We start from the raw sequence: 61,419 nt of genomic DNA, 5'->3' as shown, positions 1-61,419 counted from the left end.
TTTCTTCCATTTGTTTGTATGGGTTTACCTTCAGACGAGTCCTGTGATACCTGTGGGGATCGTAGAGTCAAACGGAGAACATCATCATGTTTAGGAAGGTCTCCCCTTTCCATAGAAGGGTCATATTAGTTCGGAAGCTACAGATGTTTTTGTGAGATGACCGATTTTGGGGATGTCTCATTCTCTCACCGACACCGTCGTAGCTCAGCCCCCTTCCACTGCCGATGCGGAAGGTCGACAGGCTGATGTGATGGATTGAGGCTCAGCCCCCTTCCACTGCCGATGCGGAAGGTCGACAGGCTGATTTGATGGATTGAGGCTCAGCCCCCTTCCACTGCCGATGCGGAAGGCCGACAGGCTGATGTGATGGATTGAGGCTCAGCCACTACAAATAAACAACAACTGATATCTCAAGTTTAAACTGTCGGATTGTGATGGGGATTTTTAAAATTATGTTACTTAGTCCGTCAACGGACTCTTAAGGATTTTAAATCACTGCAAGGCTGCCGGCTAGATCAGTATGGATGCTGTCTTAATTGGCCTGTCACCTCACCACCATCAACCACACACTGCTACTCCCGAGTGGGGCAGCGGTCTAAGGCACTGCGTCTCAGTGCTAGAGGCGTCACTACAGACCCTGGTTCGATTCCAGGCTGTATCACAACTGGCCATGATTGGGAGTTACAGAAAGACTAAATATGAAGGCCTTTTCTACATAGCTCAATTCTGATTTTTTTTTCTGTCACTAATTGGTCTTTTGACCAATCAGATAAGCTTTGAAAATGTCTGTTGTGAAAGATCTGATGTGATTGATCAAAATACCAATTCGTTTTTAAAAAATATCTGAATTTGGCTGCCTGTGTAAACACAGATGCTGATTTAAGGTCATATGTGTCCCTCTAATGGTTAAGGTTTAGGTAAGCTGATATTAGTTCTGTGGCAAATTCTATACAAGGATAGATTGGCTACTACATCCAAGGCTGTGTGTGGACTCAGTGGTCTAATAATATAACATCTGTCCAAAACATTCCTTCCTTCCTTCCTTCCTCCCCTCCCTTCCCTCTCCTCTCCCTTTCCTCTCTCCCCTCCCTTCCCTCTCCTCTCCTCTCCTCCCCTCTCCTTCTCCTCTCCATCTCCCTCTCCCTCTCCCTCCCCTCTCCTCTCCCTCCCCTCTCCCTCTCCCTCTCCTCTCCCTCTCCCTCTCCTCTCCCTCCCCTCTCCCTCTCCTCTCCCCTCTCCTCTCCCCTCTCCTCTCCCTCCCCCATTAAAGATAAATAACCACTCAAGTCAGGCGATTTGCATAATTCCATTCCTACTTCAGTCAACTTCTTTATTTGTTTGTTTCTGTGTAGTTTCTTTTTTTTGGTCTCGTGCAATCTGCAAAACGTCGCACTTTTACAAATGATATCATCGGGACGTACATAGAAAACGACCTGCTGGTTCGTGTCCAAGAGGTGTACATGTAAACATTTAGTAAGTATCAATGCATCCAAATACACAGATTTAAAACAAAATAAACATCATAAAAACTGTTAATCTCCTTTACGATTAAATACCATAATGTTAATAATAATAATAATAACAAACGTAAAAGTTATGATGCTATAATTAAACAATTTAATTATTCTATTATAAAATAAAAAAAATTGTCAAGTAATGTATGTAGCTATAAAAAAAAAACGTGGTTATATTTGCGACAAGTCAGTCATGCACGTGGTACAGGAGAGTCTGTTCACACCACAGAGGGATCACACACACATGGTCTCTAATACTTCCACTGCTCTACCAAGGTGCCCTCTGAGTCAGAGCCTCTGTGACCTTGATTTAGTTTGGAGTTTGTCCTCTTGGGAAATATTCAAATCGGTTTCATTGGTTCTAATTTACAGAAAACACTAAACCCAGTTAGTATGCCACCAACTAAATTTCGCTCTGCCCAGAGTACCCCTGAAGTACCCCCTTCATGTGCATTTTGACCAGTAGGCCTATGGTCTCATGAGTCTTCTCTAGTACCCCCTCTAGTACCCTCTCCTAGTACCCCTGGGTTGAGAACCACTGAACTAAACTAAGCACAGCTCTGGACTGTGCACCAAATTGCACTATATTCCCTATATAGTGCATTACATTTGATCAGAGCCCTATGGGCCTTGTCAAAAGTAGTGCACTAAATAGGGAATAGGGTGCCTTTTAGGACATAATGGTATTTGAGTGTTTGACATTATATATTTGACCCAGGACTGTAACACACCGGTTCACAAACACCCAGTCCTGCCCCCCCCCCCTCCCAATTAGAAATCATTATTATTTATTTATTTTTAAATCACTTAATTCAAAAAAATAACTTAGCACCCTAAAATGAGAATCTTTTCCCCCTCTTTTCCTGTTCCTCTCTATCTGACTCTCTCTCTGGGTAACGGTTCCCCTGGAAGTCCTGTGGTTCCAGACCAGGTGTCAGTGTGTTCTAACGTGTACCACAGACACCTGTCTGTCTGTCTGTCCTCCCGCCTGTGGCTCCAGACCAGGTGTCAGTGTGTTCTAACGTGTACCACAGACACCTGTCTGTCTGTCTGTCTGTCCTCCCGCCTGTGGCTCCAGACCAGGTGTTAGTGTGTTCTAACGTGTATCACAGACACCTGTCTGTCTGTCTGTCTGTCCTCCCGCCTGTGGCTCCAGACCAGGTGTTAGTGTGTTCTAACGTGTACCACAGACACCTGTCTGTCTGTCTGTCCTCCCGCCTGTGGTTCCAGACCAGGTGTCAGTGTGTTCTAACGTGTACCACAGACACCTGTCTGTCCTCCCGCCTGTGGCTCCAGACCAGGTGTCAGTGTGTTCTAACGTGTACCACAGACACCTGTCTGTCTGTCCTCCTGTCCTTCCCTCACAGGCGACGCCCCTGGCCACCTCGAGTTCCGTCGCGGCACCAATTTATCTACCAAAAAAACACCAAAACAGACCGGGGTCAGGGGTCAGGTTGAATGGTTTTTGGTCATAGTCTTGTTATAATAGAGACAACAGGGTTAAGGTTCCTTCCATATCATATCAGGCTGAGTCCCAAATGGCACCCTATTCCTTATATAGTGCACTACTTTTAACCAGAGCCCTATTTGCTATATGGTGAACTACCAGGGTCAAAAGTAGTGCACTATATAGGGAATAGGGTGCCATTGGCCATAGGGCTCTAGTCAAAAGTAGTGCACTATATAGGGAATAGGGTGCCATTGGCCATAGGGCTCTAGTCAAAAGTAGTGCACTATATAGGGAATAGGGTGACATTGGCCATAGGGCTTTAGTCAAAAGTAGTGCACTATATAGGGAATAGGGTGACATTTGGGACGCGAACCTCAGTCAATTCAATGTAATTCCTGAACGGACTGAATGGAAATGAAATTGACCCCGACTGTGAGAGACTAAAGACGTCCACCTTTACCAATATCAACATCAAGGGGTGGTGGGGGGGGGGGGGGGGGCTTAGAAAACACTCCACTAACTAAGATAAATCCTGTGATTAATGCTCTTAGACAAGGTTTTTCTAGGACCAGACACATGGGACAGACTAGACAGAGGTGTACAAACAGACCTCCTTATTCCTTATAAAACACACAGTCATGCCAAGACGTTTCAAAACAACATCGTTATTGTAGTATGGTCACGTGGTCATGTATCACGGCTCCCCTTCTCAGAGAATGTGACAGAACTACAGGTTGACATTCATTTCAATAGGACATAGAAACTAGTAGGGCATCACATAGGCAGCCTTTTCCCAACCTCTCCTCGGCAACCACCAGCCTGTCCATGTATTATCACAACCTCTCCTCGACAACCCCCAGCCTGTCCATGTATTATCACAACCTCTCCTCGACAACCCCCAGCCTGTCCATGTATTATCACAACCTCTCCTTGGCAACCCCCAGCCTGTCTATGTATTATCACAACCTCTCCTCGACAACCCCCAGCCTGTCCATGTATTATCACAACCTCTCCTCGACAACCCCCAGCCTGTCTATGTATTATCACAACCTCTCCTCGACAACCCCCAGCCTGTCCATGTATTATCACAACCTCTCCTTGACAACCACCAGCCTGTCCATGTATTATCACAACCTCTCCTCGACAACCACCAGCCTGTCCATGTATTATCACAACCTCTCCTTGACAACCACCAGCCTGTCCATGTATTATCACAACCTCTCCTTGACAACCCCCAGCCTGTCTATGTATTATCACAACCTCTCCTTGACAACCCCCAGCCTGTCTATGTATTATCACAACCTCTCCTCGGCAACCCCCAGCCTGTCCATGTATTATCACAACCTCTCCTCGGCAACCCCCAGCCTGTCCATGTATTATCACAACCTCTCCTTGACAACCCCCAGCCTGTCCATGTATTATCACAACCTCTCCTTGACAACCCCCAGCCTGTCTATGTATTATCACAACCTCTCCTCGACAACCCCCAGCCTGTCCATGTATTATCACAACCTCTCCTTGACAACCACCAGCCTGTCCATGTATTATCACAACCTCTCCTCGGCAACCCCCAGCCTGTCCATGTATTATCACAACCTCTCCTTGACAACCCCCAGCCTGTCTATGTATTATCACAACCTCTCCTCGACAACCCCCAGCCTGTCCATGTATTTGAACTGTTCCAGAACTAGCACACCTGATGCTACAACCGGTCAACGAGCACTTGACTACTATAAATCAGGCGCTAGTTCAGGGCTACAACAACATTGTGAAACGTCCCCGAGGAGAGACATTGAGAATCATGGGCTCTCTCTACACCCAATAAAGCAACATAGAATCTTCTCTTCATGCACTGATCTAGGACCGGTATTGCGCTTAACCTTCATATAGTAAAGGTCAGGACTGGCCAGGAGTATGCTGATCCTAGATCAGTGCTTAGGAGCGACTTCTACTTGCTTACAGGTTGCACTGAACAATAGGAACTCACACGGGGACAACAGCACCCCCTAGTGGACTAATATAACAATTACACCAACAGAACTGGCCACATGCAACTAGGATTCAATCTGATCGCGGGTTATCGGCATTGGGACTTTTAAAGGTAATATCCGATTGAGTTTTCCTGTAAATGGAATCCACGCGAACGCGGGAACATTTCCTGCCTATCACCCAGGATCTAATTTAATCCCGGCCGAAACATCTGAACGGTTCTTTTCAAACCCCCATTTGATTCATTATACACGTCATCATAAGAAGGTAACACTTATAAAATCACATTAAAGAGAGGAATTATGTATTGAAGTAATTCCGGTATTCACAGAGTGAAACCCATTGCAACCGTCAGCAAACATCACTTCTAATAAAACCTACTGTATATATATACTGACTGAACAAAACATTAGGAACACCTGCTCTTTCCACGACACAGACTGACCAGGGGAATCCAGGTGAAAGCTACGATCCCTTATTGATGTCACTTGTTGAATCCACTTCAAATCAGTGTAGATGAAGGGGAGGAGACCTGGTTAAACTCAATGTTAGGAAGATGTTCCTAATGTTTTGTTCTCTCGGTGTATACTGTAGGATTTAAACCCAATGTTTTGTAGGAGTTAGTGTGGAGGCCTTGCTAACTGGGCCAATGTTATAAGGGGTAGGGAAGGGAACTAGTTTGTAGGGGTTAGGGAAGGGGACTAGTCTGTAGGAGGGGAAGGGGACTAGTTTGTAGGAGAGTAGGGGTTAGGGAAGGGGACTAGTCTGTAGGAGAGTAGGGGGTAGGGAAGGGGACTAGTTTGTGGGAGGGTAGGGGTTAAGGAAGGGGACTAGTTTGTGGGAGGGTAGGGGTTAAGGAAGGGGACTAGTTTGTGGGAGGGTAAGGGTTAAGGAAGGGGACTAGTTTGTGGGAGGGTAGGGGTTAAGGAAGGGAACTAGTTTGTGGGAGGGTAGGGGTTAAGGAAGGGGACTAGTTTGTGGGAGGGTAGGGGTTAAGGAAGGGGACTAGTTTGTGGGAGGGTAGGGGTTAAGGAAGGGGACTAGTTTGTGGGAGGGGAAGGAGACTAGTTTGTAGTAGGGTAGGGGTTAAGGAAGGGGACTAGTTTGTGGGAGGGTAGGGGTTAAGGAAGGGGACTAGTTTGTGGGAGGGTAGGGGTTAAGGAAGGGGACTAGTTTGTGGGAGGGTAGGGGTTAAGGAAGGGGACTAGTTTGTGGGAGGGTAGGGGTTAAGGAAGGGGACTAGTTTGTGGGAGGGTAGGGGTTAAGGAAGGGGACTAGTTTGTAGTAGGGTAGGGGTTAAGGAAGGGGACTAGTTTGTGGGAGGGTAGGGGTTATGGAAGGGGACTAGTTTGTGGGAGGGTAGGGGTTAAGGAAGGGGACTAGTTTGTGGGAGGGTAGGGGGTAGGGAAGGGGACTAGTTTGTAGTAGGGTAGGGGTTAAGGAAGGGGACTAGTTTGTAGGAGGGTAGGGGTTAAGGAAGGGGACTAGTTTGTGGGAGGGTAGGGGTTAAGGAAGGGGACTAGTTTGTGGGAGGGTAGGGGTTATGGAAGGGGACTAGTTTGTGGGAGGGTAGGGGTTAAGGAAGGGGACTAGTTTGTGGGAGGGTAGGGGGTAGGGAAGGGGACTAGTTTGTAGGAGGGTAGGGGTTATGGAAGGGGACTAGTTTGTAGTAGGGTAGGGGTTAAGGAAGGGGACTAGTTTGTGGGAGGGTAGGGGTTAAGGAAGGGGTCTAGTTTGTAGTAGGGTAGGGGTTAAGGAAGGGGACTAGTTTGTGGGAGGGTAGGGGTTAAGGAAGGGGACTAGTTTGTGGGAGGGTAGGGGTTAAGGAAGGGGACTAGTTTGTAGGAGGGTAGGGGTTAAGGAAGGGGACTAGTTTGTAGGAGGGTAGGGGTTAAGGAAGGGGACTAGTTTGTGGGAGGGTAGGGGTTAAGGAAGGGGACTAGTTTGTAGTAGGTTAGGGGTTAAGGAAGGGGACTAGGCTAGTACTATAGTTCCTATGTTTCTAAATGGAACCCGGCTAGCACCTGAGTGGAATATAAAGACAGTAGGGTCAACTTTACATGTGCTCCTCTGATCCTACTGATGGCCTTCCAGACTCAGTATCCCAGAAGCACCACTGCTGCTCACCACGATTGAGGAGCTGTCCTGTAGTTTCTGAAGGCAGTAGGGTAGAGTTGCACCCTTTCCCTTGGTCTAATGTTTTTCCAGGTTGAAATGTCTCGCTTTGGCCAAACTCTGCTTCTCTCAGTCTCTGGCTAGCTAGCCAGGCTACTGTTTCTGTATAGGACCAGGCTAGGAGAGTTAGCATGACTACTGTTTCTGTATAGGACCAGGCTAGGAGAGTTAGCATGACTACTGTTTCTGTATAGGACCAGGCTAGGAGAGTTAGCATGACTACTGTTTCTGTATAGGACCAGGCTAGGAGAGTTAGCATGACTACTGTTTCTGTATAGGACCAGGCTAGGAGAGTTAGCATGACTTAATGTTTCTGTATAGGACCAGGCTAGGAGAGTTAGCATGACTACTGTTTCTGTCTAGGACCAGGCTAGGAGAGTTAGCATGACTACTGTTTCTGTATAGGACCAAGCTAGGAGAGTTAGCATGACTTAATGTTTCTGTATAGGACCAGGCTAGGAGAGTTAGCATGACTACTGTTTCTGTATAGGACCAGGCTAGGAGAGTTAGCATGACTACTGTCTCTGTATAGGACCAGGCTAGGAGAGTTAGCGTGACTACTGTCTCTGTATAGGACCAGGCTAGGAGAGTTAGCATGACTACTGTTTCTGTCTAGGACCAGGCTAGGAGAGTTAGCATGACTACTGTTTCTGTATAGGACCAGGCTAGGAGAGTTAGCATGACTACTGTCTCTGTATAGGACCAGGCTAGGAGAGTTAGCATGACTACTGTTTCTGTCTAGGACCAGGCTAGGAGAGTTAGCATGACTACTGTTTCTGTATAGGACCAGGCTAGGAGAGTTAGCATGACTACTGTTTCTGTCTAGGACCAGGCTAGGAGAGTTAGCATGACTACTGTTTCTGTATAGGACCAGGCTAGGAGAGTTAGCATGACTACTGTCTCTGTATAGGACCAGGCTATGAGAGTTAGCATGACTACTGTTTCTGTCTAGGACCAGGCTAGGAGAGTTAGCATGACTACTGTTTCTGTATAGGACCAGGCTAGGAGAGTTAGCATGACTACTGTCTCTGTATAGGACCAGGCTAGGAGAGTTAGCGTGACTACTGTCTCTGTATAGGACCAGGCTAGGAGAGTTAGCATGACTACTGTTTCTGTCTAGGACCAGGCTAGGAGAGTTAGCATGACTACTGTTTCTGTATAGGACCAGTCTAGGAGAGTTAGCATGACTACTGTTTCTTTTTAGGACCAGGCTAGGAGAGTTGCTGGTTGCTCACTGGAGGAAACTCGTTCTCATCATCCAGACAGACGGGACCAGCGGCAAACTCATGTTCTGGGATCACCTCGCCCTTCTTAGCCCCACCATCCTCAGAGTAACCTGGGGTGGAGAGGAGGAGAGGGGTTACAGGTAAAGTTATATATACACACACACACACACACACACACACACACACACACACACACACCTGTGAGCGTGGTAGTGACTGGACCGGTGGCTGGTATGGCAACAGTGGCGGCGTATGATGGACATGCCTGGACGGGCACCGTGACCTCTGACCCTTCTGAATCCACCCCTTCCTCCTTGTCCTCATCCTCACCAAACAATCTGAGAGATAGAGAGAAAATCAGCGAGAGAGAGCAGCAAGATTTGTGACCTGTTGCCCCAAGAAAAGGGCAACCAGTGAAGAACACACACCATTGTAAATACAACCCATATTTCTGTTTATTTATTTTCCCCTTTGTACTTTAACTATTTGAGCATCATTACACCACTCTATATAGACACAATATGACATTTGAAATGTCTTTATTCTTTTGAAACTTGTGAGTGTAATGTTTACTGCACATTTTTTTGTTGTTAATTTCACTTTAGTTTATTATCTATTTCACTTGCTTTGGCAATGTAAACACATGTTTCCCATAACAATAAAGCATAAATACTAGGTCTGGTATTGAATAAGTTCCAGGTGACATCATAAATACTAGGTCTGGTATTGAATAAGTTCCAGATGACATCATAAATACTAGGTCTGGTATTGAATAAGTTCCAGGTGACATCATAAATACTAGGTCTGGTATTGAATAAGTTCCAGATGACATCATAAATACTAGGTCTGTTTATTGAATAAGTTGCAGATGACATAAATACTAGGTCTGGTATTGAATAAGTTCCAGATGACATCATAAATACTAGGTCTGGTATTGAATAAGTTCCAGATGACATCATAAATACTAGGTCTGTTTATTGAATAAGTTGCAGATGACATCATAAATACTAGGTCTGGTATTGAATAAGTTCCAGATGACATCATAAATACTAGGTCTGGTATTGAATAAGTTCCAGATGACATCATAAATACTAGGTCTGGTATTGAATAAGTTCCAGATGACATCATAAATACTCGGTCTGGTATTGAATAAGTTCCAGATGACATCATAAATACTAGGTCTGGTATTGACTAAGTTCCAGATGACATCATAAATACTAGGTCTGGTATTGAATAAGTTCCAGATGACATCATAAATACTAGGTCTGGTATTGAATAAGTTCCAGATGACATCATAAATACTAGGTCTGGTATTGAATAAGTTCCAGATGACATCATAAATACGGTTTTCAGGATGTCACTTTCAGCAGTTTGTTTGATTAGCAAAGCAGCTGTAAAGGCTTCTGACCTCGATTGACCTCTGACCTGAGATGACCTCTCACCTGTGTTTCTGAGCCAGGACGCACTCTCCTCCATCCTGGGGGTCGACGTTATAGATGAACAGCTGTCCGTCGGAGGAGGCCACCAGCAGACGAGGAAGCTTCTGGATCCTGACAGACAGACACAGGGACAGAGCCAGCCATGACACCCTCACACCCAGTGGAACAGGACAAACAACACTATCATTTATGGCCATCACTCTAGGATCAGGTCAGGATGATCTACGATATAGTCTTTTAAACTGTGTAATTCAGTCTACTACTGTCTACTACTGTGTATTAATTACTGTGTACTACTGTGTACTACAGTCTACTACTCTGTACTACAGTCTACTACTGTCTACTACTGTGTATTACTGTGTACTACAGTCTACTACAGTCTACTACTGTGTACTACAGTCTACTACTGCGTACTACAGTCTACTACTGCGTACTATAGTCTACTACTGCATACTACAGTCTACTACTGTGTACTACAGTCTACTACTGTGTATTACAGTCTACTACTGTGTACTACAGTCTCCTACTGTGTATTACTGTGTACTACAGTCTACTACTGTCTACTACTGTCTACTACTGTGTACTACTGTGTACTACAGTCTACTACAGTCTACTACAGTCTACTACTGTGTACTACAGTCTACTACTGTGTACTACAGTCTACTACTGTGTACTACTGTCTACTACAGTCTACTACTGTGTACTACAGTCTACTACTGTCTACTACAGTCTACTACTGTGTACTACAGTCTACTACTGTGTACTACAGTCTACTACTGTGTACTACAGTCTACTACTGTGTACTACAGTCTACTAGTCTACTACAGTCTACTACTGTCTACTACTGTCTACTACTGTGTACTACAGTCTACTAGTCTACTACAGTCTACTACTGTCTACTACTGTCTACTACAGTCTAATACTGTGTACTACAGTCTACTAGTCTACTACAGTCTACTACTGTCTACTACTGTCTACTACAGTCTACTACTGTCTACTACAGTCTACTACTGTGTACTACAGTCTACTACTGTGTATTACTGTGTACTACAGTCTACTACTGTGTATTACTGTCTACTACTCTGTACTACTGTGTACTACTGTGTACTACTGTCTACTACTGTGTACTACTGTCTACCACTGTGTACTACTGTCTACCATTGTCTACTACTGTGTACTACTGTCTACCACTGTCTACTACTGTGTACTACTGTGTACTACTGTTTACTACTGTGTACTACTGTTTACCACTGTCTACCACTGTGTACTACTGTCTACTACTGTGTACTACTGTCTACCACTGTCTACTACTGTGTACTACTGTGTACTACTGTTTACTACTGTTTACCACTGTCTAATACTGTGTACTACTGTCTACCACTGTCTACTACTGTGTACTACTGTCTACCACTGTGTACTACTGTGTACTACTGTGTACTATTGTCTACCACTGTCTACTACTGTATACTACTGTCTACTACTGTCTACTACTGTGTACTACTGTGTACTAATGTCTACTACTGTGTACTACTGTGTACTACTGTGTACTACTGTCTACCACTGTCTACCACTGTGTACTGCTGTCTACTACTGTCTACTACTGTGTACTACTGTGTACTACTTTCTACTACTGTGTATAACAAATAGACCAAAACCTACGGAGACAAAAAAAAAAACACACCAACTCCCTATACAGTACACACCCACACCAATACACCCACAATCCCTAAACACACAAATACACAGACAGGGAAACTCACGTGGCGAGGGTACAGACGTTCCTCTGCCCGGCCACTAGGAGGCGTACAGTGGCGAAGGCTCTTTCCTGACTCATCACGCCAGACACCTCAAACGGCAATCAAAGTTTACAGTCATACGATAGGATACAGCCTAGTGTATACAGTACAATGTCATGCTACTTACGAGATCTACTCTCAGTTCAGCAAGTAAACAAATATTTGAAATAGTATTGAGTTAGAAGAAGCATAATATATATATAAACATGGAGGGAACAAGAGAGAAAAGGCCAATAAGACAAGACACCTGGGCTGGGAGGTAGCTGCTGGCTGCAGAGAACATCTTCCCTACGTAGGATCCCCAGGTAGGACACTCCTCCTCTCCACTACACAGGGAGAGACAGGGAGAGAGACAAGGAGATACACAGAGAGAAACAGGGAGATACACAGAGAGAGACAGGGAGAGACACAGAGAGAGACAGGGAGATACACAGAGAGAGACAGGGAGATACAGGGTTAGAGAGACATAGGGAGATACACAGAGAGAGACAGGGAGATACAGGGTTAGAGAGACAGGGAGAGACACAGAGAGAGACAGAGAGATACACAGAGAGAGACAGAGAGATACACAGAGAGAGACAGTTAGAGAGACACAGAGAGAGACAGTTAGAGAGATACAGGGAGATACACAGAGAGAGACAGGGAGATACAGGGTTAGAGAGACAGGGAGAGACACAGAGAGAGACAGGGAGATACACAGAGAGAGACAGGGAGATACAGAGAGAGAGACAAGGAGATACACAGAGAGAGACAAGGAGATACACAGAGAGAGACAGGGAGATACACAGAGAGAGACAGGGAGAGACACAGAGAGAGACAGGGAGATACACAGAGAGAGACAGGGAGAGACACAGAGAGAGACAGGGAGATACACATAGAGAGACAGGGAGATACACAGAGAGAGACAGGGAGATACACAGAGAGAGACAGAGAAATAGGGGGGTAGAGAGAGAGAGATAGGGGGTAGAGAGATAGTGGGGGGGTAGAGAGAGAGAGATAGGGGGGTAGAGAGAGAGTGGGGGGGTAGAGAGAGATAGGAGGGTAGAGAGAGAGATAGGAGGGTAGAGAGGGGGGTAGAGAGAGAGATAGGGGGGGTAGAGAGAGAGTGGGGGGGTAGAGAGAGAGAGAGATGGGGGGTAGAGAGAGAGTGGGGGGGTAGAGAGAGAGTGGGAGGGTAGAGAGAGAGTGGGAGGGTAGAGCGAGAGTGGGGGGGTAGAGAGAGTGGGGGGGTAGAGAGAGATAGGGGGTAGAGAGAGAGTGGGGGGAGCAGAGAGAGAGAGAAGGGGTAGAGAGAGAGAGTGGGGGGGTAGAGAGAGAGTGGATAGAGAGAGAGAGAGAGTGGGGGGGATAGAGAGAGATGTATGTAGGCTTGCCAGGTTGGGAATGACTCCTATGTGTGTGTGTGTGTGTGTACCTGGGTCCGTGCTGTTCTAGTTTGAAGATGTGTACGGTCTCAGTGTTGCTGGAGGCACAGAGGAACTGGGCGTCAGGACTGAAGGACAGGGAACTGATATTGACGTACCTGCAGACACACACACACACACACACACACACACACACACAGGAAGTTATTATAAGTCTCTTCTACACTCATACTGTTGGTAAGAACTTAATTACACAAATTACATTATCTAGCTATGAAAGAAGCATTTAACATTTCAGCTGGCCATTCCTTTGCTTTGCCTGCTCTATCACACACTGTCATAATGAGAGATGTGTCATTGTAAACCTGTCTTCAGTCTGTCATAATGGGAGATGTGTCATTATAAACCTGTCTTCAGTCTGTCATAATGAGAGATGTGTCATTATAAACCTGTCTTCAGTCTGTCATAATGAGATGTGTCATTATAAACCTGTCTTCAGTCTGTCATGAGAGATGTGTCATTATAAACCTGTCTTCAGTCTGTTTTAATGTCATAATGATGTCATAATGAGAGATGTGTCATTATAAACCTGTCTTCAGTCTGTCATAATGGGAGATGTGTCATTATAAACCTGTCTTCAGTCTGTCATAATGAGATGTGTGTCATTATAAACCTGTCTTCAGTCTGTCATAATGAGATGTGTCATTATAAACCTGTCTTCAGTCTGTTCTAATGATGTCATAATGAGATGTGTCATTATAAACCTGTCTTCAGTCTGTCATAATGAGAGATGTGTCATTATAAACCTGTCTTCAGTCTGTCATAATGAGAGATGTGTCATTATAAACCTGTCTTCAGTCTGTCATAATGAGAGATGTGTCATTATAAACCTGTCTTCAGTCTGTCATAATGAGTCCTGTTCATTAGGTGTGTTTAATGTGTTCTGTTAGTCCTGTTCATTAGGTGTGTGTTCTGTTAGTCCCGTTCATTAGGTGTGTTTAATGTGTTCTGTTAGTCCTGTTCATTAGGTGTGTTTAATGTGTTCTGTTAGTCCTGTTCATTAGGTGTGTGTTCTGTTAGTCCCGTTCATTAGGTGTGTTTAATGTGTTCTGTTAGTCCTGTTCATTAGGTGTGTTTAATGTGTTCTGTTAGTCCTGTTCATTAGGTGTGTTTAATGTGTTCTGTTAGTCCTGTTCATTAGGTGTGTTTAATGTGTTCTGTTAGTCCTGTTCATTAGGTGTGTTTAATGTGTTCTGTTAGTCCTGTTCATTAGGTGTGTGTTCTGTTAGTCCCGTTCATTAGGTGTGTTTAATGTGTTCTGTTAGTCCTGTTCATTAGGTGTGTTTAATGTGTTCTGTTAGTCCTGTTCATTAGGTGTGTTTAATGTGTTCTGTTAGTCCTGTTCATTAGGTGTGTTTAATGTGTTCTGTTAGTCCTGTTCATTAGGTGTGTTTAATGTGTTCTGTTAGTCCTGTTCATTAGGTGTGTTTAATGTGTTCTGTTAGTCCTGTTCATTAGGTGTGTTTAATGTGTTCTGTTAGTCCTGTTCATTAGGTGTGTTTAATGTGTTCTGTTAGTTCTGTTCATTAGGTGTGTTTAATGTGTTCTGTTAGTCCTGTTCATTAGGTGTGTTTAATGTGTTCTGTTAGTCCTGTTCATTAGGTGTGTTTAATGTGTTCTGTTAGTCCTGTTCATTAGGTGTGTTTAATGTGTTCTGTTAGTCCTGTTCATTAGGTGTGTTTAATGTGTTCTGTTAGTCCTGTTCATTAGGTGTGTTGAATGTGTTCTGTTAGTCCTGTTCATTAGGTGTGTTTAATGTGTTCTGTTAGTCCTGTTCATTAGGTGTTCTGTTAGTCCTGTTCATTAGGTGTTCTGTTAGTCCTGTTCATTAGGTGTGTTTAATGTGTTCTGTTAGTCCTGTTCATTAGGTGTGTTTAATGTGTTCTGTTAGTCCTGTTCATTAGGTGTGTGTTCTGTTAGTCCTGTTCATTAGGTGTGTTTAATGTGTTCTGTTAGTCCTGTTCATTAGGTGTGTTTAATGTGTTCTGTTAGTCCTGTTCATTAGGTGTGTTTAATGCATCCAGTTAGTCCTGTTCATTAGGTGTGTTTAATGTGTTCTGTTAGTCCTGTTCATTAGGTGTGTTTTCTGTTAGTCCTGTTCATTAGGTGTGTTTAATGCATCCAGTTAGTCCTGTTCATTAGGTGTGTTTAATGTGTTCTGTTAGTCCTGTTCATTAGGTGTGTTTAATGTGTTCTGTTAGTCCTGTTCATTAGGTGTGTTTAATGTGTTCTGTTAGTCCCGTTCATTAGGTGTGTTTAATGTGTTCTGTTAGTCCTGTTCATTAGGTGTGTTTAATGTGTTCTGTTAGTCCTGTTCATTAGGTGTGTTTAATGTGTTCTGTTAGTCCTGTTCATTAGGTGTGTGTTCTGTTAGTCCTGTTCATTAGGTGTGTTTAATGTGTTCTGTTAGTCCTGTTCATTAGGTGTGTTTAATGCATTCTGTTAGTCCTGTTCATTAGGTGTGTTTAATGTGTTCTGTTAGTCCTGTTCATTAGGTGTGTTTAATGTGTTCTGTTAGTCCTGTTCATTAGGTGTGTTTAATGTGTTCTGTTAGTCCTGTTCATTAGGTGTGTTTAATGTGTTCTGTTAGTCCTGTTCATTAGGTGTGTTTAATGTGTTCTGTTAGTCCTGTTCATTAGGTGTGTTTAATGCATTCTGTTAGTCCTGTTCATTAGGTGTGTTTAATGTGTTCTGTTAGTCCCGTTCATTAGGTGTGTTTAATGTGTTCTGTTAGTCCTGTTCATTAGGTGTGTGTTCTGTTAGTCCTGTTCATTAGGTGTGTTTAATGTGTTCTGTTAGTCCTGTTCATTAGGTGTGTGTTCTGTTAGTCCTGTTCATTAGGTGTGTTTAATGTGTTCTGTTAGTCCTGTTCATTAGGTGTGTTTAATGTGTTCTGTTAGTCCTGTTCATTAGGTGGGTGTTCTGTTAGTCCTGTTCATTAGGTGTGTTTAATGTGTTCTGTTAGTCCTGTTCATTAGGTGTGTTTAATGTGTTCTGTTAGTCCTGTTCATTAGGTGTGTTTAATGTGTTCTGTTAGTCCTGTTCATTAGGTGTGTTTAATGTGTTCTGTTAGTCCTGTTCATTAGGTGTGTTTAATGTGTTCTGTTAGTCCTGTTCATTAGGTGTGTTTAATGTGTTCTGTTAGTTCTGTTAGTCCCGTTCATTAGGTGTGTTTAATGTGTTCAGTTAGTCCTGTTCATTAGGTGTGTTTAATGTGTTCTGTTAGTCCTGTTCATTAGGTGTGTTTAATGTGTTCTGTTAGTCCCGTTCATTAGGTGTGTTTAATGTGTTCTGTTAGTCCTGTTCATTAGGTGTGTTTAATGTGTTCTGTTAGTCCTGTTCATTAGGTGTGTTTAATGTGTTCTGTTAGTCCTGTTCATTAGGTGTGTTCTGTTAGTCCTGTTCATTAGGTGTGTTCTGTTAGTCCTGTTCATTAGGTGTGTGTTCTGTTAGTCCTGTTCATTAGGTGTGTTTAATGCATTCTGTTAGTCCTGTTCATTAGGTGTGTTTAATGTGTTCTGTTAGTCCTGTTCATTAGGTGTGTTTAATGTGTTCTGTTAGTCCTGTTCATTAGGTGTGTTTCATGCGTTCTGTTAGTCCTGTTCATTAGGTGTGTTTAATGTGTTCTGTTAGTCCTGTTCATTAGGTGTGTTTAATGTGTTCTGTTAGTCCTGTTCATTAGGTGTGTGTTCTGTTAGTCCCGTTCATTAGGTGTGTTTAATGTGTTCTGTTAGTCCTGTTCATTAGGTGTGTTTAATGTGTTCTATTAGTCCTGTTCATTAGGTGTGTTTAATGTGTTCTGTTAGTCCTGTTCATTACAGTAGATGTAGACTATGTTGTGTAGTAAAATGTGTTTATACAGTTTATGTTCTATTGTGTGAACTCTGACCTCTTCATCCCTCTGCGGAACTCAAACATACGCTGTCCCTCTGGGATGGAGAACACACGGATTACAGTACCCTGGAGGGAGAGAGGGGGGGGAGAGGGGGGGGGAAGAGAGTCAGTCCCTCACAGTCAGGACTGTCTAACTAGAGGGAGGAAGAGAGTCAGTCCCTCACAGTCAGGACTGTCTAACTAGAGGGAGAAAGAGAGTCAGTCCCTCAGTCAGGACTGTCTAACTAGAGGGAGAAAGAGAGTCAGTCCCTCACAGTCAGGACTGTCTAACTAGAGGGAGAAAGAGAGTCAGTCCCTCACAGTCAGGACTGTCTAACTAGAGGGAGAAAGAGAGTCAGTCCCTCACAGTCAGGACTGTCTAACTAGAGGGAGAAAGAGAGTCCCTCACAGTCAGGACTGTCTAACTAGAGGGAGAAAGAGAGTCAGTCCCTCAGTCAGGACTGTCTAACTAGAGGGAGGAAGAGAGTCAGTCCCTCAGTCAGGACTGTCTAACTAGAGGGAGAAAGATAGTCAGTCCCTCACAGTCAGGACTGTCTAACTAGAGGGAGAAAGATAGTCAGTCCCTCACAGTCAGGACTGTCTAACTAGAGGGAGAAAGATAGTCAGTCCCTCACAGTCAGGACTGTCTAACTAGAGGGAGAAAGAGAGTCAGTCCCTCAGTCAGGACTGTCTAACTAGAGGGAGAAAGAGAGTCAGTCCCTCACAGTCAGGACTGTCTAACTAGAGGGAGAAAGAGAGTCAGTCCCTCACAGTCAGGACTGTCTAACTAGAGGGAGAAAGAGAGTCCCTCACAGTCAGGACTGTCTAACTAGAGGGAGAAAGAGAGTCCCTCACAGTCAGGACTGTCTAACTAGAGGGAGAAAGAGAGTCAGTCCCTCAGTCAGGACTGTCTAACTAGAGGGAGGAAGAGAGTCAGTCCCTCAGTCAGGACTGTCTAACTAGAGGGAGAAAGATAGTCAGTCCCTCACAGTCAGGACTGTCTAACTAGAGGGAGAAAGATAGTCAGTCCCTCACAGTCAGGACTGTCTAACTAGAGGGAGAAAGATAGTCAGTCCCTCACAGTCAGGACTGTCTAACTAGAGGGAGAAAGAGAGTCAGTCCCTCAGTCAGAACTGTCTAACTAGAGGGAGGAAGAGAGTCAGTCCCTCACAGTCAGGACTGTCTAACTAGAGGGAGGAAGAGAGTCCCTCACAGTCAGGACTGTCTAAATAGAGGGAGAAAGAGAGTCCCTCACAGTCAGGACTGTCTAACTAGAGGGAGGAAGAGAGTCAGTCCCTCACAGTCAGGACTGTCTAACTAGAGGGAGAAAGAGAGTCCCTCACAGTCAGGACTGTCTAACTAGAGGGAGGAAGAGAGTCCCTCACAGTCAGGACTGTCTAACTAGAGGGAGGAAGAGAGTCAGTCCCTCACAGTCAGGACTGTCTAACTAGAGGGAGAAAGAGAGTCACTCCCTCAGTCAGGACTGTCTAACTAGAGGGAGAAAGAGAGTCAGTCCCTCACAGTCAGGACTGTCTAACTAGAGGGAGGAAGAGAGTCAGTCCCTCAGTCAGGACTGTCTAACTAGAGGGAGGAAGAGAGTCAGTCCCTCAGTCAGGACTGTCTAACTAGAGGGAGAAAGAGAGTCAGTCCCTCACAGTCAGGACTGTCTAACTAGAGGGAGGAAGAGAGTCAGTCCCTCAGTCAGGACTGTCTAACTAGAGGGAGGAAGAGAGTCAGTCCCTCAGTCAGGACTGTCTAACTAGAGGGAGAAAGATAGTCAGTCCCTCACAGTCAGGACTGTCTAACTAGAGGGAGAAAGAGAGTCAGTCCCTCAGTCAGAACTGTCTAACTAGAGGGAGGAAGAGAGTCAGTCCCTCACAGTCAGGACTGTCTAACTAGAGGGAGGAAGAGAGTCCCTCACAGTCAGCACTGTCTAAATAGAGGGAGAAAGAGAGTCCCTCACAGTCAGGACTGTCTAACTAGAGGGAGGAAGAGAGTCAGTCCCTCACAGTCAGGACTGTCTAACTAGAGGGAGAAAGAGAGTCCCTCACAGTCAGGACTGTCTAACTAGAGGGAGGAAGAGAGTCCCTCACAGTCAGGACTGTCTAACTAGAGGGAGGAAGAGAGTCAGTCCCTCACAGTCAGGACTGTCTAACTAGAGGGAGAAAGAGAGTCAGTCCCTCAGTCAGGACTGTCTAACTAGAGGGAGAAAGAGAGTCAGTCCCTCACAGTCAGGACTGTCTAACTAGAGGGAGGAAGAGAGTCAGTCCCTCAGTCAGGACTGTCTAACTAGAGGGAGGAAGAGAGTCAGTCCCTCACAGTCAGGACTGTCTAACTAGAGGGAGGAAGAGAGTCAGTCCCTCAGTCAGGACTGTCTAACTAGAGGGAGGAAGAGAGTCAGTCCCTCAGTCAGGACTGTCTAACTAGAGGGAGGAAGGGAGTCAGTCCCTTACAGTCAGGACTGTCTAACTAGAGGGAGGAAGAGAGTCAGTCCCTTACTGTCAGGACTGTCTAACTAGAGGGAGGAAGAGAGTCAGTCCCTCACAGTCAGAACTGTCTAAATATAGGGAGGAAGAGAGTCCCTCACAGTCAGGACTGTCTAACTAGAGGGAGGAAGAGAGTCAGTCCCTCACAGTCAGGACTGTCTAACTAGAGGGAGGAAGAGAGTCAGTCCCTCACAGTCAGAACTGTCTAAATATAGGGAGGAAGAGAGTCCCTCACAGTCAGGACTGTCTAACTAGAGGGAGGAAGAGAGTCCCTCACAGTCAGGACTGTCTAACTAGAGGGAGGAAGAGAGTCAGTCCCTCAGTCAGGACTGTCTAACTAGAGGGAGGAAGAGAGTCAGTCCCTCAGTCAGGACTGTCTAACTAGAGGGAGGAAGAGAGTCAGTCCCTCAGTCAGGACTGTCTAACTAGAGGGAGGAAGAGAGTCAGTCCCTCACAGTCAGAACTGTCTAAATATAGGGAGGAAGAGAGTCCCTCACAGTCAGGACTGTCTAACTAGAGGGAGGAAGAGAGTCCCTCACAGTCAGGACTGTCTAACTAGAGGGAGGAAGAGAGTCCCTCACAGTCAGGACTGTCTAACTAGAGGGAGGAAGAGAGTCCCTCACAGTCAGGACTGTCTAACTAGAGGGAGGAAGAGAGTCCCTCACAGTCAGGACTGTCTAACTAGAGGGAGGAAGAGAGTCCCTCACAGTCAGGACTGTCCAGCTACACTGTAGTTATCTTGATTTTATTATTATAGTGTCATGCCTCTTCAGGATGCCCCGCCCACTGTGTGTTGTAGCATCTACTACTAGTCAAGTACTGAATGTTTTGGACATGGCCAGGGCCTAACTGCAATATCCAGGCATGTTGTCAAAAAGCAGCGCTGGCCTCCCGTCACTAGGGGCAGCTGTCCTGGTAGTGCTTACCCTCTCCGAGGCGCTGGCCTCCCGTCACTAGGGGCAGCTGTCCTGGTAGTGCTTACCCTCTCCGAGGCGCTGGCCTCCCGTCACTAGGGGCAGCTGTCCTGGTAGTGCTTACCCTCTCTGAGGCGCTGGCCAGCTTGGTGCCTGACGAGTTAAAGGTGAGAGCAGCCAGGGGACTGTCATGGGCCGGGATCATTGTGACAGTGCTCTGAGAGACAGAGAGAGCGAGGATGAGAGAGAGACAGAGAGAATGAGAGAGAGAGAGAGAGGGGGGATGAGAGAGAGAGAATGAGAGAGAGAGAATGAGAGAGAGAGAATGAGAGAGAGAGAATGAGAGAGAGAGAGAGAGAGAGAGAGAATGAGAGAGAGAGAGAGAGAGAGAGGATGAGAGAGAGAGAGAGAGAGAGAGAGAGGATGAGAGAGAGAGAGGATGAGAGAGAGAGAGAGGATGAGAGAGAGAGAGAGAGAGAGGATGAGAGAGAGAGAGAGAATGATTGACTGCTTTACATGGGACTGCAACACAATTATACCACTGAGTCATAAAACACAAACATGGTGAAACTGCCATATATAACTGACTGCAATGTCTGAACATCACTACAAACATCACTTCAATGTAGCAGAGAGCACAGTATAATAGCAGTATAGTAGTAGTACAGTATAGTAGTACAGTATAGTAGTACAGTCGTATAGTTGTAGTACAGTAGTACAGTAGTATCGTAGTACAGTAGTAGTATGATAGTACAGTAGTATAGTAGTTTTGTAGTAGTATAGTAGTACAGTAGTAGTACAGTAGTACAGTAGTAGTACAGTAGTACATTCGTTTTGTAGTAGTGCAGTAGTATAGTAGTAGTACAGTAGTAGTACTGTAGTACAGTAGTAGTAGAGTAGTACAGTAGTAGTACAGTAGTATAGTAGTAATACAGTGGTACAGTAGCATAGTAGTATAGTAGTAGTACAGTAGTGGTACATTAGCATAGTAGTTGTACCGTAGTGTAGTATAGTAGCAGTACAGTAGTACAGTAGTATAGTAGTTGTACAGTAGTATAGTAGTACAGTAGCAGTACAGTAGTATAGTAGTAGTATAGTGGTGGTATAGTAGTAGTACAGTAGTAGTACATTAGCATAGTAGTTGTACCGTAGTGTAGTATAGTAGCAGTACAGTAGTACAGTAGTATAGTACTAGTACAGTAATATAGTAGTAGTGCAGTAGTAGAGTAGTACAGTAGTAGTACAGTAGAATAGTAGTAGTACAGTGGTACAGTAGTAGTACCGTAGTTTTGTAGTATAGTATTAATACAGTAGCAGTACAGTAGTATAGTAGCAGCGCAGTAGTATAGTAGCAGTACAGTAGTACAGTAGTAGTACAGTAGTATAGTAGTACAGCAGCAGTACAGTAGTACTACAGTAGTACAGTAGTAGTAGAGTAGTATAGTAGTTGTACAGTAGTACAGCAGTATAGTAGTTGTACCGTAGTATAGTAGTACAGTAGCAGTACCGTAGTATAGTAGTAGTACAGCAGCAGTACAGCAGTATAGTAGTACAGTAGCAGTATAGTAGTATAGTAGTACAGTAGCAGTATAGTAGTCGTACAGTAGTATAGTAGTACAGTAGTATAGTAGTTGTACAGTAGTACAGTAGTATAGTAGTTGTACATTAGTACAGTAGTACAGTAGCAGTATAGTAGTTGCACAGTAGTATAGTAGTACAGTAGTAGTACAGTAGTATAGTAGTACAGTAGCAGTATAGTAGTATAGTAGTACAGTAGCAGTATAGTAGTCGTACAGTAGTATAGTAGTACAGTAGTATAGTAGTTGTACAGTAGTACAGTAGTATAGTAGTTGTACAGTAGTATGGTAGTATAGTAGTTGTACAGTTGTACAGCAGTATAGTAGTTGTACCGTAGTATAGTAGTACAGTAGCAGTACAGTAGTATAGTAGTAGTACAGCAGCAGTACAGCAGTATAGTAGTACAGTAGCAGTATAGTAGTCGTACAGTAGTATAGTAGTACAGTAGTATAGTAGTTGCACAGTAGTACAGTAGCAGTACAGTAGTAGTATAGTAGTTGCACATAGTACATAGTACATAGTAGTACAGTAGTATTACAGTAGTATAGTAGTAGTACAGCAGCAATACAGCAGTATAGTAGTACAGTAGCAGTATAGTAGTATAGTAGTACAGTAGCAGTATAGTAGTTGTACAGTAGTATAGTAGTTGCACAGTAGTATAGTAGTACAGTAGTAGTACAGTGGTATAGTAGTAGTACAGTGGTACAGTAGCAGTACAGTAGTAGTATAGTAGTTGCACAGTAGTATAGTAGTACAGTAGTAGTACAGTAGTACAGTAGCAGCAGAGTAGTATAGTAGTTGTACAGTAGTACAGTAGCAGTAGAGTAGTATAGTATTAGTACAGTAGTATAGTATTAGTACAGTAGTATAGTAGTTGTACAGTAGCAGAGAAGTATAGTATAGTAGTACAGTAGTAGTATAGTAGTTGCACAGTAGTATAGTAGTACAGTAGTAGTACAGTAGTATAGTAGTAGTACAGCAGCAGAGAAGTATAGTATTAGTACAGTAGTATAGTATTAGTACAGTAGTATAGTAGTTGTACAGTAGCAGAGAAGTATAGTAGTAGTACAGTAGTAGTACAGCAGCAGTGCAGTAGTACAGTAGTATAGTAGTAGTACAGTAGTAGTACAGTGGTAGTACAGTAGTATAGTAGTAGTGCAGTAGTAGTACAGTAGTATAGTAGTAGTACAGCAGCATAGTAGTAGTACAGCAGCAGTACAGTAGTACAGTAGTAGTATAGTAGTTGTGCAGTAGTATAGTAGTAGTACAGTAGTATAGTAGTAGTACAGTAGTAGCACAGTAGTACAGTAGTAGTACAGTAGTATAGTAGTAGTACAGTAGCAGTACAGTAGTATAGTAGTAGTACAGTAGTACAGTAGTAGTACAGTAGTAGTACAGTAGTACAGTAGTAGTACAGTAGTAGTACAGTAGTAGTACAGTAGTACAGTAGTATAGTAGTAGTACAGTAGTAGTACAGTAGTATAGTAGTAGTACATTAGTATAGTAGTAGTACAGTAGTAGTACAGCAGTACAGTAGTAGTAAAGTAGTATAGTAGTAGTACAGTAGTATAGTAGTAGTACAGTAGTAGTACAGTAGTACAGTAGTAGTACAGTAGTAGTACAGTAGTACAGTAGTAGTACAGTAGTATAGTAGTAGTACAGTAGTAGTACAGTAGTATAGTAGTAGTACAGTAGTAGTACAGTAGTATAGTATTAGTACAGTAGTATAGTAGTAGTACAGTAGTATAGTAGTAGTACAGTAGTAGCAGGCCTTACCAGGTTGTTGGCATCGTAAACTATGATCTCTCCGATGGTGGAGCTGCCTGGGTAGGCCAGGTACGAGTTGGAATGGTTGATGGACAGAGCACACAGACCTGAACAGAACCACCATGTTCATTTCAGTCCACAGAAAGACAGCTTCTGCTTTTCCCCATCAGAAACCCACAGAGCAGCACTGGTTTAGGAAACACTGTTCTGTACACTGTGTTTACCTGAGGGGTTGGAGGGCGTGTTGAGAAGGGTCTTCAGCAGCTTCATGTCTTTGATGTTGTGGATGTACACTGACTCCTCCAGACACACCACCAGTCTCTACAGGGGGAGGGAGGGAGAGGAAGAGAGGGAGGGAGGGAAAGAGAGGGGGGAGAGAGAGAGGGGGAGGGAGGGAAAGAGAGGGGGAGAGAGGGGGGAGAGAGGGAGAAGGAGAGGGAGAGGGAGAGGGGGAGAGAGAGAGAGAGAGAGAGAGAGGGATAGAGAGAGAGGTGACTGTTAGTATGTGAATTGCGCTGATCATTTCCTGGCAGGTTATCCTATGTCAACATGCCCTAACAAAAAGTGTTCAAAATCAATAGCTGCTGACAACAATGTCCCTACGTGGTCTCTATATGTATGTCTCTGTTGTTGTTACTGTAGTTACCTGTCTGTTGAGTCTGACAGAGAGGATGTTGTTACTGTAGTTACCCGTCTGTTGAGCCTGACAGAGAGGATGTTGTTACTGTAGTTCTGTTACCTGTCTGTTGAGTCTGACAGAGAGGATGTTGTTACTGTAGTTCTGTTACCTGTCTGTTGAGCCTGACAGAGAGGATGTTGTTACTGTAGTTACCTGTCTGTTGAGTCTGACAGAGAGGATGTTGTTACTGTAGTTACCTGTCTGTTGAGTCTGACAGAGAGGATGTTGTTACTGTAGTTATGTTACCTGTCTGTTGAGCCTGACAGAGAGGATGTTGTTACTGTAGTTCTGTTACCTGTCTGTTGAGGCTGACAGAGAGGATGTTGTTACTGTAGTTACCTGTCTGTTGAGTCTGACAGAGAGGATGTTGTTACTGTAGTTATGTTACCTGTCTGTTGAGTCTGACAGAGAGGATGTTGTTACTGTAGTTATGTTACCTGTCTGTTGAGTCTGACAGAGAGGAGGTGGTTACTGTAGTTCTGTTACCTGTCTGTTGAGCCTGACAGAGAGGATGTTGTTACTGTAGTTACCTGTCTGTTGAGCCTGACAGAGAGGATGTTGTTACTGTAGTTCTGTTACCTGTCTGTTGAGCCTGACAGAGAGGATGTTGTTACTGTAGTTCTGTTACCTGTCTGTTGAGCCTGACAGAGAGGATGTGGTTACTGTAGTTCTGTTACCTGTCTATTGAGCCTGACAGAGAGGATGTTGTTACTGTAGTTCTGTTACCTGTCTGTTGAGCCTGACAGAGAGGATGTTGTTACTGTAGTTCTGTTACCTGTCTGTTGAGCCTGACAGAGAGGATGTTGTTACTGTAGTTCTGTTACCTGTCTGTTGAGTCTGACAGAGAGGATGTTGTTACTGTAGTTCTGTTACCTGTCTGTTGAGTCTGACAGAGAGGATGTTGTTACTGTAGTTCTGTTACCTGTCTGTTGAGTCTGACAGAGAGGATGTTGTTACTGTAGTTCTGTTACCTGTCTGTTGAGCCTGACAGAGAGGATGTTGTTACTGTAGTTCTGTTACCTGTCTGTTGAGCCTGACAGAGAGGATGTTGTTACTGTAGTTCTGTTACCTGTCTGTTGAGCCTGACAGAGAGGATGTTGTTACTGTAGTTCTGTTACCTGTCTGTTGAGCCTGACAGAGAGGATGCTGTTACTGTAGTTCTGTTACCTGTCTGTTGAGCCTGACAGAGAGGATGTTGTTACTGTAGTTCTGTTACCTGTCTGTTGAGCCTGACAGAGAGGATGTTGTTACTGTAGTTCTGTTACCTGTCTGTTGAGCCTGACAGAGAGGATGTTGTTACTGTAGTTCTGTTACCTGTCTGTTGAGCCTGACAGAGAGGATTTTGTTACTGTAGTTCTGTTACCTGTCTGTTGAGTCTGACAGAGAGGATGTTGTTACTGTAGTTCTGTTACCTGTCTGTTGAGCCTGACAGAGAGGATGTTGTTACTGTAGTTACCTGTCTGTTGAGTCTGACAGAGAGGATGTTGTTACTGTAGTTACCTGTCTGTTGAGTCTGACAGAGAGGATGTTGTTACTGTAGTTCTGTTACCTGTCTGTTGAGCCTGACAGAGAGGATGTTGTTACTGTAGTTCTGTTACCTGTCTGTTGAGTCTGACAGAGAGGATGTTGTTACTGTAGTTCTGTTACCTGTCTGTTGAGCCTGACAGAGAGGATGTTGTTACTGTAGTTCTGTTACCTGTCTGTTGAGGCTGACAGAGAGGATGTTGTTACTGTAGTTACCTGTCTGTTGAGTCTGACAGAGAGGATGTTGTTACTGTAGTTATGTTACCTGTCTGTTGAGTCTGACAGAGAGGATGTTGTTACTGTAGTTATGTTACCTGTCTGTTGAGTCTGACAGAGAGGAGGTGGTTACTGTAGTTCTGTTACCTGTCTGTTGAGCCTGACAGAGAGGATGTTGTTACTGTAGTTACCTGTCTGTTGAGCCTGACAGAGAGGATGTTGTTACTGTAGTTACCTGTCTGTTGAGCCTGACAGAGAGGATGTTGTTACTGTAGTTCTGTTACCTGTCTGTTGAGTCTGACAGAGAGGATGTTGTTACTGTAGCTGTAGTTGCAGATCTCCGTTCCCTTCTTGAAGTGGTAGACGTTCATCCGTCTGGGGATGGAGAGACTGACCACCACCACCAGACTGCTGGAGAACAACCGCTCCACGATGTACACGTCTGGGGTCTCTGACGGGGAAGAGCAGGGGAACACAGGGGTAAGCATGGTATGGGCATGAGTGTCCTGGGGGTTGAGGTAGCCTGGTATTAGTATCCTGGGGGGGCTGAGGTATTCTGGTATTAGTGTCCTGGGGGGGGGCTGAGGTGGCCTGGTATTAGTGTCCTGGGGGGCTGAGGTAGCCTGGTATTAGTGTCCTAGGGGGCTGAGGTTGCCTGGTATTAGTGTCCTAGGGGGCTGAGGTATTCTGGTATTAGTGTCCTGGGGGGCTGAGGTAACCTGGTCGTAGTGTTTCCTGGGGGCTTGAGGTAGCCTGATATTAGTGTCCTGGGGGGCTGAGGTATTCTGGTATTAGTGTCCTGGGGGGCTGAGGTAGCCTGGTATTAGTGTCCTGGGGGGCTGAGGTAGCCTGGTATTAGTGTCCTGGGGGGCTGAGATAGCCTGGTATTAGTGTCCTAGGAGGCTGAGGCAGCCTGGTATTAGTGTCCTGGGGGGCTGAGGTAGCCTGGTATTAGTGTCCTGGGGGGCTGAGGTAGCCTGGTATTAGTGTCCTGGGGGGCTGAGGTAGCCTGGTATTAGTGTCCTGGGGGGCTGAGGTAGCCTGGTATTAGTGTCCTGGGGTGGGGGCTGAGGTAGCCTGGTATTAGTGTCCTGGGGGGGGGGGGGGCTGAGGTAGGCTGGTATTAGTGTCCTGGGGGGCTGAGGTATTCTGGTATTAGTGTCCTGGGGGGGGGGGGGGGGGGGGGTAGCCTGCTATTAGTGTCCTGGGGGGGGCTGAGGTATTCTGGTATTAGTGTCCTGTGGGGGCTGAGGTATTCTGGTATTAGTGTCCTGGGGGGCTGAGGTAGCCTGGTATTAGTGTCCTGGGGGCCTGAGGTATTCTGGTATTAGTGTCCTGGGGGGCTGAGGTAACCTGGTCTTAGTGTTTCCTGGGGGGCTGAGGTAACCTGGTCTTAGTGTTTCCTGGGGGGCTGAGGTAACCTGGTCTTAGTGTTTCCTGGGGGCCTGAGGTAGCCTGGTATTAGTGTCCTGGGGGGGGCTGAGGTAGCCTGGTATTAGTGTCCTGGGGGGGGCTGAGGTATTCTGGTATTAGTGTCCTGGGGGGGCTGAGGTATTCTGGTATTAGTGTCCTGGGGGGGCTGAGGTAGCCTGGTATTAGTGTCCTAGGGGGCTGAGGTAGCCTGCTATTAGTGTCCTGGGGGGGGCTGAGGTATTCTGGTATTAGTGTCCTGTGGGGGCTGAGGTATTCTGGTATTAGTGTCCTGGGGGGCTGAGGTAGCCTGGTATTAGTGTCCTGGGGGCCTGAGGTATTCTGGTATTAGTGTCCTGGGGGGCTGAGGCAACCTGGTCTTAGTGTTTCCTGGGGGGCTGAGGTAACCTGGTCTTAGTGTTTCCTGGGGGCCTGAGGTAGCCTGGTATTAGTGTCCTGGGGGGGGCTGAGGTAGCCTGGTATTAGTGTCCTGGGGGGGGGGGGGGGGGCTGAGGTAGCCTGGTATTAGTGTCCTGGGGGGCTGAGGTATTCTGGTATTAGTGTCCTGGGGGGGGGGGGAGGGCTGAGGTAGCCTGGTATTAGTGTCCTGGGGGGCTGAGGTATTCTGGTATTAGTGTCCTGGGGGGCTGAGGTATTCTGGTATTAGTGTCCTGGGGGGGGGGGGGGGGGGGGGGGGGCTGAGGTAGCCTGGTATTAGTGTCCTAGGGGGCTGAGGTAGCCTGGTATTAGTGTCCTGGGGGGGGCTGAGGTATTCTGGTATTAGTGTCCTGGGGGGGCTGAGGTATTCTGGTATTAGTGTCCTGGGGGGGCTGAGGTAGCCTGGTATTAGTGTCCTGGGGGGCTGAGATAATCTGGTATTAGTGTCCTAGGGGGCTGAGGTAGCCTGGTATTAGTGTCCTGGGGGGGCTGAGGTAGCCTGGTATTAGTGTCCTGGGGTGGGGGCTGAGGTATTCTGGTATTAGTGTCCTGGGGGGCTGAGGTAGCCTGGTATTAGTGTCCTGGGGGGCTGAGGTAGCCTGGTATTAGTGTCCTGGGGGACTGAGGTAGCCTGGTATTAGTGTCCTGGGGGGCTGAGGTAGCCTGGTATTAGTGTCCTGGGGGGCTGAGGTAGCCTGGTATTAGTGTCCTGGGGTGGGGGCTGAGGTAGCCTGGTATTAGTGTCCTGGGGGGGGGGGGGGGCTGAGGTAGGCTGGTATTAGTGTCCTGGGGGGCTGAGGTATTCTGGTATTAGTGTCCTGGGGGGGGGGGGGGGGGTAGCCTGCTATTAGTGTCCTGGGGGGGGCTGAGGTATTCTGGTATTAGTGTCCTGTGGGGGCTGAGGTATTCTGGTATTAGTGTCCTGGGGGGCTGAGGTAGCCTGGTATTAGTGTCCTGGGGGCCTGAGGTATTCTGGTATTAGTGTCCTGGGGGGCTGAGGTAACCTGGTCTTAGTGTTTCCTGGGGGGCTGAGGTAACCTGGTCTTAGTGTTTCCTGGGGGGCTGAGGTAACCTGGTCTTAGTGTTTCCTGGGGGCCTGAGGTAGCCTGGTATTAGTGTCCTGGGGGGGGCTGAGGTAGCCTGGTATTAGTGTCCTGGGGGGGGGGGGGGCTGAGGTAGCCTGGTATTAGTGTCCTAGGGGGATGAGGTAGCCTGGTATTAGTGTCCTGGGGGGGGGGGGCTGAGGTAGCCTGGTATTAGTGTCCTGGGGGGCTGAGGTATTCTGGTATTAGTGTCCTGGGGGGGGGGCTGAGGTAGCCTGGTATTAGTGTCCTGGGGGGCTGAGGTATTCTGGTATTAGTGTCCTGGGGGGCTGAGGTATTCTGGTATTAGTGTCCTGGGGGGCTGAGGTAGCCTGGTATTAGTGTCCTGGGGGGGGGGGGGGGGGGGGGGCCTGAGGTAGCCTGGTATTAGTGTCCTAGGGGGCTGAGGTAGCCTGGTATTAGTGTCCTGGGGGGGGCTGAGGTATTCTGGTATTAGTGTCCTGGGGGGGCTGAGGTATTCTGGTATTAGTGTCCTGGGGGGGCTGAGGTAGCCTGGTATTAGTGTCCTGGGGGGCTGAGATAATCTGGTATTAGTGTCCTAGGGGGCTGAGGTAGCCTGGTATTAGTGTCCTGGGGGGGCTGAGGTAGCCTGGTATTAGTGTCCTGGGGTGGGGGCTGAGGTATTCTGGTATTAGTGTCCTGGGGGGCTGAGGTAGCCTGGTATTAGTGTCCTGGGGGGCTGAGGTAGCCTGGTATTAGTGTCCTGGGGGACTGAGGTAGCCTGGTATTAGTGTCCTGGGGGGCTGAGGTAGCCTGGTATTAGTGTCCTGGGGGGCTGAGGTAGCCTGGTATTAGTGTCCTGGGGTGGGGGCTGAGGTAGCCTGGTATTAGTGTCCTGGGGGGGGGGGGGGGGGCTGAGGTAGGCTGGTATTAGTGTCCTGGGGGGCTGAGGTATTCTGGTATTAGTGTCCTGGGGGGGGGGGGGGGGGTAGCCTGCTATTAGTGTCCTGGGGGGGGCTGAGGTATTCTGGTATTAGTGTCCTGTGGGGGCTGAGGTATTCTGGTATTAGTGTCCTGGGGGGCTGAGGTAGCCTGGTATTAGTGTCCTGGGGGCCTGAGGTATTCTGGTATTAGTGTCCTGGGGGGCTGAGGTAACCTGGTCTTAGTGTTTCCTGGGGGGCTGAGGTAACCTGGTCTTAGTGTTTCCTGGGGGGCTGAGGTAACCTGGTCTTAGTGTTTCCTGGGGGCCTGAGGTAGCCTGGTATTAGTGTCCTGGGGGGGGCTGAGGTAGCCTGGTATTAGTGTCCTGGGGGGGGGGGGGGCTGAGGTAGCCTGGTATTAGTGTCCTAGGGGGATGAGGTAGCCTGGTATTAGTGTCCTGGGGGGGGGGGCTGAGGTAGCCTGGTATTAGTGTCCTGGGGGGCTGAGGTATTCTGGTATTAGTGTCCTGGGGGGGGGGGCTGAGGTAGCCTGGTATTAGTGTCCTGGGGGGCTGAGGTATTCTGGTATTAGTGTCCTGGGGGGCTGAGGTATTCTGGTATTAGTGTCCTGGGGGGCTGAGGTAGCCTGGTATTAGTGTCCTGGGGGGGGGGGGGGGGGGCTGAGGTAGCCTGGTATTAGTGTCCTAGGGGGCTGAGGTAGCCTGGTATTAGTGTCCTGGGGGGGGCTGAGGTATTCTGGTATTAGTGTCCTGGGGGGGCTGAGGTATTCTGGTATTAGTGTCCTGGGGGGGCTGAGGTAGCCTGGTATTAGTGTCCTGGGGGGGGCTGAGGTATTCTGGTATTAGTGTCCTAGGGGGCTGAGGTATTCTGGTATTAGTGTCCTGGGGGGGCTGAGGTAGCCTGGTATTAGTGTCCTGGGGTGGGGGCTGAGGTATTCTGGTATTAGTGTCCTGGGGGGCTGAGGTAGCCTGGTATTAGTGTCCTGGGGGGCTGAGGTAGCCTGGTATTAGTGTCCTGGGGGGCTGAGGTAGCCTGGTATTAGTGTCCTGGGGGGCTGAGGTAGCCTGGTATTAGTGTCCTGGGGGGCTGAGGTAGCCTGGTATTAGTGTCCTGGGGTGGGGGCTGAGGTAGCCTGGTATTAGTGTCCTGGGGGGGGGGGGGGGCTGAGGTAGGCCTGTATTAGTGTCCTGGGGGGCTGAGGTAGGCTGGTATTAGTGTCCTGGGAGGCTGAGGTAGCCTGGTATTAGTGTCCTGAGGGGGCTGAGGTAGCCTGGTATTAGTGTCCTGGTGGGGGCTGAGGTAGCCTGGTATTAGTGTCCTGGGGGGGCTGAGGTAGCCTGGTATTAGTGTCCTGGGGTGGGGGCTGAGGTAGCCTGGTATTAGTGTCCTGGGGTGGGGGCTGAGGTAGCCTGGTATTAGTGTCCTGGGGGGGGGCTGAGGTAGCCTGGTATTAGTGTCCTGACATGGTTGGTTTCTATCTCCACACCACTGTGTCTGTCTGCCAGTAATAATGAAGTGAACAGTAAATCACCAGAGACTGCTGGCTAGTGAAGGTATCCATCTACTATTGTCTGTCAACCAGTTATCAGTCTACACACAGTGCCTGCGACCCAAATTACACCCTATTGCCTATTTACTTTTGACTGGGCGCCACAGGGCTCTATGTATTTGGAACACAGCCAGTGATTCACTACAAGGAAGTAGACTAACAGAGAATTACCCATCATTGGAAGAGCCCTGCCAAGTAATTTCCCTGTAACTGACACTAATGTCCAAAGAGAGGCTGGACAACACAACTAGAATGAGATCCTCTGTATGGACTGAACAATTCTACAGCTTGGCAGAGCAGAGGCCTGTATGAGTCAGAGGCCTGTATGAGTCAGAGGCCTGTATGAGTCAGAGGCCTGTTTGAGTCAGAGTCCTGTTTGAGTCAGAGTCCTGTATGAGTCAGAGTCCTGTATGAGTCAGAGTCCTGTATGAGTCAGAGTCCTGTTTGAATCAGAGTCCTGTTTGAGTCAGAGTCCTGTATGAGTCAGAGGCCTGTATGAGTCAGAGTCGGGGTCTAGGGGTTTGTTTGGGATGGGGTCTAGGGGAAGAGGTTTGTTTGGGACGGTTCTAAGGTTTGTTTGTGACGGGGTCTAGGGGTGTGTTTGGGACAGGGTCTAGGGGAAGGGTCTAGGGGTTTGTTTGGGACAGGGTCTAGGGGAAGGGTCTAGGGGTTTGTTTGGAACGGGGTCTAGGGGAAGGGTCTAGGGGTTTGTTTGGAACGGGGTCTAGGGGAAGGGTCTAAGGGAAGGGTCTAGGGGTTTGTTTGGGACAGGGTCTAGGGGAAGGGTCTAGGGGTTTGTTTGGAACGGGGTCTAGGGGAAGGGTCTAAGGGAAGGGTCTAGGGGTTTGTTTGGGACGGGATCTAAGGGAAGGGTCTAAGGGAAGGGTCTAGGGGTGTGGTTGGGACAGGGTCTAGGGGAAGGGTCTAGGGGTGTGTTTAGGACAGGGTCTAAGGGAAGGGTCTAGGGGTGTGGTTGGGACAGGGTCTAGGGGAAGGGTCTAGGGGTGTGTTTGGGACGGGACGGGGTCGAGGGGAAGGGTCTAGGGGAAGGGTCTAGAGGTTTGTTTGGGACGGGTCGAGGGGAAGGGTCTAAGGGAAGGGTCTAGGGGAAGGGTCTAGGGGTGTGGTTGGGACAGGGTCTAAGGGAAGGGTCTAGGGGTTTGGTTGGGACAGGGTCTAGGGGTGTGTTTAGGACAGGGTCTAAGGGAAGGGTCTAGGGGTTTGTTTAGGACTGGGTCTAAGGGAAGGGTCTAGGGGTGTGTTTAGGACAGGGTCTAGGGGTGTGTTTAGGACAGGGTCTAAGGGAAGGGTCTAGGGGTGTGTTTAGGACGGGGTCTAGGGGAAGGGTCTAGGGGTGTGTTTAGGACAGGACTATACTAACCGCTCTCGTAGATGCAGTCCAGTTTGTCCACTGAGGTCACAGAGAACAGCTTATAGCCTGTCTTGGTTCCCACTGCCAATGACCTGGGAACACAACAACAACAACAACAGTAGTAACACATGTCTAACAGTCACATCCTACCTGATATTAACACAGGTCTAACAGTCACATCCTACCTGATATTAACACAGGTCTAACAGTCACATCCTACCTGATAGTAACACAGGTCTAACAGTCACATCCTACCTGATATTAACACATGTCTACCAGACACATCCTACCTGATAGTAACACAAGTCTAACAGTCACATCCTACCTGATATTAACACAGATCTAACAGTCACATCCTACCTGATATTAACACAGGTCTAACAGTCACATCCTACCTGACATTAACACAGGTCTAACAGTTTAACAGTCACATCCTACCATATTACATGATATGATGTCTATGGTTCTGTCCCAGGGATTACATGATATGATGTCTATGGTTCTGTCCCAGGGATTACATGATATCATGTCTATGGTTCTGTCCCAGGGATTACATGATATCATGTCTATGGTTCTGTCCCAGGGATTACATGATATGATGTCTATGGTTCTGTCCCAGGGATTACATGATATGATGTCTATGGTTCTGTCCCAGGGATTACATGATATGATGTCTATGGTTCTGTCCCAGGGATTACATGATATGATGTCTATGGTTCTGTCCCAGGGATTACATGATATGATGTCTATGGTTCTGTCCCAGGGATTACATGATATGATGTCTATGGTTCTGTCCCAGGGATTACATGATATGATGTCTATGGTTCTGTCCCAGGGATTACATGATATGATGTCTATGGTTCTGTCCCAGGGATTACATGATATGATGTCTATGGTTCTGTCCCAGGGATTACATGATATGATGTCTATGGTTCTGTCCCAGGGATTACATGATATGATGTCTATGGTTCTGTCCCAGGGATTCCATGATATGATGTCTATGGTTCTGTCCCAGGGATTACATGATATGATGTCTATGGTTCTGTCCCAGGGATTACATGATATGATGTCTATGGTTCTGACCCAGGGATTACATGATATGATGTCTATGGTTCTGTCCCAGGGATTACATGATATGATGTCAATGGTTCTGTCCCAGGGATTACATGATATGATGTCTATGGTTCTGTCCCAGGGATTACATGATATGATGTCTATGGTTCTGTCCCAGGGATTACATGATATGATGTCTATGGTTCTGTCCCAGGGATTACATGATATGATGTCTATGGTTCTGTCCCAGGGATTACATGATATGATGTCTATGGTTCTGTCCCAGGGATTACATGATATGATGTCTATGGTTCTGTCCCAGGGATTACATGATATGATGTCTATGGTTCTGTCCCAGGGATTACATGATATGATGTCTATGGTTCTGTCCCAGGGATTACATGATATGATGTCTATGGTTCTGTCCCAGGGATTACATGATATGATGTCTATGGTTCTGTCCCAGGGATTACATGATATCATGTCTATGGTTCTGTCCCAGGGATTACATGATATGATGTATATGGTTCTGTCCCAGGGATTACATGATATGATGTCTATGGTTCTATCCAAGGATTACATGATATGATGTCTATGGTTCTGTCCCAGGGATTACATGATATGATGTCTATGGTTCTGTCCCAGGGATTACATGATATGATGTCTATGGTTCTGTCTCAGGGATTACATGATATGATGTCTATGGTTCTGTCCCAGGGATTACATGATATGATGTCTATGGTTCTGTCCCAGGGATTACATGATATGATGTCTATGGTTCTGTCCCAGGAATTCTGTTTATTGAGTAAACCATTGAGTATTGAGTAAACCTTTGAGTATTGAGTATTGAGTAAACCATTGAGTATTGAGTAAACCATTGAGTATTGAGTAAACCATTGAGTATTGAGTATTGAGTAAACCATTGAGTAAACCATTGAGTATTGAGTAAACCATTGAGTATTGAGTAAACCATTGAGTATTGAGTAAACCATTGAGTTCAACTGGTAAAAACAGAAAGGAGGCTAGTGTGCAAATCTTGACTGAGATGCACTAGATTCATTTTGGTTAGGTCCTCCTTCAGCACAGTTACATCATTAAGATGGCTGAGCAGGGAAGACAGTCATCTAGTAGGGAGGACAGTCATCTAGTAGGGAGGACAGTCATCTAGCAGGGAGGACAGTCATCTAGCAGGGAGGACAGTCATCTAGCAGGGAGGACAGTCATCTAGCAGGGAGGACAGTCATCTAGCTAGGGTGTGTTTAGGGGCACGTCCCAATTGGCACCCTAAATAGTGCACTACTTTTTGACCAGGGCCCATAGGTTAGTGCACTATATAGGGAATAGGGTGCCATTGGAGTGTTTATAAAGTTCACTGAGTTGTTCCAGTGGACAGTTTCTAAAAGCCACTACTCTGTTCCCCTGGATGGGGCTGTCTGCTGTACATGTCTGGTCCTGCTCTGGAAACGGGAACAAACCTGCAATCATCTTCACTGAAAGAAAGAAAGAGTGTTTGACCACACACACAACCAGATTCCACAGTCAGCTCTGAGTCTTCACGGTACGCATTGTTCCTGACTTTCTTTAAAATGGATATTTGTTCATCTTTTTTTCCTGAACTTTTGAATGCTGTTTTTATTGTGAGATCTCTGGTGGATCAGATCCCCACTGCAGGCTATGTATTACGTAGGCCTATGGGGTTTAAAAAATGATCAGATCAGATCCCCACTGTAGGCTATGTATTACGTAGGCCTATGGGGTTTAAAAAAATGATCAGATCAGATCCCCACTGTAGGCTATGTATTACGTAGGCCTATGGGGTTTAAAAAATGATCAGATCAGATCCCCACTGTAGGCTATGTATTACGTAGGCCTATGGGGTTTAAAAAATGATCAGATCAGATCCCCACTGTAGGCTATGTATTACGTAGGCCTATGGGGTTTAAAAAATGATCAGATCAGATCCCCACTGTAGGCTATGTATTACGTAGGCCTATGGGGTTTAAAAAATGATCCGATCAGATCCCCACTGTAGGCTATGTATTACGTAGGCCTATGGGGTTTAAAAAATGATCAGATCAGATCCCCACTGTAGGCTATGTATTACGTAGGCCTATGGGGTTAAAAAATGATCAGATCAGATCCCCACTGTAGGCTATGTATTACGTAGGCCTATGGTTTAATAATATATTGCCCATCGCATCTTGAAAGAAAACGTAGCCTAAAGTTGTACCGGAAAAATGAAATGAACTGTGTGTTGTTGAAGTAATTGTATGTTCAGATCCAAACCACAACACAACAGGTCTACTCTGTTCAGATCCAAACCCCAACACAACAGGTCTACTCTGTTCAGATCCAAACCCCAACACAACAGGTCTACTCTGTTCAGATCCAAACCCCAACACAACAGGTCTACTCTGTTCAGATCCAAACCCCAACACAACAGGTCTACTCTGTTCAGATCCAAACCCCAACACAACAGGTCTACTCTGTTCAGATCCAAACCCCAACACAACAGGTCTACTCTGTTCAGATCCAAACCCCAACACAACAGGTCTACTCTGTTCAGATCCAAACCCCAACACAACAGGTCTACTCTGTTCAGATCCAAACCCCAACACCCCAACACAACAGGTCTACTCTGTTCAGATCCAAACCCCAACACCCCAACACAACAGGTCTACTCTGTTCAGATCCAAACCCCAACACCCCAACACAACAGGTCTACTCTGTTCAGATCCAAACCCCAACACCCCAACACAACAGGTCTACTCTGTTCAGATCCAAACCCCAACACCCCAACACAACAGGTCTACTCTGTTCAGATCCAAACCCCAACACCCCAACACAACAGGTCTACTCTGTTCAGATCCAAACCCCAACACCCCAACACAACAGGTCTACTCTGTTCAGATCCAAACCCCAACACCCCAACACAACAGGTCTACTCTGTTCAGATCCAGACCCCAACACCCCAACACAACAGGTCTACTCTGTTCAGATCCAGACCCCAACACCACAGAACAACAGGTCTACTCTGTTCAGATCCGGACCCCAACACAACAGGTCTACTCTGTTCAGATCCAGACCCCAACACAACAGGTCTACTCTGTTCAGATCCAGACCCCAACACAACAGGTCTACTCTGTTCAGATCCAAACCCCAACACAACAGGTCTACTCTGTTCAGATCCAGACCCCAACACCCCAACACAACAGGTCTACTCTGTTCAGATCCAGACCCCAACACAACAGGTCTACTCTGTTCAGATCCAAACCCCAACACCCCAACACAACAGGTCTACTCTGTTCAGATCCAAACCCCAACACCCCAACACAACAGGTCTACTCTGTTCTATGTTCAGATCCAAACCCCAACACCACAGAACAACAGGTCTACTCTGTTCTATGTTCAGATCCAAACCCCAACACCCCAACACAACAGGTCTACTCTGTTCTATGTTCAGATCCAAACCCCAACACAACAGGTCTACTCTGTTCTATGTTCAGATCCAAACCCCAACACCACAGAACAACAGGTCTACTCTGTTCAGATCCAAACCCCAACACCACAACACAACAGGTCTACTCTGTTCAGATCCAAACCCCAACACCACAGGACAACAGGTCTACTCTGTTCTATGTTCAGATCCAAACCCCAACACCCCAAGTCTACTCTGTTCAGATCCAAACCCCAACCCCACAGGACAACAGGTCTACTCTGTTCTATGTTCAGATCCAAACCCCAACACAACAGGTCTACTCTGTTCTATGTTCAGATCCAAACCCCAACACCCCAACACAACAGGTCTACTCTGTTGTATGTTCAGATCCAAACCCCAACCCCACAGGACAACAGGTCTACTCTGTTCTATGTTCAGATCCAAACCCCAACACAACAGGTCTACTCTGTTCTATGTTCAGATCCAAACCCCAACACCCCAACACAACAGGTCTACTCTGTTCTATGTTCAGATCCAAACCCCAACACCCCAACACAACAGGTCTACTCTGTTCTGCATTCCTTTATGAAGTAAACACTCTCCTGCTCAAGGTTTTTTACCAGTTACCTAACTAAGACTAATCTATGGACAGGTGTGTGTGTGTGTGTGCGGGTGTGCATGTGTGTGTTACCTAGTACCGAGCCTACGACAGAAGCTATGGACAGGTTGTGAAAATGTTCTCCACAGTGCCAGTCAGCCTCATATCAGGTGAGCAGGCGATCTGAGAGTTATTCACTGCCCCAGATATACTGTCACTATTCTCTACATACAGTAGGGCTCTATAGGCCCTGGTCAAAACTAGTGCAGAGAATAGGATGCCATTTGGGATACATTTCTGTTCATGAAAAGTAGTTGAGCGTGGCGATTCAAGCATTCTCAGTCAGTGCTTACATTAGTCAAAGGAACTCTCTCTGTCAAATGGAGTCAATAAGAAAGGGATCAATAGATTTCTATGGGCATCAGTGTGTATAACAGGAGTGCCTTTGAAGCCCCGTCGTTCTGCCTTCCACTGTTGTCAACCGTCACTTTTTTATTTATTTTTTAGAACAAAACCTGTGGTTTCAGGTTTAAGCATAATTAGTGTGTTTTGTTCAGAGGACTGTGAACTGCCCTCTCTGATCATCACATGCAAATTCTGTAGCCGCTATGTAGAATTCTATAACATCTATGGGCTATTTAATTTGGATTTTTAGGACCTCACAATGAAAGGGAAATATTTTTTAGATTGCATCACCATGATATCATACTGAAAGGTGTATTTATCTATAACTTATTTTACAGGAAATGACAAGGACATTTGCTGAGAGAGCATTCTGTTGTAGGCAACCAACCCAACAGGCAGCGGGTTCGGAGGCGCTTACGTGGAGTCTTGGTTGAAAGAGGCGCAGCCAAGCCCCGTCAGCTCCGTCCCCGGCACGGCTCCCGGTTCACCCGGTCCGCTAGGACCGTCTGCTCCCTCTCCCGTCTCCATCCCGATTCCCAGCGACCTCTTTCCCTCCCTCCGCCCTGGATCGGAGGCCTGGGATCGGCTTTGCCTCTTGGCACGATAGCGTCGGATTGAGGATCCAGCTGAGAAGAAATCTCGATCGCCTTTTTAACAATAAACCGATCTAATCATAGGCCTGAGTGTTTTGAACTCCTTATATCCGGTGTTTTTAGAATCCAAATCTGAGTTCCATAAATGTTCTTATTTAGTACAGAAGAGATCAGACACTCTGGAGCAAGAAGAAGGGAAAAAAACGAAGCAAAACAAGAACAGCTGACAGCTTGTTGCGTCACTCGGATTTCCCGTCCCAGTTGGCTGAAAGCGAAATTCAATGTTGTCGTCGGCTCGATTCTGATTGGTCAGGTGCATAGAGAATGATAGAGGCCTGTAGTGGCCAAAAATCTATTTTAGCATGGGCAGCGCCAGAGGGGAAGATGCGAAGCAAAAGGTTTTACTCCGCCCAAAATCTGTCCACGAAAATAAGCCCAACTTTGAAAAAACGACTTCATATTGGAGTTGTGCCTGTTTTCCAGAGATAGATAGAAGACTCAGACAGAGGACTCATCGTGGATATAACCCGTTTTAGCATGGACATTGCCATTGATGGCTTCCACCACTTAAAGTAGTCAACTGGGTGGGGGTTCCTATGAGTTGGGAGCAATCAGCTAATGAAGAAAAATGTAAATTACTACTTTAAAATGAAGATAGCCTCAATGGTGCTGCCCATGCTGTCACAGATCCTATAATCAAATCACATTTTATTTGTCACGTATTTCGTAAACAGCAGGTGTAGACTAACAGTGAAATGCTTCCTTATGGGCCCTTCCAAACAATGTAGAGAGAAAAATAATAACATGAGGAATAAATATACAATGAGTAACGATAACTTGGTTATATACACGGGGTACCAGTACTGAGTCAATAATAACTTGTTTATATACACGGGGTACCAGTACTGAGTCAATAATAACTTGTTTATATACACGGGGTACCAGTACTGAGTCAATAATAACTTGTTTATATACACGGGGTACCAGTACTGAGTCAATAATAACTTGTTTATATACACGGGGTACCAGTACTGAGTCAATAATAACTTGTTTATATACACGGGGTACCAGTACTGAGTCAATAATAACTTGTTTATATACACGGGGTACCAGTACTGAGTCAATAATAACTTGTTTATATACACGGGGTACCAGTACCTAGTCAATGATAACTTGGTTATATACACGGGGTACCAGTACCCAGTCAATGATAACTTGGCTATATACACAGGGTACCAGTACCTAGTCAATAATAACTTGGTTATATACACGGGGTACCAGTACCCAGTCAATGATAACTTGGTTATATACACGGGGTACCAGTACCCAGTCAATGATAACTTGGTTATATACACGGGGTACCAGTACCTAGTCAATGATAACTTGGTTATATACACGGGGTACCAGTACCTAGTCAATGATAACTTGGTTATATACACGGGGTACCAGTACCTAGTCAATGATAACTTGGTTATATACACGGGGTACCAGTACCTAGTCAATGATAACTTGGTTATATACACGGGGTACCAGTACTGAGTCAATGATAACTTGGCTATATACACAGGGTCGTGACGATGGAAAAACCAGCTAACAAAGAGACTCCTCCCCCTCTCATCTTACCCGAGGCTGCCTCCCCCTCTCATCTTACCCGAGGCTGCCGACTGGTCTTGACACTGAAAAACCAGCTAACAAAGAGACTCCTCCCCCTCTCATCTTACCCGAGGCTGCCGACTGGTCTTGACATGGAAAAACCAGCTAACAAAGAGACTCCTCCCCCCTCTCATCTTACCCGAGGCTGCCGACTGGTCTTGACGATGGAAAAACCAGCTAACAAAGAGACTCCTCCCCCTCTCATCTTACCCGAGGCTGCCGACTGGTCGTGACGATGGAAAAACCAGCTAATAAAGAGACTCCTCCCCCCTCTCATCTTACCCGAGGCTGCCGACTGGTCTTGACGATGGAAAAACCAGCTAACAAAGAGACTCCTCCCCCTCTCATCTTACCCGAGGCTGCCGACTGGTCTTGACGATGGAAAAACCAGCAAGATGTATATCATCCATGTCCTTGTTCAGCCACGACTCAGAAAACCAAACAGTATTACAGCTGTTCAGGTCACGTTGATAGGATAGTCTCTAACGGAACTCGCCCAGCTTGTTCTTCAGTGACGGTACGTTCGCCAATAGAACGGAGGGTAGAGGTGTTTGATTTACCCGACAACATAGAATATTCCGTTAGCCAATAGAACGGAGGGTATAGGTGTTTTATTTTCCCCGACAACATAGAATATTCCGTTAGCCAATAGAACGGAGGGTATAGGTGTTTTATTTTCCCCGACAACATAGAATATTCCGTTAGCCAATAGAACGGAGGGTATAGGTGTTTGATTTACCCGACAACATAGAATATTCCGTTAGCCAATAGAACGGAGGGTATAGGCGGTTTATTTACCCGACAACATAGTTTAGTCAGGATGCCAACTCTTCTGCCTCTTCTTGCTGCGTCACTTCCTTTTTCCAGTTCCTGAGGGAATTAGCGCCTGGTCCGCAGTAAACAGAACGTCCAGAGCTGACGACTCGTTGAAGTAGAAAATTGTCATCCAAATTGCAGGTTAGTGATCACTGTTCAGATGTCCAGAAGCTGTTTTCGGTCATAGGAAATGAAGACGGAGATATTATGTAAAAACAAAAAGTTAAGATCAACGGGGGAATAAAAAAAAAAACCCACACACAAAATATCAGAATTGGTCTTGAGGCCATGAAAAGGCTTCACAGCAGCTCAGGCCTTTACATCTTCACGGCACAGGTACAAAGATGAGACCTCTGTCGATCTCTATGGCCTGTTCACATGTGTATCTGCACTCTCATTGGCTAGAATGGTCCCACCTGATCCCGCCTCCTCCCGCCTGCCTTCCATCTTTGAACACACGTATTTCCATTGTTAGAGCAGTCACATGACTAAATAATAGACATTCTTGGCTTCCACCATATTAATGTAGTCAACTGGGTGGGACTTCCAAATTCATTGGCTGATCCCTCCTCAATGTACTACTTCAAAATGGAGATTGCCTCAAAGGCGCTGCCCCGAACACACAGATGCTATAATGGGAATTATAAACTAGGTGGTTGAACCCTTAATGCTGATTGGCTGAAAGCTGTGGTAAATCAGTATTTTTGCTGCTGTAATTACGTACCAGTTAATAACAGCAAGTAGGCACCTCGGGGGTTTGTGTATATGGCAAATATACCACAGCTAAGGGTTGTATCCAGCCACTCTGCATTGCATCATGATAAGAACAGCCCTTAGCCGTGGTATATTGGTCATATACCACACCTCCTCGGGCCTTATTGCTTAATAACTACTGCATACACTGAGTATACCAAACATTAGGAACACCTTCGTCATTTTGAGTTGGCCCTCAGAACAGCCTCAATTCGTCGGGGCGTGGACTCTACAAGGTGTTGAAAGCGTTCCACATGGATGCTGGCCCATGTTGACTCCAATGCTTCCCACAGTTGTGTCCAGTTGTCTGGATGTTCGTAGGGTGGTGGACCATTCTTGATACACACATGGGAAACTGTTGAGCGTGAAAAACCCAGCAGCGTTGCAGTTCTTGACACAAACCGGTGCACTTGGCACCTACTACCATACCCTGTTCAAAGGCACTAGAATATGGTGTTCTTCCCATTCACCCTCTGGATGGAACACATGTGCAATCCATGTCTCAATTGTCTCAAGGCTTAAAAATCCTTCTTTAACCAGGTCTCCTCCCCTTCATCTTTAACCAGGTCTCCTCCCCTTCATCTTTAACCTGGTCTCCTCCCCTTCATCTTTAACCTGGTCTCCTCCCCTTCATCTTTAACCTGGTCTCCTCCCCTTCACCTTTAACCAGGTCTCCTCCCCTTCACCTTTAACCAGGTCTCCTCCCCTTCCTCTTTAACCAGGTCTCCTCCCCTTCATCTTTAACCTGGTCTCCTCCCCTTCATCTTTAACCTGGTCTCCTCCCCTTCACCTTTAACCAGGTCTCCTCCCCTTCACCTTTAACCAGGTCTCCTCCCCTTCACCTTTAACCTGGTCTCCTCCCCTTCATCTTTAACCAGGTCTCCTCCCCTTCATCTTTAACCTGGTCTCCTCCCCTTCATCTTTAACCAGGTCTCCTCCCCTTCACCTTTAACCAGGTCTCCTCCCCTTCACCTTTAACCTGGTCTCCTCCCCTTCACCTTTAACCAGATCTCCTCCCCTTTATCAACACTGATTGCAGTGGATTTAACAGGTGACATCAATAAGGGATCATAGCTTTCACCTGGATTCACCTGGTCAGTCTGTGTCATGGATACAACAGGTGACATTAATAAGGGATCATATCTTTCACCTGGATTCACCTGGTCAGTCTGTGTCATGGATACAACAGGTGTTCTTAAATTATTTGCATACTCAGTGCTTTCTCTATCATTATCTATGGTCAGGTGGGAAAAAAAAGAAGGTTTGTCTTGATTGGCTCCTCTTGGGGAAAGGGAGGTCGGGTAACGCCCCTAGTTTAAATCTATGCAGTAGTAGCAGAGACACTGTATATAATGAGTTGTTGTCCCGAAGGCGGGAAGGCAGGTGACAAGCTATCTATCGATCTGCTTATTAAACCTATAGAAACACAGTGAATAACACTGTACTTTGACGTGAGTAAACCCTCTGGCTCCGCCTCTTCCTCTCTAGTAGCTCTGCTGTGTTGTTATTCGCGGAGAACTCAAACCAGTGGGCGGTGGTCACAGAGGGCGGAGGTCACAGTGGGCGGAGACAGACAAGGAAACGCTATTCATTTACAGTAGTAACAGCTGGCAAAACATTGACCTCTCCTTGACCTCTCCTTGATCGCTCCTTGACCTCTCCTTGACCTCTCCTTGATCTCTCCTTGACCTCTCCTTGACCTCTCCTTGATCTCTCCTTGACCTCTCCTTGATCTCTCCTTGACCTCTCCTTGACCTCTCCTTGACCTCTCCTTGACCTCTCCTTGAGCGACCCTCAAGCACCTGCAGCAGCCTTTTGCTTCCACGTGTTACTTTGTATTTTGTATATCTGTATTTATATGGAACTATGTACCATTTATAACAGTTCTGGAGTGTAGAGTCACTGTAGCCATACTGCCATAGACACAATACCTTGTTGAAGTGTAGCACTCAGCCAGGGATGGACATTATGATTTATTACAGTATTAGAAATATACACGTACCACTTGGGTGTGAGTTCATTTATCACATAGGAACCACGGTACAATATGAAAACTCAGTCCACCAGAATCTGTAGAAAGCATGTTTATTTTACTCAAAAATATTGATTCATTGATTGAATCCCAGCGCAAAGCAACATGATTTATTGCAAAACATCTTGAAGCTGCAGAAGTGTCTACTGTTCCAGTTGAAAATGAATACACATGATGACACATCTATCTGTGTAAAATAATAGGTCACTTGACAGTGGTGTGACTGTGTGTTGGGGTCAATTCCATTTCAATTCCAGTCAATTCCAGTCAATGCTTTTCAATGAGGAATTTAAAAAAAATGGAATTGGAATTTGGTTTACTTTCCGAATTGACTGGAATTGAAATGGAATTGACCCCAACCCTGGTGTGACTAACTGCTTAATGTAGATGTTAATAACAACTGGTAGTGGTGAGTCCCATGGTCATCTGGAGTAATGCTGACCGCACAGATGGCAAGACACAGCCTATGGCTCTAGCATCCTCCATGAACTCAGTGCTGCAGGGAAAACAGAGAGAAGAAGAAAAACAGGTTAATAAATGTCATGTAAACAGAGTAGAACAGCCTGAGTTTTACCCATAATGCTCTGGTCAACAGTAGTGCACTATGCTGTGTAATGATATGGGGGGAAAGGTTAGTGTTGGAACAAAGGCAAACACACTATCCAGGATACACTTCCACACTCCGCCCCCAGGGGGCAGCACCAACAGGGTCTAGGTGCTGAGCTAAGCCTTGATAAGCACATCAGGTGCAGCCAATGAAGGTGATTGGCAGTCTGGGAGAGAGAGAGAGGAGGACAGAAGCCTCTCAGTCGGATTTTATTGGTTTTTGTTGTGTTAGAAAACCTCTTTAGTTGGGCATATATTTTTGTAGTGTGGTTTCTGTTCATATTTACTTTGTCACCATAAACATATGGATAATTTGCTTAGACTGGTCAATTACTGTCTCCTGGGTACATTCAACACCTGGCTGAATACGCTGACCTCTCATACTTATACACACATCAACTCAGGTTACAGACCACGTAGCTAGGATCCCTAGACATAATGAGTCAGGTTACAGACCACGTAGCTAGGACCCCTAGACATAATGAGTCAGGTTACAGACCATGTAGCTAGGACCCTAGACACAATGAGTCAGGTTACAGACCACGTAGCTAGGACCCCTAGACATAATGAGTCAGGTTACAGACCACGTAGCTAGGACCCCTAGACATAATGAGTCAGGTTACAGATCACGTAGCTAGGACCCCTAGACATAATGAGTCAAGTTACACACCATGTAGCTAGGACCCCTAGACTTAATGAGTCAGGTTACAGACCATGTAGCTAGGACCCCTAGACATAATGAGTCAGGTTACAGATCACGTAGCTAGGACCCCTAGACATAATGAGTCAGGTTACATGTAGCTAGGACCCCTAGACATAATGAGTCAGGTTACAGACCATGTAGCTAGGACCCCTAGACATAATGAGTCAGGTTACATGTAGCTAGGACCCCTAGACATAATGAGTCAGGTTACATGTAGCTAGGACTCCTAGACAGAATTTCGTAACACTATGGATGAGGATGCCATTTCAGACACACCCTGTGCCTTTGAATTGATCTTTGAGTAGAATACTGAATCCCCATTGGTTCCTGAGTCTCTGAATGTCATGTCATGTACACTACATTACCAAAAGTATGTGGACACCTGCTCGTCAAACAACTCATTCTAAAATCACGGGCACAAGAGCATTAGTGAGTTTGGGCACTGATGTTGGCCGATTAGGCCTGGCTTGATGGGATGAGGTCAGGGCTCTTTGCAGGCCAGTCAAGTTCTTCCACACCGATCTCAACAAACCATTGCTGTATGGACCTGGCTTTGTGCACGAGGGCATTTTCATGCTGAATCGGGAAGGGCCTTCCCTAAACTGTTGCCACAAAGTTGAAAGCACAGAATCGTATCCTGTAGCATTAAGATTTCCCTTCACTGGAACTAAAGGGCCTAGCCCGAATAATTTACTCCTCCTCCACCAAACTTTACAGTTGGCACTATGTATTGGGGCAGGTAGCGTTCTCCTGGAATCCGCCAAACCCAGATTCATCCGTCAAACTGCCAAATGGTGAATCGTGATTCATCAGTCCAGAGAACGTGTTTCCACTGCTCCAGAGACTAATGGCTGCAAGCTTTACACCACTCCAGCTGACGCTTGGCACTGTGCACAGTGATCTTAGGCTTGTGTGCGGCTGCTCGGCCATGGAAACCCATTTCATGAAGCTCCCGACGAACAGTTATTGTGCTGACGTTGCTTCCAGAGGTAGTTTGGAACTCGGCTGTGAGTGTTGCAACCGAGGACAGACGATTTTTACGCGCTACGTGCTTCAACACTCGGTGGTCCCGTTCTGTGAGCTTGTGTGGCCTACCACTTCACAGCTGAGGCGTTGTTGCTCCTAGACGTTTCCACTTCACAATAACAGCACTTACAGTTGACCGGGGCAGCTCTAGCAGAGCAGAAATTTGACAAACTGACTTGTTGAAAAGGTGGCATCCTATGACGGTGCCATGTTGAAAGTCACTGGGGTCTTCAGTAAGCCCATTCTACTGCCAATGTTTGTCTATGGAGACTGCATGGCTGTGTGCTCGATTTTATACACCTGTCAGCAACGAGTGTGGCTGAAATAGCCAAATCTACTCATTTGACGGGGTGTCCACATCCTTTTGTATATGTGGTGTATGTAGGCAGTACCTTGAAGTCCCAGAGGACCATAGCTCCGTCCAGACCCACACTGCTGTACTTGTCCACGTGGGCCTTAGTTCCTGACACGATACACAGCTGACTGGAGGGAGACACAGGAGCAGAGAGATTCAGTATACTCTACAAGCATTTCGCTACATCCGCAATAACATCTGCTAAACACGTGTATGTGACACACACAACACACACACACACACACACAACACACAACACACAACACACACACACAACATACACACACAACATACAACACACAACACACAACACACAACACACAACACACACAACACACAACACACAACACACAACACACACACACAACACACAACATACAACACACACACACACAACACACAACACACAACACAACACACAACACACACACACACACAACACACAACACACAACACACACACACACAAAACACACAACACACACACACACACAACACACAACACACAACACACACACACACAACACACACAACACACAACACACACACACACACACACACACACAACATACAACACACACACACACACAACACACAACACACAACACACACACACACAACACACAACACACACACACACACAACACACAACACACAACACACACACACACACACACACACACACACAACACACACACACACACACACACACACAACATACAACACACACACACACACACAACACACAACACACAACACACAACACACAACACACAACACACACAACACACAACACACACACTCCCTCTCTCCTCACGTGATGCTGTTCTGGTGCAGGCAGCCCAGCTCGTTGCTCTCGTCGTCAGTAGCCTTCTTATCCAGATTGCGGAAGTGTTGCATGGCGGACATGCTGCCCCTAGAGGTCTGCTTGGGGATGTCCAGCTTCTTAACAAACTTCAGACTGCCTGGGCCCTTATAGGAGAACTGAAACGGACAGCAGTCATGGCCCTGAAACAGAGGGTTTAGACATTAGGTATGCAAGGTATGTATGATAGGAACACAGAGGGTTTAGACATTAGGTATGCATAGGAACCTAGAGGGTTTAGACATTAGGTATGCAAGGTATGTATGATAGGAACACAGAGGGTTTAGACATTAGGTATGCTAGAAACATAGAGTGTTTAGACATTAGGTATGCAGGGTATGTATGATAGGAACATAGAAGGTTTAGACATTAGGTATGTATGATAGGAACAGAGGGTTTAGACATTAGGTATGCATGATAGGAACATAGTATGCAGGGTATCTATACAGTGCCTTGCGAAAGTATTCGGCCCCCTTGAACTTTGCGACCTTTTGCCACATTTCAGGCTTCAAACATAGACTCTGTAGAGGATCACATACTAAAGTCAGCCTCTCCCACTTGTCCAGACTCTGTAGAGGACCACAGACACACACTAAAGTCAGCCTCTCCCACTTGTCCAGAGACTCTGTAGAGGATCACACACTAAAGTCAGCCTCTCCCACTTGTCCAGAGACTCTGTAGAGGACCACATACTAAAGTCAGCCTCTCCCACTTGTCCAGACTCTGTAGAGGACCACACACTAAAGTCAGCCTCTCCCACTTGTCCAGACTCTGTAGAGGACCACAGACACACACTAAAGTCAGCCTCTCCCACTTGTCCAGAGACTCTGTAGAGGATCACACACTAAAGTCAGCCTCTCCCACTTGTCCAGAGACTCTGTAGAGGACCACATACTAAAGTCAGCCTCTCCCACTTGTCCAGAGACTCTGTAGAGGACCACAGTAATTTCCCACATAATTTTGCACGCCCAATTTTTCAGTTTTTGATTTGTTAAAAAAGTTTGAAATATCCAATAAATGTCGTTCCACTTCATGATTGTGTCCCACTTGTTGTTGATTCTTCACAAAAAATACAGTTTTATATCTTTATGATTGAAGCCTGAAATGTGGCAAAAGGTCGCAAAGTTCAAGGGGGCCGAATACTTTCGCAAGGCACTGTAATATTGCCTTATTCCTGAGTCCCAAATGGAACCCTATTGCCTTTATATAATGCGCTGCTTTTGACCAGGACCGACAGGAGCAAACTGTAGAATACCAGGCCACAAGGGATCCTGTAAAGCCTATATATATAGGGGACAGTGTTCCATCTGGGACAGTGTATCACTGAACTCAATGAACTCCCACAGGTGGAAGTGGTTCGTTGAACTGGGCTCACATGTTGAGTAACCTTGCTACGTGTCTGGTCGGTCACAAATGAAGAGAGTGATGAGAGGTGTGTTTTCTTACCGCGGCAACCATCTCTGTGGGGCTCACATAGAGCACGCTCACTAGAGGGAGGCGGTCCGTTGTCAGCTGAGTCATCCTGTCAATCGACACGAGGTCAGAGATCAAGAGTCATGGGGTCAATGACATGTTCCTCTCTTTGTGTGAATCTCTAAATGAAAGATTCCTCTCATCCCTTTCTCCTAGCCTCTTCCTCAGAACATCAGAAGGACACAAGGTTCCTTTTCAAGGATCTCCTCCAAGGCTCTAATGGCTTCCCTTTTCCATTTTCAGGAGAGGAGGCGAGAGGACGACAGAAGTAGAGGAAAAGACTGAGAAGCACCCTTTCTGTCAGTGATGGCTACTCGCTCTTTCCCCCTTCACTCTTTCCCCCTTCACTCTTTCCCCTTCACTCTTCCCCCCTTCACTCTTTCACCCCTTCACTCTTTCACTCACTCTTTCCCCCTTCACTCTTTCACCCCTTCACTCTTTCCCCTTTCACTCTTCCCCTTCACTCTTTCCCCCTTCACTCTTTCACCCTTCACTCTTTCCCCCTTCACTCTTTCCCCCTTCACTCTTTCACCCCTTCATTCTTTCCCCCTTCACTCTTTCCCCCTTCACTCTTTCACCCCTTCATTCTTTCCCCCTTCACTCTTTCCCCTTTACTCTTTCCCCCTTCACTCTTTCCCCCTTCACTCTTTCCCCCTTCACTCTTTCCCCCTTCACTCTTTCACCCCTTCACTCTTTCACCCCTTCACTCTTCCCCCTTCACTCTTTCCCCTTTACTCTTTCCCCCCTTCACTCTTTCCCCCCTTCACTCTTTCCCCCCTTCACTCTTTCCCCCTTCACTCTTTCCCCCTTCACTCTTTCCCCCTTCACTCTTTCACTCACTCTTTCCCCTGGGTGGCGTCGGCCACACTGATGCTGCTGTTGTGAGCGACCCAGGCCAGGTGGTCTCCGCTGGGGGAGAAGGAGACACTGTGTACCCAACCTCCACAGTCCTTGGTCTCCAGCAGCATCTCCCCAAATGGCATCTTAGCCCCCCAAGCTGTCGGGCCTGGCTTGTCCTCGATTTCCTTGATGTAGGCAGAGAAGATCCTGCATGAAGAGTATTTGGGAATTGTCATGTTTGTATCACTATGGGCCAATCCGGCTCGCACAGCGTTACTTTAATACCTGCTTATTTTGGATCACAAAGAGAGAGAGAGAACGTGTGAGAGAGTATTTTTAAATGGCGTTATAGTAATAACAGACTGTATATACATTGGTATAAAACAATTAAACCACCATATTATGACTCACACCTAGAAGAAAGGGCTCCGAAAGGGTTCTTCAGCTGTCCCTGTAGAAGAACCATTTTTGGTTCCACTTGACCCCTTTTGGGATCCATGTAGAATTTTCGGTGGAAAGGGTTCTACATGGAACCCTAACGGCTTTTCCAAACGGTTCTCCTATGGGGACAGCCCGAATCAACCTTTTAGGTTCTAGATAGCACCTTTTTTCTCTAAGATTGCATGGTAAAGACACCTGTTGTGAGAAAACACAAAACTATGACAAAATTGTTTGCGAAATTACATCAGATTCAATTCAAAGGTGGTGCAGGGTTTATCAAGCAGAAGTGCTATACAGATGCAATTACATTGTCATAGTTTTGTAACAGCTCCTTGACCAAGCAGTAGAAAATAAATAATCTGACTCGATAATTACCTAGCTAAAGGTTGAATAAATAAGAATCAGCAAAGCAATAGCATCAACAGCATTAGAGACAGTTACTATCTGTTGGTTCTGACCTGCAGTGGAGGCCTTAGAGACAGTTACTATCTGTTGGTTCTGACCTGCAGTGGAAGCCTTAGAGACAGTTACTATCTGTTGGTTCTGACCTGCAGTGGAAGCCTTAGAGACAGTTACTATCTGTTGGTTCTGACCTGCAGTGGAAGCCTTAGAGACAGTTACTATCTGTTGGTTCTGACCTGCAGTGGAAGCCTTAGAGACAGTTACTATCTGTTGGTTCTGACCTGCAGTGGAAGCCTTAGAGACAGTTACTATGTGTTGGTTCTGACCTGCAGTGGAAGCCTTAGAGACAGTTACTATCTGTTGGTTCTGACCTGCAGTGGAAGCCTTAGAGACAGTTACTATCTGTTGGTTCTGACCTGCAGTGGAAGCCTTAGAGACAGTAACTATCTGTTGGTTCTGACCTGCAGTGGAAGCATTAGAGACAGTTACTATCTGTTGGTTCTGACCTGCAGTGGAAGCCTTAGAGACAGTTACTATCTGTTGGTTCTGACCTGCAGTGGAAGCCTTAGAGACAGTTACTATCTGTTGGTTCTGACCTGCAGTGGAAGCCTTAGAGACAGTTACTATCTGTTGGTTCTGACCTGCAGTGGAAGCCTTAGAGACAGTTACTATCTGTTGGTTCTGACCTGCAATGGAAGCCTTAGAGACAGTTAATAACTGTTGGTTCTGACCTGCAGTGGAAGCCTTAGAGACAGTTACTATCTGTTGGTTCTGACCTGTTGTGGAGGCCTTAGAGACAGTTACTATCTGTTGGTTCGGACCTGCAGTGGAAGCCTTAGAGACAGTTACTATCTGTTGGTTCTGACCTGCAGTGGAAGCCTTAGAGACAGTTACTATCTGTTGGTTCTGACCTGCAGTGGAAGCCTTAGAGACAGTTACTATCTGTTGGTTCTGACCTGCAGTGGAGGCCTTAGAGACAGTTACTATCTGTTGGTTCTGACCTGCAGTGGAAGCCTTAGAGACAGTTACTATCTGTTGGTTCTGACCTGCAGTGGAAGCCTTAGAGACAGTTACTATCTGTTGGTTCTGATCTGCAGTGGAGGCCTTAGAGACAGTTACTATCTGTTGGTTCTGACCTGCAGTGGAAGTCAGAGGATCCTGCAGCCAACAGGATGTTGTTGGGGTGCCAGTCCAGACACATCACCGTGGACCGGATGCTCTTCTTTATGTGCTTACTGAGCCACCTGCCAGAAGTCAGAGGTCACAGAGGTCTCAAAGGTCAAAGGTTGCAATAGATTCATACTGGACAAATCTCAAGACACTACTGAGCCATTAACAGGGTCAGAGGGGAAAGGTCACAGTAGATTATTTCTGGGAACATCTCAATTGGTGCCTCACTTCCAGCCTATAGTGTACTACTGTAGTAACAGTCACAATAACAGTATTAGTAAGAGGGTACAGTATTAGTACCCTCTTACTAATACTGTAAGAGAGTACAGTGAGAGTGAGTGAGTGAGTGAGTGAGTGAGTGAGTGAGTGAGTGAGTGAGTGAGTGAGTGAGTGAGTGACCGACCGTCCGACCGACCGACCGACTGAACGTGTTCCGTGTCTCTCACCAGTCGTTCTCCTTCTCGAAGTAGCAGACAGAGATGAGGCGAGCTCCACTGCCCAGGGCAAACTTATTCTCCAGAGGGGACCACTTGACGAAAGTAGCAGCCCGGTTGATCCTCACCAACACCAGAGTGGGCTTCCACACCTTGTCCTTCAGGGTCCACACGTACGCATTACGGTCCGATGCACACGTCACGATGCGGTTCGAATCCGGAGCCCAGTCGATGCCTGGAAGGTTTTTAGGAGAAGGAGACAATGAAGAGAATGATGCAGTTGGAATCTCATAATGCCTTGTGATGCAACATGTTCAGGCTAGCACCTTGTGTGTGTGTGTGTGTGTGTGTGTGTGTGTGTGTGTGTGTGTGTGTGTGTGTGTGTGTGTGTGTGTGTGTGTGTGTGTGTGTGTGTGTGTGTGTGTGTGTGTGTGTGTGTGTGTGTGTGTGTGTGTGTGTGTGTGTGTGTGTGTGTGTGTGTGATCAGTGGGTACCTGTGATTCGTCCACTGTGCTCAGTCAGCTCGTGGATCTTGGCCCACTCGTTCCCCTTCTTCTCATAGATGATCACCACACTGCTGTTGGGGCTGACAGCAATCTCTGGAGATAGACATCATTATGTCACTACACTATCTTGATTAACAACAACTAATACACAGCAATATCTGGAGAGAGGAGAAACATCTTTACGCCACTACAATATCTTGATTAACAACAACGAATACACAGCAATATCTGGAGAGAGGAGAGGCATCTTTACGTCACTACAAGATCTTGATTAACAACAACTAATACACAGCAATATCTGGAGAGAGGAGAGATCTTTACGTCACTACAATATCTTGATTAACAACAACGAATACACAGCAATATCTGGAGAGAGGAGAGATCTTTACGTCACTACAATATCTTGATTAACAACAACGAATACACAGCAATATCTGGAGAGAGGAGAGGCATCTCTGTATCTCTACATCATCTTGATTAACATGTAACAAATGTGTAATGGATAGAAACATGCTGATTGACAGTTGTGTACACACACGCGCACACACACACACACACACACACACACACACACACACACACAAGCGCACACAGACACACACAACATTGCATATTATGTGGAGGAGAGATGTCTATAATGCATTGACGTATCATATACGACACTTACAGAAACATACAGTACATTGTATATGTATACACAGCAAATTCTCCAGTGGTGAATCAACACTGACAGTGTTCAGTTCAACACTGGGCCAGTGTGTATAAGTGTCCACGCTTTTCAGTGTTAAATCGTTGTTAAAGGAAATTAGCACTTTTAGTGTTATGCAACACCTCATATTTAACACCAGGAAGTGTATATAGTTTTCACCAATGGTGTTTGCAATGACACCTCATAGTATTTTTTTGAACAATTACACTAATTAGGCCTAGTTTCACCCTAGTAAAAAGGTCTGAAACTCATGGTTTACAGCCCACATCAGGCCTTGAAGTAGGGTAGGTAACTTTCCCCAAATTCCCAGACATCCCGGTTGGATTTTTTAATTATTTCCTCCCATTTCCAGGAATCTTCCAACCGCGATTTCTGAAAAATCTGGAAATTATGGCAAGATTTTTTGACCAGAATTTTGCAACTCTTACCTGCAAGTCACACTATGCTAGTTTGCAAAGTGATTTGTAATTCCTATCAGGAACCCAGACAGAATGACTGCTTGGGTTAGCAGCGTTGTGAGGAGAGTATTTAATATTTAAGAAGGGAACAACCTTTTCAGTAACGGGTGCAAATCTAATTAACTGATTTTATTCGTTTTGAAAAAGGGTTGTTATTTGTCTTTGAGTAGCATAATATGAATCAATCAATCAGTGTACAAACAAAAACAAAAGTATTAAAAAAAACAATCATTAAAAAAAATCTACCTGCAGTAGAGCATGCTGGGAAATATGATAATAATGGCCGTGGTTTTGATGGGAACGTTATACTCTCCACAGAGTAAAACCAGAGAGGATGAGGCAAAGAGAGAGATTTCACTCTCACCAAAATCTGTCCACGCGGGAATACAGCGTTATTCAATGAGTTTCTGTGGGCTTAATGAGCAGACTGATAAGCAGACTTCCTGCCTTCTCACCTTTGGGACAATGGCGCCTATTGTTAGCCTCTAGTCATTATATAATGATCTCTGGTAAAACTGGCACAATCACACTCTCACAGTCAACACTGGTTATTAACATCAACACTGGGGTTGTCTACACTAATAGAGTTAATTTAACACCTGAACCAACACTAGAAATATTACACTGAAAAACATCTACATTACATTACCCTCTTTCCACTGGGATTCTCTGCCTCTAACCCTATTACAGGGGCTGAGTCACTAGCTTACTGGGGCTCTCTCATACCGTCCCTGGGAGGGGTGAGTCACTGATGTTCTCATCCTGTCTGGGTTGGGTAGGCGCCCCCCTTGGGTTGTGCCGTGGCGGAGATCTTTGTGGGCTATACTCAGCCTTGTCTCAGGATGGTAAGTTGGTGGTTGAAGATATCCCTCTAGTGGTGTGGGGGCTGTGCTTTGGCAAAGTGGGTGGGGTTATATCCTTCCCGTTTGGCCCTGTCCGGGGGTGTCCTCGGATGGGGCCACAGTGTCTCCTGTCTCAGCCTCCAGTATTTATGCTGCAGTAGTTTATGTGTCGTGGGGCTAGGGTCAGTTTGTTATATCTGGAGTACTTCTCCTGTCCTATTCGGTGTCCTGTGTGAATTTAAGTGTGCTCTCTCTAATTCTCTTTTTCTCTCTTTCTTTCTCTCTCTCTACCTGACATGATGACTCCTTGCTGTCCCCAGTCCACCTGGCCGTGCTGCTGCTCCAGTTTCAACTGTTCTGCCTTATTATTATTGGACCATGCTGGTCATTTATGAACATTTGAACATCTTGGCCATGTTCTGTTATAATCTCCACCCGGCACAGCCAGAAGAGGACTAGCCACCCCACATAGCCTGGTTCCTCTCTAGGTTTCTTCCTAGGTTTTGGCCTTTCTAGGGAGTTTTTCCTAGCCACCGTGCTTCTACACCTGCATTGCTTGCTGTTTGGGGTTTTAGGCTGGGTTTCTGTACAGCACTTTGAGAGATCAGCTGATGTACGAAGGGCTATATAAATAAATTTGACTTGATTTGATTAGGTAACACTGGCCAATTTACTGTGTAGCAATGGCATTTTCTTAACCTTGTCCTCAGGCTCTATTGTTACTGCATATAGACGTTGGAGAGAGGGAGATCCGGCTTGGGACCAGATTAGCATGTTTACCTACAAATTTCTCTCTACGTCAAAGATAACTTGTTTAATGTAGAGATACTGTAGATAAATCACAACGTTCATGTTACATCTTTGTACTTTAACAGAATACTAAAAGGGTAGAGTTAGACTAGTAAAGGAGACGAAGAAGAAGAGTGAAGTCTAATGTGTCCCAAATGGCAACCCTATTCCCTACACAATGCTCTTTGGGTCCTGGTACAAAGTAGTGCACTATATAGGGAATAGGGTACCATTTGGGCCCACACTACAGTATGGAGCTCCTTACATCTCTGCTAACATTTCCTCTGTTGATAATCACATTCCCCAGATCTTCAGACAATTTTTAATGGACAGCAATTAGAGGAGGAAGAGGAAATGCATCTGCAGACAGCAAACAACACAAGGGGTTTGTGTCTCAACGGGCTCCCTATTCGCTACATAGTGCACTACGTATGACTAGAACCCTATGGGCCCTGGTCAAAAGATAGTGCACTGTATAAGGAATTTGGGACGCTTCCGAGGAGCCAGCAGGCCAGCTAATGGAGGTATAGACCGGGAGAAAGAGAGGTGTGTGTGTGTGTGTGTGTGTGTGTGTGTGTGTGTGTGTGTGTGTGTGTGTGCGTGTGCGTGTGCGTGTGTGTGTGTGCGTGCGTGCGTGTGTGCGTGCCCGTGCGCGTGTGTGTGTTGAAATGCGGGCAGACTGGTTTAAGTAGTACTGCAGGACTACTTACGTGTCCTGTCCTTATTCCAGGCATGACAGGAGAGAGGCTCCAACCCAAAGCTGTACAGAGACATGCTTCAACAAGGGGTCCACAGGGTTCTGGAATGTGGCTGGGAACGGAATGTCTTCTTCTTGTCAGGGATTGGTTGGAACTCTACTGTAGTAAAACCAGGAAGGGAGGGTTAAAAGTGAGAAAGATTGGGTTAGATAAAGTTAGATTGTAGGCCTAGGCTATACTCTAGGAGGGAAATTTGCCCCCAAGCAACTCAACCCCAAGTGTATTTCAGAAACTGACTGAATAGTTGTTTTTAGTTGTATCTTACACTAATCGTGCCCGTTTAGGTAAATATTAAGTTGAGCGTCGACTTTTGTTGAGTTGAGCAACGAGTTGAGCAAGGAGACTAACTGTGGACGTTGGTCGTCAGCGTTGGCACATACTTTGTAAACACAAAATGGCTACCTTTCATCTTTACATGGTTGTTGTTGCCTGCTAACTGTGTTGACATAGTGGGAAAACCCATTGCATTCAGATACAGTTAACCCTACAGTATATATTTTTTTGTATAGGTAGAGATTTGTATCTTCCTTCCACTTGGTGGGAGACACTCAGAAGACCAGAAGGACTTTCTGATTGATCCTATATGCACAACAACATTAGACTGGTTCCATTGCAGACCCTTAATGGTATGGCTCTATTGGCCTCCATTGCGCTATGCCTCTCATACTGTCACTCCTACATTCTTGATGCCCTTGATACGTGGCATTACAATACCTTTCTGCAATGCCTCCCAGTCCCAGTATCTGACAAGGAACTGAACTGAGAGTGCTTTCTTATCACACTTAATTAGCATAGAGATCAAACACACGCAGACACAGATACACACACAGACAAAGATACACACACAGACACAGATACACACACAGACACACACTCAAACAGGAAAGACCACACCATAGAAAACCCTAAGAAACCCAATGCAACTAAGAAACAAGGGAATGTCAACCAAAACCAGTCTCTCCCTCCTACCTCTCCTTCCTCCAGTGGACAGGAACGATAAGATGATGTAAACCAACGTCTCTGTGTGTGTGGTTGTAGCAGGGTTGTATTCGCGGACTCTGGGCAGTCGACACGAATGAAGCAGTGCAGCGCAGGACTGGAGAGGACACAAGAAGAGGAAGTAGAGCGAGATTGAGAGACACACAGAGAGAGAAGGAGGGGAGACGAGGGTGTGTCTGCGTATTCAGCTACTGCGCATGCACCTGGGACAAAGGTTGGTGGAGGATGAAGATAACATGCAGACTGTCAGGTGACTTCCCCCAAAAGGACACCTGTAGTAGTCAGGTGACCTCCCTCAACAGTACACCTGTAGTAGTTTGACTGAGACTTTCCCCCAACAGTACACCTGTAGTAGTTTGACTGAGACTCTCCCTCAACAGGACACCTGTAGTAGTCAGGTGACCTCCCTCAACAGTACACCTGTAGTAGTTTGACTGAGACTTTCCCCCAACAGTACACCTGTAGTAGTTTGACTGAGACTCTCCCTCAACAGGACACCTGTAGTAGTCAGGTGACCTCCCTCAACAGTACACCTGTAGTAGTTTGATGACTCTCCCTCAACAGGACACCTGTAGTAGTTTGACTGAGACGTTTCCTCAACAGGACACCTGTAGTAGTCTGACTGAGACTTCCCCCAACAGTACACCTGTAGTAGTTTGACTGAGACTCTCCCTCAACAGGACACCTGTAGTAGTCAGGTGACCTCCCTCAACAGTACACCTGTAGTAGTTTGACTGAGACTTTCCCCCAACAGTACACCTGTAGTAGTTTGACTGAGACTCTCCCTCAACAGGACACCTGTAGTAGTCAGGTGACCTCCCTCAACAGTACACCTGTAGTAGTTTGATGACTCTCCCTCAACAGGACACCTGTAGTAGTTTGACTGAGACGTTTCCTCAACAGGACACCTGTAGTAGTCTGACTGAGACTTCCCCCCAACAGTACACCTGTAGTAGTCAGGTGACTTCCCTCAACAGTACACCTGTAGTAGTTTGACTGAGACTTTCCCTCAACAGGACACCTGTAGTAGTTTGACTGAGACGTTTCCTCAACAGTACACCTGTAGTAGTTTGACTGAGACTTTCCCCCAACAGGACACCTGTAGTAGTTTGACTGAGACTTTCCCTCAACAGGACACCTGTAGTAGTTTGACTGAGACGTTTCCTCAACAGTACACCTGTAGTAGTCTGACTGAGACTTTCCCCCAACAGGACACCTGTAGTAGTTTGATGACTCTCCCTCAACAGTACACCAGTAGTAGTTTGAGTGAGACTTTCCCCCAACAGGACACCTGTAGTAGTTTGACTGAGACGTTTCCTCAACAGTACACCTGTAGTAGTTTGACTGAGACTTTCCCTCAACAGTACACCTGTAGTAGTTTGACTGAATAAAACGTTTCCTCAACAGTACACCTGTAGTAGTTTGACTGAGACTTTCCCCAAACAGGACACCTGTAGTAGTTTGACTGAGACTTTCCCCCAACAGGACACCTGTAGTAGTTTGATGACTTTCCCTCAACAGGACACCTGTAGTAGTTTGACTGAGACTTTCCCTCAACAGTACACCTGTAGTAGTTTAACAGAATAAGACGTTTCCTCAACAGTACACCTGTAGTAGTTTGACTGAGACTATCCCTCAACAGTACACCTGTAGTAGTTTGACTGAGACTTTCCCTCAACAGTACACCTGTAGTAGTTTAACAGAATAAGACGTTTCCTCAACAGTACACCTGTAGTAGTTTGATTGAGACTTTCCCTCAACAGTACACCTGTAGTAGTTTAACAGAATAAGACGTTTCCTCAACAGGACACCTGTAGTAGTTTGATTGAACAAGGAACATGTTGACACCTGTTTTCTGGTTTAAATCTATCACAAATGTTGTAAATCTTTAGTGAGCATAATGTTTGGAGATCAGACGCATTAGGTTATTTATGAAAGCATGCATGAAGAAATCATATTTATTCGGTTTGTTCTGATACTGAATAAGTTTTATATCCATTAAGATTACAGCAAGAATTCTACCTATAATGGTAAGCCTATGTAAAAACTCAACTTCTCAAGGGACAAGAGAGACAAGTCTATTTGAATATTCTTGCTGCCCCTACAAATGTTGTATTTTGTAAAAATAAAAAAAATAACAAATCTATCAATTGATATGCAGTAAACGAAATACTGTTATCAAAACACTCACTTTCTGTGAAGTGTTGGCAGAACAAAAAAAGGCCTTGCCCTTTAAGGTAGTTAAGGTGACGTATATACCAGAACGAGGCAGCGATTGGTCCAAACCTGATTCCGGTAGAGGGCAGCCGTCCAACTCAGGACTGAGGGGGAAAAACAGGGACGAAGAACTGTCAGTTTCCCGTAATAAAGACAGCATTTCAATCAGGTTTGGTAAGCGGTTTGTCTTCATTTTGTTCTAAATAATCGCGATGTATGTGTTGGAGCGCTGCAGGTATGAGGACATTGCTTGATTATAACCTGTATCTCGCCGTCTTCCCGTTTGTTATGATAACGCAAGTTGGCTAACGTTACTAGCAAGATAGCTAGGTTTCCAAGATGGCTGTTTTTATGAAAATACCTTTGCGGGCCTTTTTAGCTAACGTTAATCGTTTCAGAATTTCTCAGAATATTAATTCCCTGTGCTTTCCAAACAGTTATTAAAAATGAAATGCATCATTTCTGAATATCAAGCAAGGGTCCGCTGCGAGCTACAGGACGAATGGTTGCCTGCACTCGAAAGACACAGCTAACTACCATTAGCTAGCTAGCATTTCACTTTGGTGTTTATTGTGACAGTAGTTTTGTCGTATGGTGGAAGTTACTAAGTAGTTGGGTAACTTGCCAACACTCACCAGTTTACATTATCTATCTAGGTAGTTGCCTCAAGTTTAGTTTGTTTGCCCTTGTAAGATATGTGATGAATTTAATTTTGATAATTGACAAAGTCCCAAATTGAGTAATTTATAGGGATTATGGACATCGCTCTCCAAGTTGAAATATCTTCATATTTTATCGATGTTTAATTCTCATTTTCAGTATACAGTAGGGTACACACACCATAAATCAGGTTATGAAAAATTCCGTTGCACCCTGGTGTCACATGCCTGTCTGCTGCTGTCATGGTTTTGTAGCGTTCACACTCTCTCCTACTAACGTTAGCAATATTAGGAGAGTTGGCGAATGTTGCGAACTAAACTGCACCTGGCCGTGCTGCTGCTCCAGTTTCAACTGTTCTGCTGTTCACCGGACGTGCTACCTGTCCCAGACATGCTGTTTTCAACTCTCTAGAGACAGCAGGAGCGGTAGAGCTACTCTTAATGATCGGCTATGAAAAGACAACTGACATTTACTCCTGAGGTGCTGACTTGTTGCACCCGTGACAACTACTGTGATGCTGACTTGTTGCACCCGTGACAACTACTGTGATGATTATTATTTGACCATGCTGGTCATTTGTGAACATTTGAACATCTTGGCCATGTTCTGTTATCTCCATCCGGCACAGCCAGAAGAGGACTGGCCACCCCTCATAGCCTGGTTCCTCTCCAGGTTTCTTCCTAGGTTTGGACCTTTGTAGAGTTTTTCCTAGCCACTGTGCTTCTACACCTGCATTGCTTGCTGTTTGGGGTTTTAGGCTGGGTTTCTGTACAGCACTTTGAGATATCAGCTGATGTAAGAAGGGCTTTATAAATACATTTGATTTGATTGCCACAATGCATTGCAATGTCCGTTGAATGCGAGTGAGAGTTTAGTCCATTGGTTCAGTGGTGTGGTCTACGACTATCCTGAGATTGAGTTGGTATGATACAATGGAGCTTTGTGTCAAGTCTGTCTCTTCCCCCCTTTCTCTTTCGCTCTGTGGAAAATAAATAAACATAAATATGGGTTGTATTGACAAT

The 61,419-nt window shown here is 45.9% G+C and overlaps 3 protein-coding genes across 10 annotated transcripts in view; 1 reads left to right on the top strand and 2 right to left on the bottom strand.

The window, feature by feature from the left end:
• Positions 1-1,901: 1,901 nt before the first annotated feature.
• On the bottom strand, positions 1,902-39,142 carry LOC110487112 (WD repeat domain phosphoinositide-interacting protein 1). Of its 3 annotated transcripts, none has more exons than XR_005035254.1 (15): positions 38,717-39,142; positions 32,813-32,895; positions 26,335-26,501; positions 23,856-23,952; positions 23,641-23,738; positions 20,411-20,503; positions 16,903-16,973; positions 13,004-13,111; positions 11,837-11,915; positions 11,554-11,639; positions 9,797-9,904; positions 8,553-8,692; positions 8,364-8,464; positions 2,783-2,926; positions 1,902-2,478 (listed from the first exon to the last, which is right to left on the bottom strand). XR_005035254.1 is itself a non-coding variant. In XM_036939435.1 (15 exons), exons 1-14 carry the CDS (start codon positions 38,824-38,826, stop codon positions 2,876-2,878), a joined length of 1,392 nt encoding a protein of 463 aa, XP_036795330.1. In that variant the 5' UTR covers positions 38,827-39,142; the 3' UTR covers positions 1,902-2,782; positions 2,849-2,875. The 3 variants fall into 3 exon arrangements, 2 of the variants coding, with proteins under 2 accessions (XP_036795330.1, XP_036795329.1); XM_036939435.1 differs by having other exon boundaries at positions 1,902-2,782; positions 2,849-2,926; XM_036939434.1 differs by having other exon boundaries at positions 1,902-2,926.
• A 5,040-nt stretch (positions 39,143-44,182) lies between these two features.
• On the bottom strand, positions 44,183-57,756 carry LOC118937811 (actin-related protein 2/3 complex subunit 1A-A-like). Of its 3 annotated transcripts, none has more exons than XM_036939433.1 (10): positions 57,491-57,756; positions 56,474-56,591; positions 52,954-53,058; positions 52,472-52,694; positions 51,992-52,099; positions 50,013-50,219; positions 49,146-49,221; positions 47,652-47,842; positions 46,873-46,963; positions 44,183-44,641 (listed from the first exon to the last, which is right to left on the bottom strand). In XM_036939433.1, exons 2-10 carry the CDS (start codon positions 56,535-56,537, stop codon positions 44,636-44,638), a joined length of 1,071 nt encoding a protein of 356 aa, XP_036795328.1. In that variant the 5' UTR covers positions 56,538-56,591; positions 57,491-57,756; the 3' UTR covers positions 44,183-44,635. The 3 variants fall into 3 exon arrangements, with proteins under 3 accessions (XP_036795328.1, XP_036795326.1, XP_036795327.1); XM_036939431.1 differs by having other exon boundaries at positions 56,474-56,620; positions 57,491-57,667; XM_036939432.1 differs by having other exon boundaries at positions 56,474-56,617; positions 57,491-57,656.
• Positions 57,757-59,759: 2,003 nt separating this feature from the next.
• LOC110518411 (cAMP-dependent protein kinase type I-alpha regulatory subunit) overlaps positions 59,760-61,419 on the top strand; it is a 21,823-nt gene continuing 20,163 nt past the window's right edge. The window contains exon 1 of one of the 4 annotated variants that reach the window (XM_036939426.1): positions 59,760-59,911. The gene's annotated coding sequence lies outside the window, so the exon portion shown is untranslated. The other 3 variants (XM_036939429.1, XM_036939428.1, XM_036939427.1) reach the window with 3 other exon arrangements.

Source organism: Oncorhynchus mykiss, chromosome 12, assembly GCF_013265735.2.
Source record: "Oncorhynchus mykiss isolate Arlee chromosome 12, USDA_OmykA_1.1, whole genome shotgun sequence".
In the NCBI taxonomy this organism is placed as follows: Eukaryota; Metazoa; Chordata; class Actinopteri; order Salmoniformes; family Salmonidae; genus Oncorhynchus; species Oncorhynchus mykiss.
The sequence above is the reverse complement of the archived record's forward strand: the minus strand, read 5'-3'. Positions and strand labels throughout refer to the sequence as shown.

Coding starts and splice junctions, on each gene's coding strand:
- LOC118937811 (XM_036939433.1), bottom strand. CDS start 56,537: ATGTCTCTGTACAGCTTTGGGTTGGAGCCTCTCTCCTGTCATGCCTGG. Junction 53,059..56,473: donor CTGGAATAAGGACAGGACAC/GTAAGTAGTCCT, acceptor GTCTATCTCCAG/AGATTGCTGTCAGCCCCAAC. Junction 46,964..47,651: donor CTGCACCAGAACAGCATCAC/GTGAGGAGAGAG, acceptor GTCTCCCTCCAG/TCAGCTGTGTATCGTGTCAG.
- LOC110487112 (XM_036939434.1), bottom strand. CDS start 38,826: ATGGAGACGGGAGAGGGAGCAGACGGTCCTAGCGGACCGGGTGAACCG. Junction 8,693..9,796: donor GTCCTGGCTCAGAAACACAG/GTGAGAGGTCAT, acceptor TCTATCTCTCAG/ATTGTTTGGTGAGGATGAGG. Junction 8,465..8,552: donor AGTCACTACCACGCTCACAG/GTGTGTGTGTGT, acceptor TCTCCACCCCAG/GTTACTCTGAGGATGGTGGG.